General features: G+C 41.1%; 5 protein-coding genes and 1 long non-coding RNA gene across 9 annotated transcripts; 3 read left to right on the forward strand and 3 right to left on the reverse strand.

The window, feature by feature from the left end:
* Positions 1-1,113: 1,113 nt before the first annotated feature.
* On the forward strand, positions 1,114-1,914 carry LOC134132686 (uncharacterized). Its single transcript, XR_009956862.1, has 3 exons — positions 1,114-1,322; positions 1,430-1,546; positions 1,620-1,914. It is a non-coding gene; the product is annotated as an uncharacterized LOC134132686 (long non-coding RNA).
* A 4,063-nt stretch (positions 1,915-5,977) lies between these two features.
* On the reverse strand, positions 5,978-25,609 carry ephb2a (eph receptor B2a). 2 transcript variants are annotated; one of them, XM_037481109.2, is made up of 16 exons: positions 25,440-25,609; positions 17,242-17,306; positions 15,503-16,187; positions 13,374-13,529; positions 12,421-12,756; positions 12,203-12,327; positions 11,934-12,096; positions 11,713-11,821; positions 11,331-11,395; positions 11,075-11,197; positions 10,417-10,664; positions 8,782-8,997; positions 8,456-8,605; positions 7,718-7,911; positions 7,450-7,605; positions 5,978-6,861 (listed from the first exon to the last, which is right to left on the reverse strand). In XM_037481109.2, exons 1-16 carry the CDS (start codon positions 25,501-25,503, stop codon positions 6,753-6,755), a joined length of 2,964 nt encoding a protein of 987 aa, XP_037337006.2. In that variant the 5' UTR covers positions 25,504-25,609; the 3' UTR covers positions 5,978-6,752. The 2 variants fall into 2 exon arrangements, with proteins under 2 accessions (XP_037337006.2, XP_037337005.2); XM_037481108.2 differs by having other exon boundaries at positions 11,331-11,398.
* A 5,272-nt stretch (positions 25,610-30,881) lies between these two features.
* LOC119223728 (putative beta-lactamase-like 1) lies at positions 30,882-35,803 on the forward strand. Its single transcript, XM_037481135.2, has 6 exons — positions 30,882-31,062; positions 32,332-32,435; positions 32,545-32,702; positions 33,112-33,332; positions 34,129-34,234; positions 34,383-35,803. The coding sequence occupies exons 1-6, from the start codon at positions 30,957-30,959 to the stop codon at positions 35,359-35,361; spliced, it is 1,674 nt and encodes a 557-aa protein (XP_037337032.2). The 5' UTR covers positions 30,882-30,956; the 3' UTR covers positions 35,362-35,803.
* A 2,104-nt stretch (positions 35,804-37,907) lies between these two features.
* trappc6b (trafficking protein particle complex subunit 6B) lies at positions 37,908-39,974 on the reverse strand. Its single transcript, XM_037481132.2, has 6 exons — positions 39,732-39,974; positions 39,444-39,511; positions 39,129-39,246; positions 38,900-38,983; positions 38,523-38,616; positions 37,908-38,265 (listed from the first exon to the last, which is right to left on the reverse strand). The coding sequence occupies exons 1-6, from the start codon at positions 39,810-39,812 to the stop codon at positions 38,234-38,236; spliced, it is 477 nt and encodes a 158-aa protein (XP_037337029.1). The 5' UTR covers positions 39,813-39,974; the 3' UTR covers positions 37,908-38,233.
* Positions 39,975-40,921: 947 nt separating this feature from the next.
* Positions 40,922-54,573, reverse strand: LOC119223723 (forkhead box protein P1-B-like). Its single transcript, XM_037481131.2, has 11 exons — positions 54,482-54,573; positions 49,324-49,403; positions 49,021-49,195; positions 48,348-48,440; positions 44,596-44,683; positions 44,398-44,472; positions 44,087-44,240; positions 43,228-43,304; positions 42,277-42,378; positions 41,533-41,654; positions 40,922-41,183 (listed from the first exon to the last, which is right to left on the reverse strand). The coding sequence occupies exons 2-11, from the start codon at positions 49,400-49,402 to the stop codon at positions 41,126-41,128; spliced, it is 1,023 nt and encodes a 340-aa protein (XP_037337028.2). The 5' UTR covers position 49,403; positions 54,482-54,573; the 3' UTR covers positions 40,922-41,125.
* An 8,915-nt stretch (positions 54,574-63,488) lies between these two features.
* LOC119222147 (probable G-protein coupled receptor 173) lies at positions 63,489-70,453 on the forward strand. Of its 3 annotated transcripts, none has more exons than XR_005120753.2 (3): positions 63,489-64,172; positions 66,352-67,871; positions 68,693-70,453. XR_005120753.2 is itself a non-coding variant. In XM_037478533.2 (3 exons), the coding sequence occupies exons 2-3, from the start codon at positions 66,541-66,543 to the stop codon at positions 68,695-68,697; spliced, it is 921 nt and encodes a 306-aa protein (XP_037334430.1). In that variant the 5' UTR covers positions 63,489-64,172; positions 66,352-66,540; the 3' UTR covers positions 68,698-70,453. The 3 variants fall into 3 exon arrangements, 2 of the variants coding, with proteins under 2 accessions (XP_037334430.1, XP_037334429.1); XM_037478533.2 differs by having other exon boundaries at positions 66,352-67,456; XM_037478532.2 differs by having other exon boundaries at positions 66,352-70,453.
* Positions 70,454-71,053: the final 600 nt, after the last annotated feature.

Consider the following 71,053-nt stretch of genomic DNA (forward strand, 5'->3'; position numbering starts at 1 on the left):
ATTTCTGGGGAGTCTGTGGTAATATCTAAACATTCAATATCAGTGTTTTTCAATTGTCCCATTTTTTTTAGATCGCCCAGTGTGATGCCTGCCAAAAGAAGAGGACATATATAAAAGAGAAAATGCTTTACCAACCCATAGAAGTGAATACTTAGTAAATGTAATCTGTTGAATGGAAGCATCAGTGTGTTAAGTTGTGGTTTGCTTTTTAAGGTGACCGAGCCATTTGAATTGGTTGGGATGGACTTGGGCGGAAAGCTCAAAGGAACCAAAAATGGGTTTCAATACATTTGCGTCATGGTCGACTATTTCACAAAGTGGCTTGAGGTCTACCCGTAAACCCGAAAACGAAGGGAGCAGACGAAATATCCGCCCTTATAATGAATTTTTTCTATAAATATGGTGCCCCAAATCGCATCCTCACCGACTGGGGAACAGAATTTGTGAACAAAGTAAGTTTAATTTTTGAGGCAAGTAATATTAATTTATTCGTGGTCACATTAACAATGGAAAAAGAATTATGGTGTTCAAAATAAGTTGGCCTCTTGTGCATTTTCTAGATGAATATGGAGTTGTGCCAGAAACTTGGCATTGAGAAGCCTCTGCGCTCCCTACCACCCGCAAACTAATGGCTTGGTCGAAAAGCTCAATGGCACAATTCAAGGGTATAAAATTATTCCAACAAAACCACTGTTCATCTACATGGAGCCTGACTTTTTATTGTCATCATTATTTTTATATTATCATTATTTCCTCTTTCAGAGTTTTGGAAAAAAATGGTAAAAGATCATCCAAGTGACTGGGAGCAGTATGTTAAGTCCACAGTGTTTGGCCTAAGAACCAAAAAACAGCTGACCACAAAGTACTCCCCATATTTCCTTATGTATGGGAGGGAATCGAAATACCAGTCGAGTGGCAGGTATGATGTCAATTTCCTACAGTTAAGTTGCTTGGTACTATATACATTTCTCTGCCTAATTTGGACTTTTTTAAATTTGTCTGCTCCAATGTAAAAGGTATCTGAGGACCATCTTGTTGCTCTCACAAGCAATGAAGCAGTTAGCAGCCACATCACAAACCAGAAGGATCTGTATGCAAAGGTGGCTCCAAACCTGGCAAAAGGCCGCGAGCGGGTGCAGAAAAGAACGTTGGAAAAGGGGGATACGTGGAACCCGAAGGTCGAATTCCTGGCAAATGGATGGCAGCAGCTTGTAAATCTCCTCCACCTCTGCAGTCCAGCCCGCTGAGTGTTGTAGTTCCTGACCAGCAAACAACTCCCCAACCTGTCTCCTTGACCTTCACTCTCCCATCCCCAGAGGAACGTAAGTATAGATATCATTTTGATGTAATGACTTCACCGGCCTTTTTGAAGCGACACTGCATTTAATCATAAATTCCTCACTGTTAACCAACTGTCTCCTGCTTTCAGTCATGGCTGAAATCTGGGCGGGTAAACGCCAAGGTGTGCTGGAGCAAAGTGGGGCCTTATAAGATATTTGCCACGGACCTGCAGAACCTGGCCCCCGGAAGGGAAATCGAGAGCGAGGTACAGACAGTAAACAAGTTTACTCTTATTATTTTTGCCAACTATATTTAACACCTTTCACTAAATACTCCAGGTTTTGAATGCATACATTCACAACATCCAGCGGCAAGAAACAAAATTGAAAGTGCATTATCTAGACTCCTTCCAAATGACGTCCATGTGGCAAGGATGTTACAAGGGATTAAAAAAGGTCATCTTTTTAATCTGTTTAGACATCCTTAAAGATACAAGCGGCATTTTATTCATAATGTGTGTCTGTTTTCAGCTGGACCCGTTGGCCTTTGATATAGTCATAGGACCGGTTTGCCACAAACGCCACTGGACACTTGTGGTGAGAATAGTTGCAATACCATCAAGAACAATAAAGATATTCCACACATTTTTCTGTTGTAATCTAGCATGATTTGAATGTGAGCTTAATTACATTGCTTAATATATTGTGAAGGTGATTTATCCAAAGGAAAACTGGACGGTTTACCTTGATCCATAAGGTGAAACTCAAGACGACTTGAGTAGATGCAGGGATATGACAAGGTATGTCATGAAATGTTTATGTATCTCATAAGGTCAGCACTATATATATATATATATATATTATTAGATTTTTCCACCGACCATGCTGCTACGTCTCTTTTGAGGAAAGAGATGCCGACTAGTCAGTGACTCAGGTTTGTATTTCAGTTGACAGTCTATTGGAGATCTTTGGGTTACGCTCGATCTCTTTTAATTTGTTTGGGAGATTAATGCCTCTGCTCATGACAGTTTTACTATTTTGTTAAATAAAATATTTTTTATAAAGTGTTTGGAGCACCCTCTAGTGTGCATTGAGCAGCAACTAGGACTCGGCCTAACTGACAAACAGACTGTACTACAATGAAGTACCTTTGACAGACTCTTCAGTGAAGACAACAACGATATAATTTAGGACCTCAAACTGGGAAATATAGGCTACAGTAAAAGATCAAATGGATGGACCATCTCTTTCAGTCTGTTCATCCTGGGGGAGGATCCTCCTCAGGTTTCTCCCCATCGAATGCTTTTTCATTGTTTGGAGAGTTTTTTCTGTGTCGATGTGAAGGTTTCTGGACAGAGGATGTCACACGTGTAGAGACTGTAGAGCCCTCGATATTGTGGTATACAAAATAAAATGAATTATGAATTATATAATCATGGATAAAACTGACACCACCCTCCTGCGAGGTCTACATATTGGTAAAATGTATAGGCTCAATGTAAGTGCCTCAATACTTTAATCAATCAGATTATGTTTTCTTAAATGTGCCTGCTGGCAGGAGGCTTCATGGATGCATCATCATCCAATGAGCTTTGAGAACTGTGTCCCTGTAAAACGTTAATCTAACTGATATCGCTCCTTCATCAATGAGGAAGAGAGTGGTGAACTAATCCAGCAGCTCAAATGAACCTGCCCCTCGATGTGTTGCTATGGTGATTCAGCCAAACCTGCTTCAGGGAACTGAAAGCCTGGTTTACGTCATCTCATCCTGAAAATGAGCCAGCTAACTCAGGAGTGCAGGCGGGGGAAATGAAGGACCAACATTAACAATAAATCAATTTTAGTATTTGGTATAAAAGTATATCAATTGAAGGACAAAAATAAATATTGAGTAGTGTTCCAAAAGGACAGTGATCCTCAAATTCCATAACTTTCGAATGCTTGTATGACAGGTTGAAACCACTCGGTGACTCTGAAGTCAGTGACATTTTATCTCCAGATGTTTTTGAATTGCACATGTGTAAAGAAGCTCTGCAGTATAGAATGCAAGATGCTGCGTACTGTATGTCACCATTGTTTTTGTTTGTTATTGAAGACACACAATTTGTTTTGTTTTCTTTTATTTCATTACTTTTCATTTTCTTGTTTGATACAAAATAAACCAATAACAGTATTACAAATAGGTCAAACTGATACATCATTCACAGGTATACCATCAAATATACATTTATACAGAAAAGCATGAAATAGAAAAACCAAAGTCAAGGTGGGATCACAGTGGTAAGGGCTGAGAGGAGGCGTGTTTGGCAGTGGGGTCCACCTCTGGAATCTCACATTGACCCTAGTGGCCTGTGCTTTGGACCAAAAAGAGTCCAGGTAATACATTTAGGACCCTAAATGTCTACACAGAGTGCAATGTTTCCAGGTTCACCGCAAGTCTAGCAAAAAGGAAGATTGTACAGTGCAAAGGGAACAGCTCCTCCATAGAGATAAAATATTAGATCCTGAGACTTCAGCCTATAAAACAACAAAGCCAACATTTTGCATTGAATTCAGTTGTTTAGCTTGACACTTCCCTTAAATGAAGTCTGTGTTACTTTTGCACCACTGGGGGGCGCTGTAGTTGGTTCCCTTTCCTTCAGACAGTGAGATAAATAGACACAGTGACTCTGTGCAGTCTGCAGCGGTGCCACATTGGGTTTCCAGGTTCAGCCTTCAGAGTTTTTGAGGCCATTATTAGTGCGTCAAACATATAGAAACGGACCAGACAGCTGTTATAGCTATAGTTTAAACTGTTATTCATCAATTGGATTGATATGACGTCTTAATAACTGCCTCGAGTCTATATACTACTCTTGTTCTGATTGACAGAAAAGAGGTTGATTTCCACCTGAATAACTTACTCCCAAAGAGAAAGAAACTCAGCACATTTCCCCTAATTCCTTTAAATGTTCGGCTGTGAGGGCTTCAAACCAGAACCATTTTAGCTCTATGTGAGTACTGAGAAGCTGCCACAGTGCAGCTCAGACATGGGGCAGCACACACACACACTCTCTTTCACACACACGCAGAAACACATCTTTTAGCGGTGCAACTGTGGCTGGATTTAAACTTACATCGTCATTTGAAACAATACAAAAACAAACATTTAGAAATGATGTGAAGTGGAGGGAATGAGTGAATGTGTCTTACAGTGCCACGTAGCTAGTAGGTCTTCCCAATGGTTAGTTCAGTTGAGCAGTATTCATTTTGTTTTATTGATTCTTCCAAAAAGAATATGTATTTCTTTAAAAGTTATTTGAAGTTATTTTGGAAAATGTTGTTAGCGATTTGAGATCCAATGCAGCCCATGTTGATTCTAGCAGACATTCATACAGGCAAAGTACAGACATACGGATCCAATGCACTGTCACTGAGGGGCACATTCACACAGGTCGATCCTTTATCCCTCTCCTTATGGTTTAGTGTGAAGGTATTATTATACATTGAGAGAAGACAAATATTGCCATCCGGATCACTAGGACATCATGAGCATATGTACATTTGTAAGACAGGCTCTGAATAATTAAAAAGCAGAGGAAATGGAAACAGAGCAGTGGATTTCTCATCAAATGATGGCAGTTTGAATCAGCTGAAAACGGTCAATGTGCAGATCAGGCATATGTACAGCGTCTGTGTATCTCTAAAAGATATAGAACCACTGCAACAGTAATGCAACGCATAGTATGACAAAGTAGTGTTGACCAGTATTGAAAAAACCTGACTAAACAATTTTCATTGAACATGAAAGTTAAAGTGGGAATGTGAAATAGATGAGGGAGCACTTTTTTCATTGGAAGTTTGTCTGACCCAGTGCTCACCAACAGTGCGTGTGCCTAAAGAGGGTGAAATAACTTGTACAGTCCACTCAACGTCGAGAATACTTTCAAACATGTATTCCACCTTTTTTCAGTTCTTCAAACTCAGCAGCAAATGACGTCTCTGTGAATCGGAGGAAGCTCGGATCAAACAGTCACAGTTTTTAGGCCCCTGATTTCTTAATTTTTCCAGCTTGTGATTCCGTGTGGTGAAAGTGCGATAAAAGATGATACATTTCCAGCCTATTGGTGGTGGAGTGGTGACTCGACAACATGTCCAACAAAATAAAGCAAAGTCTATTGACATGCAGACAAATAGCCGCCGTGGCTGACACTAGGGCTGGATTCCAATAGTCCAAAAAATGACCTCTTCTCCTAAACACTTTACCTTGACCTCTGTGGTCAAGGAAAAAACTCCAACTTACGCATCTTAGATGTCTTCATGCTCCAGTGCTGAGTCATGCAGACAGAGTACAACAACCACAGTCAAAGTGTTGCTTCATTAACAAGGTTGCAATATAAATGAGTTATGCTAACGGTCACATGATCTACGTTTCTCGGGCTTGTTATTTCTCCTGAACGGCCGAATGATATGTAACTATAGTCCAGTTGTTCCTACGCTAAAGCTATGAAAGCACTGAAGCTCCTTTTCTTAGCATTTAGAGGATTCAAACAGCTCTAACCATAGCTCCACTTAGATTTCACTCCGTTACGAGTCATTTGACAAGGAATCCAAAGGAACCTTTTTTCTCCTCCAGGAGGCTTTTTTTTTACTGTGAGATTGTAAAATAAGCTGCCAGCTTTGTTTTTCCTTTCTCTTGCACTTCCCCCCCCCCCGGCAGCCAGCCTTACGGACATCTTGTGACGTGAAAGTAGGTTAGATAACAACTGTCACTTTTCATGAACAACTGCTTGTGATGATGACGCATTGCGCCATTACCTCAAACACATTCCAATGCATTGTTCCCTAAGCCAGACTTTGAAGTATTTGATAGAATGACATCACACTGAAGGACAGCCAGCGTACGGTGCAACCAACAGTTGGATAATGTGAATTTCAGGTGTTATATCAGTTGTGCCATTTTATGGCATTTCTTTATTTGCATTGTTGGCATTAATGGTGTTTGTGTCAAAACTGCCTGCCATTAAGAGAATAACTTGTTGCAGAATAAACGTGTTTAATAGTTATCACGTGGCTCCCAGCACAACTGACACTGACAGTTGAATTTAGTTGCTTTTTTTGTGTTCATTTTCATTTTCAACAGTGAGTCTTGAACAAGTCAAAGTGCAAACCCTTTCTCACTGAACGTTTGAAATTGGTGGAATGGGAGCAAAGTATCAGATTAAATCCTTAAAACAAGGCGTCCTATTGAAATGACACGTTTGCACACTGGCTTTAGATGGCTGTGTACACGGTCTACACACAACCCCGGAGCATGGCTGTCCCCCAACCTGCAGTTACAAGGATATGAGCAGACATGTGCAGGTGCCTCAGATGGATAGAACCTTCTGGGGTCCCAGTCTGTCCCCACAGGGTTCCAGGAGAATGCAGGGCTCGTTGCTGGTGGCATCTGGGTGTCCTCGTGTAAACAGGGTGTGCTCTCGGCCTGCGAGGTCAGACCTCCACTGAAGTGATTTGGTTCATCTGGGCCCTCATGGACTGGATGCTGTTGAGGATCTTCTTCTGGTGGCCGGCCAACATCACACCCACTCGGATGATGTCCCTGAAGAGAAACTTTGGTCAGTTCCCCTCAATATATACCACAAGGCTTCTAGACCTTCAAGGCACCTTGTTTTCTGGAGGATGAGATCCATGTCTGAGATGGGGAGTTATAGAATATGATGCCTTAGAGTTTATTTTGCCTACATTTTGGTCTGTCAGTCTACTTGCAACCGCATGTGTACAGATTGTAAAGTCCTTTTCAGGGAATTTGATATTGGCCCTCCTTTAGAAACGAACATTGTACTCAGGGCATACAAACTAAAACCTCATCTGCAGGTTATTGTAGAAAACATGTTTTTAAATGTCCAACGTGGAACACAACTATGCTGCAGCTCAGTTCAATCCAAAGGCTTTCTTCCAACAAGAAACGAGTCCCATTACAGAATAAAAAAACCTTTCCAGTGCTGCTTCCCTGAAACCTTTCTATTAAGGTTCCAACATCCTTCAAGAAAATATCTGTAGTTTAGAAATGAGCCATGACATTTGCATTAGGTTTCTAACAATGATCATGAGGATCGGTATCATCCCAACATCTCTTTGTGATCAGTGCCTCTTCACATTGGGGATGGATTAAAAGTATCTGACATACTCCATGGTCATTTGTGACACCACATCAAAGGTGGTGAATCCTTCGGTGGTGAAGTTCTCCTTGTACTGGCCCATCTTGATGGCGTCCAGCCACTCATCTACTACGCTGAAGGATGAGAAGTCCGGAGCGGTCCGATCGAGCAGAGGTAAGTGAACGCTGGTGGACAGAAACAAGGTAAAAAACCCAAAACACCCTGTGAGAAAGTTGATTTGTGAGGGGTGGAGGTCATCCAAAGTGTGAAGTGATGGAGGTCTTCTACTCTTCATACCTTGACGACAGTGGTGTCGTCGCCTTGAGGCAGCTGGGGTTGCGGATCATCTTGTCCAGGGTGCTGACGATCTGGCTGAACTTGGGCCGATTGTTGCGGTCTTTCTGCCAGCAATCCAGCATCAGCTGATGCAATGCACTAGGACAGTCCATGGGGGGGGGCAACCTGTAGTCCTGCTCTATGGCATTAATAACCTAGAAGAATTCACATGGAAACTAATGAGTCTCAAAACATGACTTGAATGTTATTAAGTTAAGAACTTATTAGATAAGATTAAAGCTGAAGGGGCCTCGGACATTAAGATCATTGTGCAAGCAGCACATCTTTGTACAAAATATAGGCCTGTGCAGGCAGCTAGGTGAACGAGTACTGAGTGACTTTTAGATAAATAAATAAAGCCAAAAGGGGATTATGTTGTCTATTCTATATTATTATGCTGGGCCACGATTGATTTGATCCCACAAACTTTACGTCACATTCAATTAGTTTACATTAAACCTGGCTCTAGAAGAAGAAAAAATAACTATAAAACAACTCTACGTACAAGTGTAATAAAATACTATTATCCAATTAATGCTCTTCAAACATCTTTCTTTGCACATGTTTTGAGAAGAGAAGTCTGTTTTCTGGTGGTGTGCCTTCAGAACAACTTTAAACATAGCATCTTATGATCATTATATTATCGTTTATTATTCATATATAGTCAAATTTCTGTCTGATTGACAGGGCTTTACTCACATCTTGATTGCTCATGTCCCAGTAGGGCCTCTCTCCATATGACATCACCTCCCACATTACTATTCCATAGCTCCAGCAGTCACTGGAGGAGGTGAATTTCCTGTATTGAATGGCCTCAGGAGCCGTCCACCGGATGGGAATCTTCCCTCCCTGGAAAGAAACATTTATTTGTTTCATAAAAATGGATTTATTTATGATGTATGTATAATTAGGTAGTCATGTTCCTATCAATGTGTTTAATAATTGATTTAACATTATTACATACAAGACTTCTTTAAATGAAACAAAGCACCTGGAGATGAAGATCATCCGCGATGGAGACTCACCAGAGCGCTAGTGTAGGTGGGGTCTGACGTGTCATCCTCAAGGAAGCGGGACAGGCCGAAGTCAGACACTTTGCACACTAGATTGCTATTGACCAGGATGTTCCTAGCTGCCAGGTCCCGATGGACGTAGTTCATGTCACAAAGGTACTTCATGCCTGCTGCAATGCCGCGCAGCATCCCCACCAGTTGGATCACTGTAAACTGCCCATCATTTTGCTGAAATAAAAAAAAAGAATATATGTATATATTAGAGCTTTAATTAGGATTAATTAATTACAATGTGAATTAAGATTAATTAATTACACAAAAAATAACACATTAAACATTTTTTACGCATTTTTACACTTATTTTTTGCACCGCGGAACGTTTCTCACTGGATGAGTTTCGGGGGGACCGATTATACTGGAGCACCAACTAGCGTCCATGACTTCAGACAACAACAAACCACAGTGAACATGAACCAAGAAGCTGACGAGACCGTGTCGGGTGGCCCCGTGAATGGGAAATCTTCTTATAATAAACACACGGATGGAAGCGTCGATAAGAGCGTGGTTGTGTGCAAGCTGTGCAACAAGGAATTCACATCGAGCCTCAAGTATCACCTCAACGCTACACAATTAGCAGCTAGCGTGGACGTACAAGGACCCACACCCAACCCACACTGCACCAGATGACTGGTTTAAGGACCGGGGTCTGAAACAATAACCAACGGCCTGGCTCACTGATTGCACTCGACTGTAGACCCCTTGGAGAGGTAGACGATGAGGGCCTGCAAAGTGTACTACAGACTGCATCGTCTGACACAACCTACGAGCTGCCATGCAGAAAGACAGTGACCAAAGAGTCCAGCAGCTTTATGAAAATGAAAAGGAAGATAAAGAGAATTTATTGAAAGAGAATTTATGAGAAAGCATGAATGAATATTTGTTGTTTAGATATTAGGATATTGTATATTAGCTTTTGTTGATTTCAAATGGTATTGATTACTATTGTCCAGTGTTCTGTGATTTCTGCATGTGTGTACTGCAATGCTTTGTGGAAACACAGCCAGTAACAGTTTATACTAAAATGCTACTTCTCTTGCTACTAAAATGAAAAGTATGACAAAGATGTCCCATGAATTTATATTTGATTCTATTTGTATTTCTTTGGTGAACTCTCTAAAGCAACTTGAAATACTGTCTGGGAGATTCCTGATTTAAGCTGAAATAGAGACTCAAAACTAGAGGCTAAATGCGTTTTTGTTTGGAGATTCTACTTGATGACTCGCCTTGAGTTGTGTTTGAATGGGTTCTATCTGCTGTTAAAGATCCAGGTGGTCTCCACCACATTAAGACCACCTGGGCAGCCCCTGGTCCCAGAGACCAGCTGTCATCAATGGTCACTTTAATGAAGTTTTTCCCCCCATGGAAGGGTTAGGCTTAGTGTACACACTGTAAATTAGTAATTTGTGATTTTGGGCTGTACAAAATGAAATGAATTGAAACAACACTACTACTACAGTTTTTTTCAGCCCTTTGCTACCATGGTGTAGCTTTACCACAGCCGTTATGTGCCCACGTGCACGTGAACGTGCACAGAATCCCATTGCAGCGAGCGCAGTGTGATGCACAAGGTGTCCATGTGTACTTTACCCTGAGGAAGGAGTCCAGAGATCCGTTCTCCATGAACTCAGTGATGATCATCACAGGGGTGCTCTTGGTCACAACCCCCTCCAGATGGATGATGTTTGGGTGGTCGAACTGGCCCATGATGGACGCCTCACTCAGGAAGTCCCGCCTCTGGCGATCAGTGTAGCCCGCCTTCAGCGCCTTAATAGCCACCAGGATCTCTCTCTTCCCAGCTTGCCGGAGGTTTCCACTGCACACCTCCCCGAACTCACCTGATAAGAAGACGAGGACAGTGGATTAACAACGAAGCCTCCATCACGATGCTTTGATTCCTGTCTAACAAACAGACTTTTCCCTGACATAATTGTTTTGATCTTGTTAGACAGTATGTACTATACTATATGTACTATATGTGTTGCATGCAGAGTCATTCTTCTTCTAGTCTTCTGACCACTCAAAGTTCTTTAACACTAACAGTTACATGTCCTCATTATCTGATGGCTAGAGCCCCCTTACACAGTGACACCTTCCCATAAGAAACTAACCTTCAAACAAAGTAGGCACAACTACAGGCACTTTTTGGGGTTAAAGGTTTTTAAGTGGTGTCAGAGCCGTGCTGAAGACTTTCAGTACACTATGATGCCCTATTTGAAAGACTTGATCTGATACCATTTGGATTTACCTGCACCAATAACTTGTTCAATCTTGACACAAGTCATGTCAATCTCCTTGGCAAACTCTCTGACTGCTTCATTGGGGTCCTCATACGTGAAGGGGTCGATGTAGATCTTCATTCCCGGGGACACTTCAACAGAGAGAGATGGAAGAAACAGCAACAGCTACAAACCCAACACTGAAACGCACCAGCATCCACCAGCTGACACGTAGAACATCAATTCATTATTTCTGATGTCAATGTAGTAAGCGGTGTTACTTACTGTGACCGCTGGTGTAATGTTGGAGTTTGTCTGTGTACTCGGATTCTGGTCTGTCAGGATTTCTCCTGCTATGGACAAAAACCCAGAGGTCAATGGTCCGCCCCCATTAACCTACACAGTTAATGAGGTGTTTAAATATACCAGAACTATACGAAATACCATGATGTGAATGTTTGGCCGTCTTTTAGGCCATTTTCTGATGTAAAGAGCTACCACACACAGGAGCACCTGCCCATCAGAACATGTGCACACTGCAGAGCAGAGGAATCAAACCATCTACCCTTTTAACAAGGCTTCTCTGTGCTCTCCTCACGCAGTGATATTCTTTTATTGGCACTTAAATAGAAACGCATGTTTTTATTGTTTTGTTTCACCGGCTTACCTGCGGCAGACAATTATGAAGACAGTGATGGCAATGATGAAGACGACCCCCGCAGCAGCAGAACCAATGATGAGTGGGAGCTTCTCCTGGATACTGGAGTTATATTCCTCTACGGTTGAAATGAGGGAAAACCAAGACCTGTGACTCCTATTCAGTCCTAGATGAGATCACCTTATAGGAAGCACATGGGGCTAACACACCAGTAAAGCTGTCATTCTTACCTTCAGTCATGGTTTGGAAGTACATCTTGCCACTGATGCGTCCAAATCCAGCGACAGTCCGAGCCCGAACTTGGAAGACGTAGATAGTTCCAGACTTCAGGCCTCGTATGACTGCTGTGTTGGTCTGACTGCGCGTTAGAGAGGAGTTCCACTCCGCCTGGTTCTGAAACACATGCATCAAAATAATCAGACAAATGGATTGAACTATAATCGAGTCACTCAAACTCTGCAGTAAGAGGACTGACTCTTCATCATCAGCACTGAAGTACCTTCTCATAATACTGCAGTTCATAGTCCAGAATCACTCCATTAGGCTGATCAGGTTGGGACCAGGACAGGGTGATGCTGTTAGGGGCTCTGCCAACCTGGTGGATGATGGACACTGCTGATGGGGCTAAAAAAGGTGGAAGTTAATTAGAGGTCGTAGAACCAAGACCAAATGGTGGTGAAGTCAAATCCCTCCTGTGAGACCTTGGGTTGGACTCACCTGCCTGGTTGGTTGTGATGTTGACGGAGGTGTACTGGGGTGAATAAGGACTTTGGTCGGACACTCCATTGACAGCTTGTATTTCAAAGGTGTACTGTGTGTGAGCCAGGAGGTCGCTTATGTGGACGCTGGTGTCCGTGAGTCCCAGCTGACGAGGGACAAACTGCACGTTGTCTCCACAGCGGGTGCAGCCGCCCCGCCCACTGCCGCAGCTTTTACATATGATGTTGTAGACAACGTCTTCTCGGCCTCCACCTTCCTGTGGGGGGCTCCACTCCAGCCTCAGAGAAGTCTCATTGACGATGGAAATGACGTTTTGTGGAGCTGATGGAACAGCTGTAAGAGAAGGTGGTGTTACACTAATTGGAACAATGATTCACAAGGATTCATGTACTCCTACTTTCCATCACTACAGTTTACCGCCGCTTTGTTCAACCCAAACCCATCAGGAGACTTACATGAAATCAACACCTCAGATTTTAAGTTAAAGACGTTAAAGTAAAGAATTCTGATAATCCTGTTCTTTAGTCAGATCTTGTTGTCTATTCTGTGTTTTGCCAGAATATTTGTATTCACGTTCTGTATTTTTTCTCTGCAGCTGTGAAACAGACAAACAAAATAAGTTTTGGCAGGTGAAATGTTTTTTGTGTCAAGGCAGAAGTGCCAGACTAAGCCATGTTACCAATAAGGAATAAAGAGTTCCATGGTTTCCTTGAGGGAACATTAGGACCTATCAAAATAGATTGTTAGCCTAAAGAGAGACCTGCAGGCCGGTCCAGTCCATGTTAATGTATCCTGAAGACGATGCCTACACTGGATGTATGGAGGTGGATGCTCCTGATGGGAAGGTGGCACCTTGAATTGTAACCCCATATATCAGTGTATGAATGGGTGTGAACACAAGACCATGTGCAGTAGGTGTTCCCTGCAGGGTGCAGTTTGTGTGTACATACTTGTACAGGGCATCTGTGACGGGTCAGAGTCACTGCGGGAGTATCCGCTGCGACAGACACAGTTAGTTGCTCCCTCACTGGTGGTTCTGCTGTTCATGGGGCACTGGAGACATGTATGGTCTCCTTGTGCAGCCTTGAAGAAGCCTGCTACGCATGCTGTGTGGGTGAGAAAGAAATGAGACCAAAAGGCGTAAGAACAAAATGCATGATACACAGTAAAAGTCCATAGTGTCAGAACCATCATTATCAGTTGTTTCTGGAAGGTCTTTTTAATTTCTCAATTTTCCCCACAGGGCATATGTTAGCCCACATATCTGCATCCCATAAAGGTCAACTAATCGTGGGGAGGTACCAGTGTTTCTCCACCAGTTTATTAGAATATATATATATATATATATATCCACTCCCCCACTTTTTGGGGTAAGTGGGAGAATTAGGATGTAGTTTTTCCTGCCAGGATTTCAAACCTGTGCCTGAAAGCATCAGGGCTGTTCTCCTCCTCACGTGGAGGAGCTCATTGGGCCTCATTATGGCGTTTCAACAGGTTCAACAGTGCTGCAGACGGAAGAAGGATTATGGTCCATAATGGACTAAAAGTTTTACTTTCGCTGTCCATTTCTTCCTCATTTTTCTCAGCCGTCCCTTTCTCTCGCTTTCTCCGTCTCACTTGTCAGAATCAAAGACTTGATTGGTCCAGTGGTATCATGTGGAATGGTTTAACTCAAATGCAATTGGTCTGTGCTTTAAGCCACTACCGTAAAGACGAGTAAAGCTGCGCAGTCTAAACGTGCGTCATCACGTACGAATTGCAAACGCCTTTCGTTTCGGGTCCAGATGGGACGGCTTCTGGGTCCGGACCGCGGTCCACCAGTTAGTGACCTCTGCTGTAGTGCCTTGAACCTGGAATCTCTCTACGTCCATTAGGTGGCGACTCCTCTGGTTGTATAGAAGTCAATTTATTCCCTCTGGAAACACTGTAAACAAGTTCATCTCTCTAATGTTAAGTCTTCCTCAATACAGGATGTATGATGTGGATTTAATAAGTTAGGGTCAATATAAAGTGGAAAAGACAAAAGATTACAAACATGCAAAAGGCTTTCTCTTGAGCTTTTGTTAGTTTTACTACTGAAACTGGCAGTGCAACATCAACATGATTCTAGATTCCCCTGAATCCTATTCACTGCTCCTTCAACTTTTTCCAGGCTTCAATAAATGGAAACTCCTAAAATGCCTTATTTAGCATTTGGTTAGCCTTTTGGATTTGGATTTGTGCCCCCTATGCCTCATAATGATGAGACTAGTTTAAGTCTCTGTTTAGTTTCCCACCCTTTGTCCCCCACAGCTGAATTCAGTTGACCCCATCACCCCACTTATATTTGAACCCCAACCAGTCACTCAATCAATGTCTGGATATCCATCTTCCCACCGCGGTTTTGCTTGTATCAAGCCAGCAGTTTTTGTTGCTTCCTCCTTCTCCAGCATGTCCACTCGTGCTTGTGCTTCTTTCGATTTGTTTGTAAAGTAGAGTTTTTGCCAGAAAAAGATCCCAAACCTGGGATGAAGTATTTTTGTTGTTGTTTCATCCCTCTGAGTCTCAGTCCTGGGGGGTATTGCACGAAACCAGGATGAGGGATTAAGCCGGGCTTTCCAGGTTAACCTGGAGGAATTTAGCTCCGCCAAGTAACCATGGCGATTTATTCTGCTCCAGACCAGGCTAAGATTAATCCTGCAGCCTCATGTGTTAAATCAGCTGCCGTTTTGACCCCAAACAAACGGGTTTAACAGTTATTCCGTTGGTTCTGATTTATTTTTATTAACATGCATCACTTGTGTCATGATATGACGCGAGTCGTGTTCCGCATTAAAGAGGGTTTTATTTTGCACAGCCCAGAGCAACCTAAGCTATGCGTTTATACTCAACACCACCACCACCACCACCACCTAGCATACCTCAAACTACGGTAACTTTTTACATGGACAAAAGACAACCTCGCAACAACTTGAAATTAATGAAATGCTCTGCTCCTGACAGAAGAAGAGAAGCACCACAGCTAAAAAGTTGCAAACCTGCTGTGACATGAAATCAATGACACAAAATGGTCATATAGTAGGCTATAGAGGCTCCTTACCTCTGCAGACTGTACCATTCTCCACCGCCTCGTACCCGGCTTTGCACATGCATCGCCCGATGGGCACCATCCAGTCCCCGTCCCCGTTACAGTACAGCTTGATGGGTACATCCACCTCCTCCCCATTGGGGACGCACACCCCTCTGGCTGCCACCAGAGAGGTGCTCTCCGCTCCAGACAAAGTCTCAGGAAAAATGGCGCCATTCTGGATCACACGGGGACATTTCCTGTAGAAGACTCGGACGGCAATCAAGGACATGCAGGCGCCGTAATCCTGGAAAGCAAGGTAGAAGCCACTGCGCGAAACAGGTCCAAAACTCCGAACTTCACTGTTGATCTTCATGATGCGGCCACCGAGATCCACCTGAGAGAAGCTCTCATCAGCTGCTATGGTGTCCACTTTCACCCAGGGGTTTTCCATCCACGGGGGGGATAGTTTGGTGGCCGTGTCCGAGTCAGACTCGTAGTAATACAGGTTGAATGTCTCCTTGCAGGAGCCAGGGACATTGGGTATGGAACTGCAGTCCCGCACGGAGAACTTCATCTGCACATGGATCCGCTGAGCACCACGCCGCCGGATGTATTTGGTCCGTACCCAGTTGTTCTGACTGCTATCGAAGACGTTACACACCTGGTATGTCCGGATAGTGTTCATGGTTTCATCATAACCGCTAACTTCTTCCCACTAGAAGACGGAAGAAACAAAACATTCAGCGACACACAACAAATATACAAAGTCTACAATTACTTTGACAGTAACAGTTGTTCTAAGAGGCAACAAGTAGTCCATCCTACAAAAGAAAATAGGTGTTTTGTCATGAATGTAAGATGCAAGGTTTTGGTGACTTCTGAATGAGGGATCGCACACAGACACACACCCGTTAAACAGTTGGACTGCTGGCTGGAGGCTCATGAGAGCAGGACCAGGTAAGTTGATTGACACATGCTGTTCACCTCACCCGAATCCCCCCGTTAGCGGTAGCTTGTTCGCCTGCATCCGACTGTAGTTATTATTGAAAAGTCACTTTAATTACTTAACTTTCACACTTTTAGAGGCTGAAAAACTATATTCTATATTAGAATTTCATATTATCAACAGAAATGGATCCAAGGGAGCTCAAGTAAACAACTTTTCTAAGTGCAGTAACGTTACCAATATTCACAATTAATACAGAAAAAAACCTGAACTGGATTGCTTTGCTCCTTATGTTTTGTGGTGTGATTAAATCCAACTTGACATTTGGTTTTGTTTTATCCAGGAGGAAGCCGCATCAAGCTGAAGGAGACAATGTGTAGCTTGGACATAATGTGCATGCAAGTTAATAAATGTATTCGCTGCTGTGGTTTTTATTGACTGTATTTATTAATTTCCTCTGTCTTAAGATTGCAAAATTACTTGTAGCTAAAAGTTGATGACAATTTGAATTTAACGGTAAATGTTGTTTTCTCAGCCTGTGAGGAAGTAAAGCATATCTTCCTAAAAATGAAATAAAGATTACCATCTTTCTCAAGTTTGGATCGCTTGGCTCAGCCTATGTGGTCATTGGAGGAGACATCACAGTAAATGACCATATTTATCTAAAGTGAGACAGCTGAGCTAAACCAGTTGTTGGCTAATTGAGATAATGTCATTGTCCCATCATCGAGTTTCCAGCAGTTGATCAGATTGGGGTTGACACAAACTCATCACTGCTTTGCAAGTTGTACACTTTCCATGAATCTTCATTTGTTCCACTCACCCCCTGTGATGGTAGGATGGTCCAGCCAAGTTCTGCTGTTGCCGTTGTTGAATCCATTAGTACTTCTGCAGGGGGAAAAATGAGTCAAATGGATTAGATCTATTATGTATTTCCTAGCCTATTTTGTCCTGTGCTCTCTTCAAAGAAACTGACTGACTGACATAAATCAGATCAAGTCAAACAGTCTGTCTGCTGGTGCGAGCGTCACATGCGCATATGCACACGCTGCTTTCCGTTTCAAACAAAGGGCCAAAATCCTAAAAATGGGAAAATGTATTAGCCAATAAGCTGTTTAAGAATAAATTAATTGCTTTTCAGATTGCAAGGTAAACAATAGAAAGAATTATGGTTAGTTGCATCCTTAGTAAAGATTTGCATGTCACTATGTTCATACTGAACAATACTTGTTGTAAGGGGTACTCATAAAAAATGTCTGAAACAAGATTTCTAACTTTCTGAAAACACATTCGTCATGCTGCCAGGTGTCTGGAAGTGAGAGAGTAAGAAGGGTCATTACAAAATGCTCATTCATTATGTCTGCAGCGATCTGTTTGTGAGCCAGGAGGAGGCTCCTCTAAACCAGTGACTCCAGCTGTCTGCTCACATAATGGGGCCATTGACTCACTTGTCATTACAGCAATCATGATGTTTTCTGGAAAACAAATCCTGAATGAATGCAGTGTATCTGGGTTCTTTTTTAACATAGAAATTCATTTGAATGTTTTCTTTAACTGGGTGGGCAGTTTTAAGTGTACACATAAGGACTATAGTCCCACAGAACAGTAACATTTAAACAATATAACCACAGGATTTGTGGGATACATTCATGACTCAATGGATTCTATATTATTAGTCTGGCTGAGATGCAAGCATCCACTGTTGCACCCAAATGGCCCATTTTTCCAGCTACTCGCTTCCTGTTAGTATCAGCAGCGATTAATGAGGAGCTGGGAGAGAGCGGCGAGCCAGGTGTCAGAGAAAAAAGAGGTCATGAGCACTGACCTGCAACCAATTCCCGCAGACTTAACAGAGAAGGGAGCAAGGGACGAGAGGTCTGTGCCACGGCAGCGATACAGCTTATGCTCTTTTCCCACCTTCTTCGCTCATTTACAAGAAACGTAACTCCAAAATGATTACATGAACAAACGTGTTCATTTCATTTTGTAAACATGCTTCCTGCATCTGTTTCCAAGACATTCCAGGCAGTTGGATTTGAAAAGTGAGATGAATAGTTTTTTAAAAAGTACATTACACGGTAAGGATGGTGCCCAACCAGAAAGAAATAACAAGATGGTGACTAATTGTCTGCAGTATGAATACTGTGTAAGTTGTATTGACATTGGCTGGGGGAAATGGGGACGGGGGGGATTTAGTGTATGTTGCCCTCCTTTCGTGACTAGACATTCATGCAGCTCCCGAGTCACTGCTGGAAATTAAAATGACAAGAAAGAAAAACTACATTTTAATACAAATGACATCCTGTTGAAAAAGCTCTTCCATTTCATCACTGTCAATTAGGGCGGGAAATCCAATTTTAGTCAAACTTGGTTGTGATGCTTCATAGACTGCAAAGCTCACGCCCTCTTTCTGCCCAGCGATAGCTCCTCCCCCTCCCACTGGCTCCATCTGTCCTTGCATTTCTGCAGTATATATAGAGAGAGCTCTTGTTCTCTGCATGATTCAATGAAAGTAGGGCAAAGAGGAGGAGAGAGTGGGCCAAGTCCAGCACACATAATCCTTGTAGGCCGCGCCGCGCTGGATTAAACCCACGGGGATACGTCAGCCAAATTCACTTTGTTTTATATCCAAGCTGCTGTCAGCACCAGCTTTTTTACTCAAACACAGTTCCTGCTTTGTCCTAATTATGTTTTCTTTGTCAGGTATCACACATTATTGAGCTTGATCCTGATTGTAACCTTTTTCGTAAGTTGGGAGTAATATAACTTTTAAATATGGTTCAACTAGAGCTCAAATTTACAGTGCCTTGCTTTTTCAACCCCCTTGGATGGTTTTACATCTTGTCATGGTCATTTTCCTAACAAAGATCTGATGCAACCAATTGCCTTCACTGTAAACAATTTCACTGGTTTCACAAATGCTGCCGTAAATGAACGGTAACTTACTCATATCCTGTTCATTTTTACAATATGTTACAGTATGTTACCGTAGGGTAACTAGTCATTTTACGGTATAGGCCAGAATGTTACACAAAATCCAATATTCAATACATTTTGCCTGAATGAGCAGGGTGGATGAACTAAAAATATTAAGTGTTATACTTATTAACTGAATTTACACCACAATACTGACAGAATTCTCAGTCAGTGCAACTAATGTAAGTGCAGTTCAGCTCTGTGTCTGTGCCCATCACCATGCCATCAGAGGTCATGTGACTCAAGTCAGTGTGACGGCTGTGACTGATCACTGTCTGTGAGGGCCTTCTAGTCCGGCTCAAGCACAGATAGCCAGTGTGAGGCCGTCTGGGATGTGTCTGTTGGTGAGCCGCATCCTGTACTTTGATTGGGTGAAAATGCCATCTCACAGAGGACAGTAGGTACTCACTTTTTGTGCACAGGAAACTTCTCTCTGCTGACAAATCTGGTTTGAAACATTCACATCACATCTACAGACATCCTCAGATATAAATAATGAAAGTAATAAGAAATATGAGAATATTTGTATGATTAACATTTACGTTTCACATTCATGGTCATGATTCTATAAGGCATCGTGATTTCATAAATAAAAATAAAAAAGCACTACACAAACACTGCAAAAGTAAGTGAATAAATCCTTAATCAGTCCTTAACTAAATCGTGTTGATATGGCCACAGTTAAATGGAATGGACCCATCTACATTCTGCAGAAGTCGCTCTGTACCGGTGAGGTTGGGTCTCGGTTTCAGCTCTGAAATGATCTGTCTGAATTTCGCCTGTGGAGTTCACACCAGTGGCGGCTGGTCCATTGAGGCCAATGGGGCGTGGCCCCACCATGAGCGACAGATAAAAAATATATAAATCATTTTTGTTTATATTAAAAAAACATTTTACAAATAGTCAAAATATGTGTAACATGGATTATATAGCCGGTAATATTAGTAAATTAAGATCTGCACAAAATATATGCTTTTCCTGCATGTCTCAGCTGTTTCAGCTCGAGCCCGGACCCAAAGACGGAGGGTTCTCTTTACTACACACACACACTCAGACACACTCGGACACACTCGGACACACACCCCCATGTTCACTTGAAGCTTATTCATTAATTACCATCATTGTAGTGCAAGCTAAGTAAACGTATACAGCACAGCTAAATACAGCTAAAAAAGAACCAAGTGCTATGAGATGATAAATGCATTAGAGGCTTAGTTAGCTGGTTTAATGGATCACCGTGTCTCCATTTACAGGCATTACATCAACTACCGTATAACCCACAGTAGATGCACAAGCGCACTAGACTACCGTATATGACAGCATTAAGAAGTACAACGCATACATATATTTGTCAACAAGAACCCAAATGGGACGAAAGACAACATATTGAAAAATGAATGGTCCAAAAACTGCTTTACTGCTGAGGGGGATGAGTGGGAAACGAACCACTTTACGCACTGCTAGGCTAAGCTAGCTGCTAGACTATGCTAGCTACTAAGCTACTTCCATCTCAACATCTTCCCTGCATGGCTCATGGTCTGAAGAGGACCACCACTGTGTCCCTAAAAGACAGTGGTTTGGAAAATGTCCTGGTTAACTATCGGGAGATTGTTGGCACTTCAAATTCGCGTTGCAAAGCGTCGGAAAGTTTATTAAAGTTAAGGAAAGTGTGCTTATGACAAGGTAAATACAGTTAAATTACCCCAAAATTATTCGAATATTCCCGTAATTTTGCAACCCTACTTCAAAAACAGGCGTCAAATAATGGAGATTTGAGATCACAGTTTCTAAAATACACGCTTTGTGATTACTCATTACTTGTAACATTTAGTCTTTAGAAGAAAAAAAACGTTTAATTGCAATTAATGTTTTTCAAAATGTGCAATTAATTAGTTAATTTCATTAAATTGAATTAAAAAATACCCCTAGTTATAACTCAAAAAAAGTATAAAATACAGATGCCACTATGAACCTAGTTTGTTGTGGAAACACCCAATCAGTGGGTTCAGACCAACTCAAACCCCCACAGAACTTCACACAATCAATTATTTTGGATAAAATGTTCCTGTTTTCATCCACGTCCTGGCTGTGTTTCCTCACCGCGAGCCTGTGTCCGTCACATCTCGGTAGGGATTTTGACTTTCACTTTCCAAATTAATTATGAATTTGAGGCCAACAAGGACACCACGTTCGAAAAAAGTTAATCAATAGCTACAAAGCTTACATAACATAGGAGTCATCTCCATGACTAGGGAAGAAATATCCACGGATGAAAAATGTTGAAAAAAGCTGGTGAGTGAGTTAACGTTGTTTCATCAGATAATATTGTTTTATCAAATGGACTGAGTATTAGAGGTATTCCTATCTGAACATGTCACTTCGCAAGAAAGACCAAATGTATTTTTACTGTAGTTTCTGTTTATACTGTCAAGCCCCGATAACTCCACTTTCTCTAAAGGCATTAGAATGTTGCATAGCACCGTCATTGCAGAGACTGAGCAGATGTCACAGAGACTACGTCTAGTGATCTCCTGAGGAAACACATCACGCTTCAGTGGATATATGCTTTACAATAAGTTATGCTTCAGTGGATTCATAGTCTCAATGTCTTGTTGGGGAAATGCTCTGAGGTACTTGGGCCTCCTTCCTTGGGGAAATATAACGCCCCCCAGAAGTATGACTATAGTCAGGTGTTGCTAATCATTTTCTGAATCCAGTGCCTGCAAATATCAGCTAATTCTACAAGTACTGTAAGTAGAAAATCTAACATGGAATGCCAACACGACCATCAAAAAGGTTGGTCTAGCCAACATGTCCTTTTTAGAGGTTATGAGACATGACATGTTGAGTGACTCTCTACTCCAGAACCTTGACTATAATTTTTGGTTTATTGAAGGCTACAAGCAACAGTCACGCTATGAAAACACTACAGATCTCAGGGCCATCTCACTGAATATTTTATCAAAGACAGCTGCAAACGCCTCCTTTTACTTTGGCCTTTAACTAGCTTGCTGCCAATATGGAAAATGATTTTGATATAAACAAGAAGATATAGAGTCAAATGGTAAAACTCTGAGTAGGTGCAAGACAAAGAAAGCTTTGGCGGAATATGCGTTCATGATTTGCAAAAGTGAAGATCCAACCATTAGAGCTCATGCAAATACGTTTGCATGCATTTAAGTTTGGTGAAGCGACCACAAGCCAGTGCAGAAGTAGGTCAGGCGCTGTTGAGGGCATGGGTGATGCTCAATGTTTTCTGCCACTAATCCCAGAGGCTAAAGAGCATTGTGGTGCTCCAACCCCTGACTATTGATTGGTTTAGATTACCGATTCCACTGAGAAATCACAGGAGACCGAGACCAGGCTGGCTTTTCATTCCCAGAACAACAAAAAACAAAAAGGACACATTTTCGGTTGAATGAGGTCAAAAAGTATTTAACTGAAATGTGAAGATTTCTCACATTTTGGGTAAGGAAATTATAATTATGGAAATATGAAAAGCAGGTCTATTCCTGAAATTGTGAGTATTCATGACATCCGCTAAGTGGTGATTGAGCCAGTTGTTCCAAAGTCCACTTTTGCAGAAAAGGAATATAAAGAATATATATAAGAAAATAAAAACAGCAGTTATTTTTAATAGTAGTTGTTATAAAGGATGTGTCATATCTTGTATATTCAATTATCATATATCTCAATTGCTGGAACAACTGACATTATAAAAAATATTTAAAAAAAATACAGTTAATGTAATGACTAGGACTGTCCAGACAACAGGGCCAACAATAGAAATTCAATGAAAATGGGCGTATGTTTTTGACTCTATTAACGTTACTCCTGGAGGCTGATGAGTGGGAAGCGAGTCACAGTTTTAATATCACTAGCAGCACTGTCTCAGTGACAGCCCCATCAAAGAAAAGCTGTAACCCTAGGCAAATCCTCAGCATCATGCTGTATTGAAGAAGACTTATTGAATTGAGACCATAAACTCATATTTACTCAGAACTCTCATAGACTTCTATATAGTTCAACCTAATCAGGATAAACAGTTATCCGATGGAACACTAGTTTTTGAATGACTTCCTCTCGGTGGGGCATCCCTCAATAAGAGGATCTGCAGTTTGATCTCTGACTCCACTTGTCCATGTCGATGTGTCCTTGGGGAAGATACTTAACCACAAATTGCTCGAAAAGGCTCTACAGTCCAATTCCAGCGAAATAGCCCCCAGGAGCGATTTGGGGTTAAGTGTCTTACTCAAAGACACGTTGGCATAGAATAGCTGGCTGATCTGGGTTAAGTTTGTGTTCCACTTCACTATGTTAACAACGACTTTGAAGAATGCTATTGTCTGAATACCTGTATATGGTGGAGGATTAAGATTACGTTGTGTGTCTTGTGTAGGATGCTTTCACACAACAGTTGTCTGGCAGATCAACTTTGAGGAAGAGTGGATGTTACAGGGGCTTACAAGCATATGAGCACATTCACAGCTTCAACCCTGTCAGCATCACAATTAAATGACGCTTTGAACCATTGGCTGAGAAGACTTTCCAGCCCTGCAGCAGTGCATCATCACTGGAGCAGCCTGCCCTCTGATGACAGCAAACAAATCATTTGGCTTGCAGCCTGAGAGAAGCCTCAAACAATCACATTACACTCTAGACTCCACATTACATGTTGTCATGCAGTCATAAATGGATATTATTTTTATGTGGCTTTGTGTTATAATATATTTCACTTAAGTTAAGTTGAGTTTGAAACAAGAACAATAAACAAAGTTCAGTTTTCTATATTGCGCCAGTAGCACCAGCACTAGTGTTTAATTTTTTATTTTATAATATAGTACTTTACATGCATTATCAACCTCTGAGTCATCTGCAGGTTCACTGATGCAGAACAGGGTTAATGGATGTTAGGGATAACAGACATGCAGCTCAGCTAAAAATACACCAAATGTGCTTTTTCCTGACCTACCAAAGATTTTTCAGTGTTCAGGAGGCTCACTATTGCTAACTTTTTCTGTTTTCTGAATGTGTCTTAAATTTCGCTTCTTGCATTACAATGTAATACACTAGCAATTTAGTAGTGCTTTCTAGGAGGTTAGAGCAAATGATCCTGACTTTGTAGTCATACATTTCCCATCATACATCAGTCCCCTCAGTATTTACTTTGGGGTTTGGTATTCTATCCGTCGCCAGCTGGTTTTATGCAGCCAGTGAACAGATGAAGTCATTGAACATCCTGCTGAAGAAGACTTGAAACTAGAGATTGAGACCAAATACTCATGTTTACATTGTTTACTGATATCATTATTGAATAAGGAAATAAATCAGGAGAGTTTCCCCCTGATGGACTGTAGAAAAAATGCAAGTTTAAGAGACTTCAACATTGGCTCCTTTTGGGAGTAGTTTGACTTTCCTCGGCTGAGATACTGGATCTGAAACAGCTCCCAAATTGTTGGTAATTGGTGTGTGGGTGTGCTTGGATGGACCTTTGGGTTAATGGGAAGGTGGCACCTTGGCAGCATCAGCCATATTGTATAACTGGTAGGAGGACAAGGAAGGCTCTATAAACAGGCAGGTCCATGCAAACCATCCACATAGAATAATCACCCACTTCATGTAAATAAATTGCTGTTACATGAATCCTTCCTCCTGGATTCATTAGTTCTACTGTTTTCTTTTGTTTTAACAGTATATACACCTGTTATCCATTGTTGCTTCATATGTGTGTGTGTGTGTGCTTTTGGTGAGTGTAGAGTAATACATAACGTTAGACCAATGTGCTCCATTCCAAACACCCGATGCGCGTGTAACCCGCGAGTCATCAACACACGTGTTGCAGAGGACCGACGTGTTAGGACTAAGAGCTCAAAGTGAATAATCACATCTGTATTAAAGTCCCGTCAAAGCGATGGCCGGGACGAGTGTGAGTTCCGATCCTGCAGATTCTTTCACACCGACGTGTTTGGTGCCTCGGAGTCTCCGAGAGACGCAACGAGCCGCGTCACACCGGGACATTGGAGGACGGGTTGGACACCGGCTTACCTTCAACGGCCCGCACTGCTGGTAGTATCCACAGAAAGTACAAGATATCCATCATCCTCTTCATCCCGGCCACTGGACCACAAAAAGCCAACGCGTTCACGGTGCGCGCGTCCAGCAGCGTAACTGTGGCTTTATGGAGAGCCGCGGAGCATCATCCTCCTCCTCCTCCTCCTCCCCCCCCCCCCCTCATCATCATCACCATCAGCAGCAGAGGGAGAATGGCAGAGGAGCTGCTGTACCTGCCACTATGGGCCAGCCCCTTAGAAAGGGGCGGAGTGGTGGAAAACCTCCGATGTCAATCAAATCAGTTTCAAACATCCCACGTGAATTTAAAGCAAAACAATTAAGGAACAAGACAATACTACTTTGTATTTATTCCACTGGTGGTGCATGGAGTAGTGTGATTCGCTGGGGCTGCAAGGTTGGTGGTTTGAATCCCTAATTGTGCCCATATATATATAATGTGTGTGTGTATGTGTGTGCCCCCCACACAGCTAAAACTGCACGAAGACAGAGATGAGAAGCAGGGACGTGCAGGAAAAGCATATATTTTGCATATTTTACAAATATAGCTCGGTACATATACAAATATTTACATTTTTTATAATGAGGGCTCCCCAGGTCGGTTCAACGCATTGACCAGCTGTCTATATGCTGTTTAGGTAAGGCTGTCACTACCGGACAATGAACCTGAACCCAGAGGCTAAGGCTTTGGGACTTCAGTAAACTACTGGGTCAGAGGTCAAGACTCGACACCAAGAAAGATACTGAGCGAACACAGAATTTGTTTTTCTTATGCTTTGAAAACAAATATTTAATGATTCTGTAATGCTGAAAAAGCCAATTGATATTGAGAGAGAGAGAGGGAGAGAGAGGAAGGAAGGGGGAGGGAGATGTAGGGGGAGTTAAGACAGAGGGAGGGGGAAGGAAAGAGAGAGCGAGAGAGTACTCTGGGAGGAAATAGAGCAGAAGAATATGGGCCTGACAAAAAGGAACCCAGCCTAGCTCCAGATGAGTGAGGGTTGCAAAACAACAGATTAGAGAAGCCCAGGGCTTGTTTCCATGGAAACCTTGGCCTAGGGAGATGGCGACAGGAATGTGGCATATTGTAGGTCAGACACGCCATCAGTGTTCCAATCAGACGTAATCTGTGTTGACTTAAGGGTCATGGATTGAGCAGTAAGCTGGTGCCTTTCTGTGGCTGCTCTCAGTATTGAGGTTCTAGTCGGAGTGCTGCAACAAGACCACAGCATTCTAGCAGCAAATTAGCAGCAATAGCACAGTGTAGGAATTCAAGTAAATGATATCTATATTATATGTTTTACTTAAGTAAAACAACAAAAGTATTGGCATCAATATTTATTTTATTTTTTATAGCCAAAATCACAAATTTGTTGGAGAGGGATTTACACTCTGAATACATGAAAACCACATCGTCATTGAAAAACCTTCCCATATTATATATAATAAGTAATGTAATATAATATAATATATACACAAAGACTGTTACAAAAGTAACAGTGGTAATTATGCAGAATGGTTGATTTCAGAAAAAACGATTAGATATTTGCTCGCTAGTGAAACTTAAATCTCCTCCTCGCTCATGAGGATGTTTTCTGCTCACGTTTTTCTTTCTGAAGTTAAGGGGGAGGTCACCATGGTATCTGTACATCTAATTGGTTACAAACCTCTTCTTGATTTCATCTCTGTTGAGTTGCATGCATTCCCAGAACTATAGAAGCCAATTTCTGGACTAAAACAAAATGAAGGGGTTGAAAAATCGAAATTATGAGAGGAGGTTATAATTATAAGTTAAGGCATGTGCAGGCTCCTTCATAGTTCGGTAGAGTTGGAAAGACATTCACAAATTCAGACTTCCCGGTTCAATTCCTCATCAGCGAAACGTTATTTTACAAATAGGGACCGCTCTGCAAGCTGGACGCATTGCTCTTAGTGTGCGACCAAAGACTCTGAACTGGTAAAATGGTAAATTAAGGTTGTAGCTGGTGTCAGCTACAGGTGACTATGGTTACAGAAAGGTGTTGTTTGTAACAACGTTTTATCTCATAATTTCGACATTCTATCCCTTTTTTTTAGTGCCGAAATAGGCTTCTATAATTCTGAGATATAATCTCAGATATAATCTATAATTTGGCAATGCTTTTTTGCATTGAAAGTTAAACAAACAGAAGCACAACATACAGCGGAGAACTGTTCCTCTACATCGTCCAACTTAAAGCACCGCTATGGTAAAGTTAGCTGCTAGGCTAAACTAGCTGCTAGGCTACTTCCATCTCAACATCTGACGTCACCTGGCGAGGACCACCACTGTGTCCCTAAAAGCTAAATGTAATGTAATACAACCAGAACGTTCATCACTGGTTTGAGTGAACGGTTTCTGAGGATCAAGCAGACCCAAAGTCGGGGGAACCTGTAAGGAGCATTTCATGGCCGAGAAGGAGGGCAGGTCTCTTCGCAGGGGGTTGATTTGAAAGAATGGCGGAGGAAGCACAACACCGGTGTTATACTGTCAATGGCCACTTGGCGTAGTGGGACCGTCATCGATGCTTTTAGGGACGGAAGTCTTAGCAAGCAGTGATGACCACAGGTTTGCAGTTTTTAATTAGTCCTACGTCATATTTATGAGCTACCCATAAGGCTGCTGGAACAGAAGTGAGCTCAGGGGAAATAGAGGATCAGTCAGAAATGCAAAGTGTGTGTGTCGGAAAATGTGTTGTTTCCATCCATGACATGAACAGATCTGAGCGCAGGTGTGGAAAATGCAAATGGCTGTTTAAAAAAGCCTGTCGACAGCGAGCACATAACAGTTTGATGTGGTTTAGGCTCCCAATCTGTCAAGGGTCTCTCCATTGGTCTGCTGATGTGTGGGAAAGGGGTGCTGCTGAGAGAAACAGAAACAGCATTACCATTAGTACAGGGGCGCCTCCCCACCCTGAAATAACCTCCCCCCACCCTCAAAAAGTGTGAAACAAAAAAATATATATATATCAATATTATTATTATTATTGTAATTTTTGTTATTTTTCCCATGCACACCATATTTTATATATATATATATATATATGTGTAACTATGTTAGTATTCTAGGAATCTGTTTAACTTGTTTTCTCCTGCCTGATAGTATTATTTATTCCTTCCACGTGTGAATAATATATATATATTGTACAACTGAGCCACAAGTATAATTGTTTTTTTAGCCCAAGATAAATGTTTAAAACATGTTCTTATTAAATGTCTGAGTTGAGGAATCTTTGTGGGATTATTTTGACAAACATTTCTTGAAGGATTTTGTTAGTAATTCAAGCCATTGCGATCAACTGAATTTAGAGTAAAATGGAGAGAGTGCATGATGGATTCATTTTTACTTTTATTTAAAGTCTATGGTCCCATCTAGTGGTTGGATAGGTAACTCAACAGAAAAATATTGTTTGGAGGGAACAAGTAAAGAATGGAATATGTAGCGTTTCGCCCTGACAACAGCTCATAAACTACCTGAGATACTAGAATGTGTAGAACCCTTTGACCCCACTGCACTGTTCCATGGACACACCACCAGTCAACATCAAACCACAAATACTGTTCACATGGGTGGTAAACTGGTATTCTCGTAACTTCTGTTCATGTGAAAGCTAAAGAAGCGTAAATACAAGAAAGTCAAGACCAATCGCATTTAAACCCTTTATACTGTCAATTGATATACTTTTACTGTTGTACAATCCATTCAATGTTTCTTCTCTTTATGCATAAACAATACATCCACTACATTCCTCGATAAATTATGTGCAACATACCGTATTTTCGCAACTATACGGCGCACTGGATTATAAGGCGCATTGGAGCTGGAATTACAGCGGCTGCTGGCACCAGACTTTCCCTCAAATGGATCCTCGTTAACCAGTATGGATCAACCCATTGATCCATATATCTGGCGCTCCGGATTATAAGGCGTACTGTCGTTTTTTGAAAAAAAAAAAAGGTTTTAAGTGCACTTTATAGTCGCGAAAATACGGTAAACTAATTACGGCCCTCACTACGACTAGTCGGAGAGGATATATTGTATATCAAGTAATTATTCTTTTCTCTAAGGAATTTTCCCTTTTTGAATAATATTCAAAAAGTGTGAAATAAAAATAAATATATATATATACAGTATATTATTATTATTAAACTTTTTGTTAATTTTTCCACACACACCATTTTATAATATAGATTATACTGCGTGTGGACTCATTATACCGCTTGAGACTGAGAGGAGCGCCTCACCCCTTTACGACATTCCTTTATCGCTCTCCCCCTTGATCTCTTATCTTGCCAGGCCTCATTCACATCGTGTCCATTACTTTTATTTCTGACAAAGCTAGTTGAATAGTTGAATTGCAAGTTTGCACAATTTCTCTTCATTTTCTGCATTATAAGACGGCTTTTATGACTAGAAAGTTGAATTTCTTGGCATCTGCTGTACATTGAAAAATATGTATTTGTTAATAAATATGCCATTGGGCTAACATTGACTTTACCTCAGAATTGTTTGTTGGGGGGAGGGGGTTTATTGTACAATGACGGTAAATTCACAGTAAATGGAAGCTTCATCTGCATTACTTTTACAGTAAGTTACTGGACAATGACTTCCACAGTATACATTGGAAATTTACAGTAAATCATTGTCAACTTGTGCATTACATTCACAGTACACACTGTAAAAGTACAGGGCCTTGTTGTAATGATGTACAGCAAAAGATTGTAATTCTCCAGTAATGTACTGTAATATCAGAGTAATTGCTTTGCTATTGAAGCTGTGAAGTTACAGTATACCGTTGTGCTTTTACAACAATGCATTTTAATATCACAGATATAAAATTATAGTACATTTCTGTGAGTATATTTCACAGTATATTGCTGTAATCCTACAGGTGGGATATGTGGTGATGTGGTGCAGCCAAAACCACATGGAGCTCAATACTCTGACGACAGTGGAGATGGTTGTAGATTTTAGGAGAGAACGCAGTCCCACCTTCCCACTTTAGCCTGATTGTAATAGTGCTTAGCAGGTTTCCCATGCATTTGTCTTGCAGGCTGAATCTCTCAGCAGATTATGATGTCACGGTGGAGTGGGAGAATCAGCCCTTTATCAGGAACCGGTCAGGATTAAGTGCACGTAGGTAATGCTCTGGAGTGAATGCTCAGGAGCAGTGGAGTCGAGTTCATGCAGTCCTGTTGGTTTCTCCTCTGTGGACCTTGCAGGAAAGGAAATAGTGGATTCTAACTGTCTAAAGATGAGAAACGACAAAGAGACAATCAGTGGCTTGTTTTTCCTCCTTTGGTAAGCTAAAGAATCTGCAGCTGGTTGTCAAGCAAGAACTTGTGAACATTAGTGTTTGTAGAACCTGAGAGGATTTTGCTTTATGTCGAGGTACACTCACACTAGAGAATGTTTTACTAATACTAATATTGTTTTTTTCCTACTAATTGTTTTACCCATAAGAGCCAGTAAGCAAGATGAAGGTGAAAAGGACCATGCTGGGCATGGTTGTCTTCTTTCTTCTCTCTGTGGTCATGACTTGCTGCTTCATTTGGCAGTATCGAATGCCAAAGCTGAACACAGGTAACGTCTGTCAGAACAACCCAGACTAACTCCTCCACTAATTTTGGGCCTGCACCTCCTGAGCATCTTAGGTGTAATTGCTGGTTTGCACAACGCTCGAAATAGTAGCAGCAGGATTGGCAGCTGCGTTCAAGCTGAACTCCTGCTGAGAGGTGAGGAGCAAAAGTGGAGCTGAGCAATGCCTGATGTTTCTGAAGACCCGGCCTTCAGTGGCTCGTGTGTTGTGTGTGAACTTCACAATTTGTCACATAATAACAACCGTCATCTTTATTTCCTAGTACTGCTGACAATGAAAACAGTTTCTCATATTTACAGCACTTGATATTAAACTGCATGATGATTTACAGCCAGAGTGCACAAGCTGATTTTTATTGTATCAGAAACCTGTGTTCCTTCCTGGCTACTAACAACCTGTGGTCCTTTCAAAGACTGCAAAGTGTTAGATAACATACTGTATTAAAGCAATAAGGTGCGAGAGGCTGTACTTTATCGTCCAATAATGTAACAGTTCGGGGGTGTAGTTAGGCGACCTTCGAACAGTTACCTTATTGAAGATAAAGTAGTGCCTCAAGTACCTCATTGCTTTTATAATATGGTTACCAGCGAAATTATAAATAGTAAGTAAATAGCTGCCTTCCAGCAAAAATATTTGTATCACATTTCATCAGTCTAGAGACAAATCGTCCCCCTACGTGCATGTAAACAGCATTTGGTCCTCACCATCTCATTCACTCACATCACTCATGACGTCCATCTTAATTGCCGTATTATAATAGTTATATGTATGGATAGTAGTGTTGGGAAACAACTCACATTTTTTATTGTGATTCATTTAATTAAAATTCAATTATATTTCAAAAGTAGTGTATTTTATTTAAAAACACTCTAAACAAGTCAAGTACTTTTTAGCAGCGGAATTCCCTTTTGCATTAGAAGTTTAAATCTCAACTTAAATGTAATAAAATAAAAAAATAAAATGAACGTAATCAAATATAACCAAAGCTATTTGCCACTGCCAGAACATTAACGTTTCATTTCTGAACAGGTACCTGCATAAATGTGTGTCTTTTATGGGGGAGCAGCATTAAGAGTCTATTAATAATCTATCAATCAAGAAAATATCAGTCAATAATGTATGTTCAGTAGCAGTAACCAGTTGTAAATCACACAAGATAGAACAAGAACAATAGGCCGCATTAAGGTCGTTTTTCAATTGTAAATTGTAAAGCTTGGCTCTCAGATCTGATCACAGATGAGTTTTTCCCACAGAAGAGGTTGGAAAACAAGAGGCAGTAGAGGAGATGTGCCCCCTCTTCCCTGAGCCTGTGCCTCTGGCACATCCCATCACATCGCTGAAAGTGGCCTTAGAAGGGGTGATCTCCTTTTAATCACATTTTTCTTCATCATATTGAAAGGTTTTATGCTGATACTATTCTGGGTATTCTTGTAGTTTCCTTACAGATTTCTCTCCTTACTCTTTAGATAGATCTACTCCTGAGGTCAAGCATTCAAACCACTAAGCTGCCAGCAATATCAGCAATTGTGGTTTTGAATGACTCTGTTTTGTGGAACGGGAACTTTGGCAAGAAGAACATAAGTGACCCCTCCTCCACTGCACCCAATGAGTACACAGTGTACAGGTGAGATTTAGAGCTGATGTGAAAGGGATTCACATAAAATATAACAGAGGTGTGAAAAAAGGGAAATGGTGATTTGTCTACATTTTCAATGAATAACAATGATAGCCATGCAACTCCATCTCAACAATTATCATTACCACATGATGGGAGTCATGCAGTCTAATTCTTGTTACTGGATTGCAGGTGATCTGAGGTTTAGGTTTGGATTAAACCTCCTGTATTCAGTAAGCTCCTTACAGGATCAATGAGACTAAACCACACAATAAATGAAATGCAATGTCATGTCATGTAAAATGCTTGAATTTGGGTTTGTGCGGCAGCAGCGGGGATACTATTTATTATTAGACCAGAACATTTAATCAATGTTAATATAGATGTGTAACACTCACTTTAATCACTGTGTTTGCAGAATTGCAAGCCTCTCTAAAATATTCCCCACACTGATGCTGTACAAACTGTGGGAGGACGGCCTGGTGGACTCTCTCGACGACCCTTTGGACAAATACGCAGAAAACTTTACCATCAAGGACCCTCTTTGGAAAGGTGGGGGGGCAGTATCCTCATCAGTCAGGACCCTCAGGAGCCACTCTCCTGGACTCACCCTCCGCAGGATGGCTGGCCAGCTCTCTGGTAACCACATTTTGATTTGTCATGGTGACCATTTTTCATAAGCAACATTAAAACTGCAGCCAATTTAAATGAAAATACTTTTTGGAAACCTGTCAATGTCACTATATCCTCATAGTAATGCACTGCTACCCAGTGAGTCAAAGTCAAAGTCAAAGTGTCCCTGAGCAACACACCTAACCCTGAATTGCTCCCTGGGCTAAAACACCACGTGTTAAAAATGCAATATAAGTAGCTTTTGATAAAAGCATCAGCTAAATAACGTTGTATTCTTGTAACTATGATTACTTACTGGCTACCTGTGTGAAACAAGTTCATGTAGTCTCTCAGCTCCAACTCCAGACTCATATCTTGCGGTTGCTAATGGTCTGTAAATAATGAGCACATGTGTATTCCACATCCTTTAAACATCATTTCACTACAGTAAAATATCTCAGCAGCAGTATCTGAAGGAAACTGGTCTTAGCATAGTGTGTTTTTGTAAAGGACAAGCACCTTAGCCAACATGGGAGAAAGAGAAGCTATATACGTTGAGCTGTGTCCGGATATAGAGTTAATCAGCTCGGTGCACTAAGCATGAAAAGGGGGATTAACAGAGGGGATTCTGTCTATCAGCAACAGTTATTCAAATGAATCTGTAACAAAGTGTGTCGTTATTCATCTAATCAAGAACATCACATATATTTTACACTCAAAGGGATTATCTAATTTAAGAGCAAATTCACGAAACGGTACCATGATGACGTAGTTCACAGATTATTCTGCCCGTTTTACGTACTGAGGTTTTCATATTTCACAGGTTTACCCAGAAGATTACGCTCAACTAATCTTCTTTGGAGTGGAGACACAGAAGCAGCCCTCAACTTGTTACAGGATGATGTTCTTGTGGCTGATCCAGGTACCAAGTAAGACTATATCTTCTTCCTATTTTGCTCTACTTTGGACTACAGACTTTCTGTCAACTTCTATATTCTGAAAAGAAGAAGCGGGTTTATATATATATATATAGAAAGCGTGTCAAAATCTCTGATATGAATTTCTCTTTTTCCTCAGATGCCACTACAGTAATGTTGCTTTTTCCTTATTGGCCAATATCCTGGCCAAGAGGGTGACCGGCTCAGACTTTGAGAGTTGGGTGTCCGACAACGTTCTCGAGCGGCTCAGCATGGAGGACACTGGTTTCAACTTAAATCCTGCCATTCAGAGGCAGATGGCTGTGGGTGTGTACAGCAATGGCCAGCCCGCTCCCCTTTACAACCTTGGCTGGTACCGACCTGCAGGCCAGATGTATTCCACAGCAGCGGATATGGCTAAGCTCATGACAGCTCTACTGGGTGGATATGGCGGGATCCTGCTCCGCCAGGACACCTTGAACACCATGCTGACCCCGCTCTTCCGATGCCACAGCGGCTACTTTGCCAACTCCACCGGCACACCTTGGGAGATCAACGAGCAGTTTGGCTACGATGTGGTGAGGAAGGATGGAGACCTGGATGGTTATGCTGCCACCCTTTCCTTGGTGCCACGGCTCAAACTAGGACTGGTGGTCCTGATGGCTGGGGTTCGGCCTGCGGACCAGGACCTCGTGAGCCAGGCATACAGCTATCTCATCCCTGCAATGGAAAGCGCTTTCAGAAACGCTCGACGAACTCTCAGACCGCCCCCCAACCCAGTTCCATATGTGGGTTTTTTCACGTACAGGAATATGACCTTCTATGAGATTACGGTGGATTCAGATGCAGTGCTGGTCATGCAGCAGTTTGGACCGCAGGTGGACTCGAGTGTCCCCTCCAAGTACCGAACGATTCGGCTGGATTACCTACAGGACAGGGTGTTCAGGGTGGTGTTTGAGAGCCCATACCCTTGCAAGCTGAAGGTTAACAGCGCTTCTGTCTCCCTGGAGGCACAGGACAAACAGCTCTTCAACTTTTACCCATTTAACAAGAAGGGTGTGTCGCCAGGGTTTGATTCCCCAGGACTCAACACTTACAAGGTCACTAGGATTGCTGGTCGTCCATACTTCACTTCATAAAGAAAGGAACGACCGCGTGATGGAGGGTGTCATCAAGGACAAATGCCGTTGGAAGCATGATGTGGTAAAAGATTGGTGGTTTCAAGTGTTGTGTCACTTGCTTCGGGTAATATGGTTAATCTGAAATAGTATAAAGAGAAGTGTCCACATTCATCTTCAAACAAGCACAAGCCAAGCAATACTAAAGACAGCTGTACGTGGTTGCTCATTGGACGATGTGAAAAGTATTCCCCTTCAAGTGCCTACAGTGTGAACTAGAAAGAGACAAAGCACAAATGATTGAAATGTGAAGTGGTCAAATTTTTCAAGATTTATATTCACCATGTAAGTGCGTCAAAGTAATAAAGAGATAAATAAAGAGGTTACAAAAATGCTAAATAAAACTTTTCATAGAAATGTTTGTTGAGGATAGACCTCCCTTTGATGTAGTATTCACAAAAGATGTTTAATAAAAGGTTTATATTGCATACTTAAATTTCTACTGTACCATTGGGATAGTGAACGTTATAAACAGTCCCTCATTAGCAGTAAAAATGTAAATGATAATTTGTTGTTATGGGTACAGTTGGAAAATCTGCAATAAGATCATGTCATGGGCAGCAGAGGTCTTCAGATCGCAGAACGTCTGTTCCCTCTTGTCATGATGACCTCCATGTACCATGTACGTCATGTCAGCTGATAGAAGTCGTCTGTGCTTAGAATCTCTGGATGACGTCCTCATGACTTCTGGAGCAAAACTATACGTCTTTGGGAAAAGAACATTCAGAGGTGCACAAAGCCCTCCTGCTTCATCATCTTAATCATCCAAATATATTCCCACTCCAAAGATAAAGGACCTCTGAGTAGCCTTGACGCATGAAGTGTATGTGAGCAATTCTGTCTCCATGTTCGCAACTATGAATAAATATCCCGTTTTATGATTTTAAACCGGTGTTGAGTAGAATTTCTCTAACAGAATTGCACAGGGAGTCTAGGACTCAAAGTGCTCCTTCCTAGTCCATTGTAGAAGTAGTTTGGTTGGTTGTGAGCCAGGAGCCTCTTGGGCCGCTGTTTTCGTCGTTATGGGAACCAAAGCGTTCAGTCTCTAGTCGGTTAAGGAAAAGTTTGAAATCCTTGTAACGTTTAAGGAGCAGTTGTTCTGTCTTAAAACTTAAACCTTCTCAGTTGGAGAAACAGATGCAGTTTTACACTCCTGTCGGGGTCTAACAGCAGAACCAAACCTTTTTACCTTTGACCCGGCCGGAGGTGAGGAGTCAAAGGATTCAACAGCCTTAAGTTTAAAAATTATAAAAGTATTTAATAACTAACAGAAGCTCACCTCTTTCAATCCTGGGGGGTGTCCCCTGTGCTGCTGTCGTATGTGATTGGCTGCACATTCAAACCCGGCTCCTCCCACGTTGACCTCATCAATTCCTCTTACGAGGTCTGCTCGAAACCTTGGTTTCAATCACTATGATTGACAATGACCTTGATTATCTGATTGTATTGGAATGGACATTCTGGGAAGTCAAACCTGAAGCTTGTGTTTTTGCACAATTAATTAGTAATTAGTACAGCTATCTGCTGTTGGTTGGTGCCATGTTGCCACGATGCGATGGGTCAAACATCTCTACATAAAGTCTAAGTCTTTTCTCTTTTGCCAATCAGAAGTTAACATGTTGTGACCTTTTATCTAAACCACAGTGGTCTTTTCATCTATTTAAGTGCTCAGCACATTCATCACTTTTCAAAAGGCTTCCCATATCTTCCCAGGTCATTTTCACATGTTTTGCTGATGCTTAACCGCATCTTTCTTATATATGAATATGTATGTATTCTTTTATTTTTGAGTCTTATTAAACCACGAATACTATCGCAAACCGTTATTATTTGAGTACTGAATGTTCACGGCTAACAGAACAAACAGTTGGATACTTTGTTAATTTAGTTTTTTTCACAAACTTTGGTTAACATCAAAACCTCAGTCAACTTTACCACTCAAAGCGTGTAAAAGGAAAGCTACAACAAATCTCATTTTAACAGAAAAACAACCTTTAATGTTCCACAAAAAGTTTCACATGGATTTCACAACTTTGACTGTCAAACCTTCTGGTTTGCTAGAAAAATGATGTTAGAAAATATTACTCAACACCAGTGTCATCAATCATTAGACCCTCAACTGAATCCCCCCCCGTGACCTCAGTCCCTCCAGGTTCTGCTTCTTATGGACATCAATGTACCAACACACATTTATAACAAATACAGAACAATGTTAATGTTAATGGCAGCTCGTCTGTAAAAAGTCACTTAAATGTTTAACTTTCCCACTTTAAGACTAATGTATTACTGAGGCTGTGATGGTTTGATAGATTATAGTTTATACTTCATATTATGAACAGAAACGGATCAAAGTGAGTTATGAACCTGAAATGTCACTTTACTAAGACTCACTTGCAGCCTCCTTTCCAGCCGACATGCCGGCTCTTTAGAATCTGAGATCTTTGCCAGAATATTTATTACTGGGTTTTACGTGTTTCATCCACAGAATGAATTGTCATACAAGCTGGAATGTTGACACAGAGGTATTTAATGCAATATTATATGATATTACCACGCTTCAACAGGATAACTGGCCAGTAGTGTAGAGTAAGTGTCTCCATGTGGGGAGTTCTGTGACCACAAACTACCAATGACAGGTGACTTTGTAGTTGATGTCAATTCATTCTCAGAAATAATTGTCACACCATTGACAGTGTTTCACCACTTATGGTATCAATGACATATATAGTCTCAGCAGAAACACTAACTATATATAATTATAGATATTTGTAAGAACATGAAACTAAGGACATCGGAAATGTGGACAGTAGAGAGCAGAATGAGTGCTGCCTCATCACATCTTCTGGATCATGATCTGGAATTTACCTGCAGAGATGTAAAGAACAGAGGGAGTGAAACGTTAGTCCATACTTTATCCTTATTCAGAACAACTACTTTTATTTATTCTTTTGCTTATAATATTGTTTCCCCTCAACTAAAAGAGCAGGTGGATCCAGATATTTCAGAAGTGTCCTGCATCAACTTGGACTAGTAGAGTCCTCTGATTGAAGGACGATCTACCACTGAGCCCAATAATGACAGAGAGGCAGTTTCTCGGATTGGATGATGAACAAGTGTCTTACAAGCAGGCATGACGGACACCTCCGCAGTCACAATACTCTTCACTCCCAGGTTGGACAGAGCTCCTCGCACCAGACCACAAGTGAAGGCCAGATACTGCAGAGAGACAAACGGTGGGATGTGACACCTCAGCAGCACAAGAACACCTGCTTAATGTGGACTTTAACGTGTGCTTTAACGTGTGTGTACAGTAAACTGTTATAACGCAAAATAGGACCTAAAGAGAGCACAAACTTGCGTGTTTTAATTTGGGACGGTAATGTTTAAGCTGCATCGTGTAAAGAAGGAGACAGGATTTCAGACAGGACAGTGATCCACAGTACACAACGTTACAAGAAGGAGCCGAGGTGGGACGTCCTGGAGGAAACAAAGGGCGCACCTTTGGGGCCTGTTCCAGGTACTGCTTTCCAGCAGACAGCTGACTCAGTAATCGGAACTTGTTGTCCTGGAGGACATAGATGCCCTGAAACACACATTCGGGATGTAAATAACGCTGTGTATATAAATCGTATTTTCTTCCGCTAAAAGGTGTATTATTTTTAAGTGAGGCTGTCTGTTATGTTAAAGGCAAGCTACAGTCTGAGCTAGTGTCCCTACACAGAGGTCACCTGGTGGTTGGTCCGAAGGTTGTCAATCTGCTTCTTGAACACGCAGGTCCAGAAGTCTTTGCAGACAAACTTCATGATGTCCAGCTCGTCTTTGAACCGTGCAGTGTCTTTTGTAAGTCTGAAGAAAAAGAAAAGTACAGAAGCTTGGCACGATGACCTCTTTAGAGAAAGAGCTGGTCACTAGGTGCAGCAGAACCCAGACAGCGAGACACTGGATCCATCAATCCACAGGTTTATGCACACACACACACACACACACACACACACACACACACACGGTTTATGGGTCGGTAAGTGGGTCATAGCTCTGCTTACCGCTCCATCAGCCCATGGCCCACTCTGAAGCCCATGTTCTCCAACTTGGCGATATTTCGGCCATTGTCCTGTAGAAAGGACACAGAAGAGAGGGACAAGCCCGCTACCGGTGTTACATGGATCCATTTTGAATATGTTGTGAATGTGTGACGAAGTGGCCGACAGGAGCGCAGCTGCTGCTGCTGTTAAAGAGACCAAGCACGGACCCGTAGGGACACCAGTTGGCTCATAAACCAGTTGGGGTGTAACACCGGCCACTGGCTGACCGGATGGGAGACAGCAGCTTACCGTCTCTCCGTTTTCCGCGGACTTGTAAATGTACTGAAGGACTTCGTTATGTAAAAACTGGAAAGGAGCTTCGTCGGCCATTGTTCCTATTGTGCACGGCCCGGTTCTATCCGCCGTTGGTTCACCGTGTCATCACACCGGGACCGGTACCACGGCACCCCGGGGACACACTGGGCAGGGACTGTAAAAAGCGATCCGTCGCTTTCTGCTGCTTCCTGTTTGATCGCCTGGTGACAGAGTGGATTCGTTCCGCACGACTACCGCCACCTGCCGGCGGGGAGGTGCAACTGCTGTGCCCTAAAAAACATTACGCTCAGGAATAGGAATATTCATTTATTTTGTTCTGACGTTAGTTTTTGTAATGAAAAAAAACATAATCGTTTTAATTATTATGTAATACACATCAGAGGGCTATCCATGTGCTTTGTTACCAAGAACACAGAGCTTGTTTTATATGCAACTACATATTTTAGTAAATGTACTTAAGTTGACTTAGGGTTAGGGTCAAGGTCAGGTTTATCAACTATCTACTACTACTACTACTACAAAAGCCCCAAACTGTATTTTATACATACAATACATACTGTATTTTGATGTATTGAACACCAACTTAATAATAATAACTCGGATCATGAGAATATACAAACAGAACAATGTGCTGTTTGTATATTCGTTTTGGAGACGTTCTCCTTCACTCAATCAAAGTCAAACTTTGCAGAGAGAATGTCCACAAATGGAGCTGTGAGTTTGGAAAGCTTCAAATCCATCATTCCAAAGGGGTAAACATCCTGAAAGTTTTTATTTCTGCCGTGTTTCATTTACTCTAGACCCCAGGTTTTACCAGGTTAAGACTTTAGAATATCACTTAGCTGATGGCTCTAGTACATTGGTATAACAGTTTGTTATAAACCGCGCTTAATACACACCAATATATGTTATAGAATATATCACCATTCATGTCATTGAATATATGGTAATGAAATGCACCTACCCTTAAACCTTTCATATGGGTGATTGTGGGAGAGGAAAAAGGTGAGTTAAGAGAATAAATTAACTATTTTCAATTTTTTTTTGTGAAAATCGAGATTATAGATCTAAAACTAAGAAACATGAATGAATGATGATGATTAAAATCAGACTGAACACACAAATGTTGCATTATTTATTTTTAGAACACTTCTTTCAGAATTTAAATTCAGTGAAACATTACTCCTGTCATGTATTTGTACAAAACATCTGGATGTAACAAACACCACAGAATTGTTGGCATTTAAAAGATGTATTAAAACAAAAAACATAATTTTAACAGTTGTTCATGCAGTTCTGTACACCTGCATGAAGGGGATCCCGCTCCCGGACTCAAGGAACCGCTCAGTGGTTCTAGCTGCTGATGTTCAGGGGTCCTCTGGACAGTACCGGGGGTAGGAGGTGATCCACTTAACAGGACAGTCCCTGAAAACCACCAAACACACTCATTGAGACACACACACACACACACAGTGGGCTGGCTAATTGTGCGATTAGCTATTGTTTTTGTTTCCTTCAATGGGCAGAAATTTGACGCTAGATTAATCTTCTTCTTTTCAACGTGTGCCTTTTCTTCCTCGCATCTTCCTTCAACAAACTCTTCTTCTTCCCTTCTTTGACTTTCTTAACTCTTCCTCGGTTTTGTGGATGTTTGAAATGTTCTGGTGCCTTCCCTTACCTTGGCACCACCTCTCAGTACTGCCGGGCCTAATGTCTCCTGAATAGATTGTGAATGGAGAGAGTTTGCCATTGGGAGTGTTGTGAGGTTGTATACCTGTGGTACTTCTGTCCCTTCCTCCTCTGGTACTCTGTTTCATCCACCGTCCACACGGCTCCCTTTCCTCCCTCCACTCGCACAAAACACTTGTGCAGGCTGAGGTTGTGCCGCACTGCATTCTGGGTAGAACAGGACGTTGTATTGTCAATAGATGGAGACTCTTTTGTTGTCATCACTAAACACACGACTGAATGTGGCTTATAACAGGGAAGCTAAATGAAGTTGATTTAACCCTTCAGCTTCCTGTCAGGTTTCTCATGATGCTGAATTCAAGTCACAGTTACTCTGAAACCTGCAGCTGTACTATTGTTCTCATGACTTCTGAAAGCTGATATATGTGAGTGAGTCAGAGAAAAGGCTTCATCAGTAGATGTACTGTTAATATGTAACTTTCTATGTAGGTAGATCATAGCTCAAGCCCATTCTTCAACCCTACAGTTGTGACTCATCGGACCAATTAACCTGAGGAACAGCCAGCAATGAACACTATGTGCAAAACCGCATATTCATATCATCCTCTTTTGGTCTTGCAGTCCCCCACGATGCAATCAGGTCACATTATGACACCGTTAGCCCGGGTCAGGCAGTGAAACTACTCATTTCAGTTGAAAGATAATGGTTTGACAGAACAGTGCAGATGCATGTTAGTGTACATTTAGCAAGTGATATTTCATCATTGCATAAGGTATCAGACATGACTGTAACCTCAGCAGTAATAGTAATAGCAGAAGAGTACAGTACCTTCCAGGTAGCAGTGTTGTGTCTGAAGTAGAAGAACATGGTGGTGAACCAGTTGTAAATCTCATTCAGAGTGCGCTGCTTGTCTACAGACTCCAGGATGGACTGCAGACAGTTAGACACAATAAGACACACGCTTGGACGACATGTGACAAGGATGTAGAGATCAGAGTGGCAGATCATCACTAGTTCATACACACACACACAGGGTTTTTTCATTTGGAAAAAACATGTTTCTAATAAACAAAACTTAAGTTAACGTCAGCATGTAGATGTTTTACACAAGGGAGAAGTAATGATAAACGGACTGTCCTTGTATCTCTCTCTTCTAGTCTTCTGACCTCTCAAAGCTATGGAAGTAAATCTGTGTCATCGGGTAGAACCACACTGATGGCATGAAGAAGAGTTAAAGCCCCGTTATTATTGGACATGGCTACAATCTGAAGCCCAAGGTGTTTTGGGTGCTCGCTCCTTTTGATTGACACACGCTCCTGATCTTGAATCTAGAATCGATTGCTCTTCCTTAGTGTCCCGCATGTTGGGGTCTCACGGCTGAATTTTTTGGGCTGAATATTGTAACAATTTTTTTTTTGCGATTGAATTTTTTGCAGTATTTCAATGTTGAAAAACATTAAGATACATAATTTCAATGCATAAATATTCAGTGCTAGAAATTCAATCACCTTTTAGATAACTAGATAACACCAGATTCTAGTGTGTAGAATCTGATGTTACAGGGTTAGGGTTAGGGTTCCCTAACCCTCTCAAAGATGATCTTGAATGTCTAGTGACTAGACCTTCAAGATCATCTTTGAGAGGTTAATCCCTCCATGTATATAAAGATGTAATGAAGATGTCACCATGACAAACGTTTGCTCTCTGAAATCCCCTGTAAATGCCAAAGCACATTGCTCGTAATGAAGACAAGCGAGAACAGAATATCTCATAACTCACCCATCTTATCAGGTAGGCGTAGGTGTATGGAGGCCTGATGTTGCTGTATTTGTAACATTCAATACTGGGGACCAAATCTGTACAACAACAATGAGGGTTAGTCATCAATACAGGTCATCAAACCAATGTGATTAAGCTTCCGATTTTAGGAATCAGGAAAAGTTTATTTCCATCATATGTCAGACATTCATGGAATTTGACTTGGCGGTTGGTGCATGAGCTGATCTTCTGAGGTACCTGAATTACATTACAATAAACAATATATTGAGTTTGAGTTTATAGATTGAGTTGATAAATTATAATGCATTGATGAGTTCTATAGGTACAGATTGAATTAGATTAAAACTGTATAATAGATTAATAGTTTTATTAGTTAATGTAACTCTCAATTCACGTCATTGCTATAAAAAGAAGTAATATAGAACAGTGATCAGAAATACAATAGCTAAAATGATGATTTTAACAATTACATTTTAATATTATAATTATATATATATCTATAAGTTGTTATTTTACAGCAAGTTTTTCAGCTATTGGAAGTTATGTACTTTATCCTGTTAAATCCATTAGGACAAAGTGAAGTTGACAGGTACATACAAACAGAGGACCTTATGGACTATATTGGGTTATCTTGTGTGGTCAAGATATTTATTGCTAACATCTATTGTATGTTATTATCTTGCCAAGGTGAAAAAAATATATCTCCTGGGGACTGCAGATTCATAGAAAGAACTATTTCATACAAATATAGAATTTTGACTTTATTTAAATATGTCTTTGTTAAATACTAATTACATTTCATAGATTAGATACATTACATTACATAGATACATTTCTTCAGTGCTTAGATGTGTGTTACCTGGGAGAATGTGTGCGGGAGCAGCAGCCATGCTGTAGCCATGCTGGGAAAACTCCTGCAGATGTTTGATGCCCCATTGTTGCACTCTGTCTCCATCCGTTACCTGAGGCTGGGGCAGGAACAGAGGAAGACTGTACGGCCACTCAGAAGCTGCCTTCAGCACGGAATCATCCAGGTGGACATGAACACTTTGATTTGCTTTCTTTCCACAATGTTCAGAGTTTTAATAAATATTCCAGACTTCTTAAAACTCTTGAAGCAAATTAAGCTAAATTAACAGTTAAAGCCTAGAGCAATTGGAACCAACATACCAGATCAGTGTGTTTGTGTTCAGATAGGTGCAGATGAAGTTGCATCGCAATGAGTTTCTGTTTTTCCAGGATGAGCTGAAAGGATACAACATGAGGTGAGGTAAGCCACGACGTAGTACAGGTGATCTAGTGTACACACTACAACCGCTACACAGTCATGATGTGGTTGTAGACCTTCTAGGTTTGTTTAGTTCCCACCTGACTTTCCATGCACTGAACAATATCTTGCTGGACCTTCCACTGCGCAATGCTTTTGTCCCCATGACTGTGTTCAGAATGGAGATGCCTAGAACACAAAATAGGCAAAGGTTAGTGGTCCAATGTTTGTGGGAAGCACACTTGTTTTTATCTATTAGTGTCCAGTACTGATACAGATCTGATGTTGTGTTGAAGTCACCTGCACGTTTTGGGCTGTGGGAGGAAGTCGGAGTAACCTATGCACGCAGCGCTAATCACCACACCCCCGTTCCGTCCTCCATCCATTTGTGTGTCTTCCTACCTTAACCAGAAGCTAGATGTAGCCCTGACCCTAACCAGTCCCCTCTGACCTAAGTAATATTCAATTTAACTTATGGAGGTACACATTATCTATGAAACAAAACTGTAATCACCACACAGGGCAGCAATGTAGGCAAAAGGATTTAGACGTCTTTAGCAAACTGACACCTACACAATGTTAATTAAGTGTTATGTCATGTCATTGTTAATCGCTCATACGGTCGTGGTGGCCACGGTTCCGGTAGGGGCCCCAGGGCCCCTTCTCTTTCCCTGGCCCCAATGACCTTAACTGGCTCCTTTCAACGCAAAGGAACAGCGGCTCTCCTCCCAGCTCCTCACGGATGGCTGAGTATCTCAAAGGGAGACGCCTTTTGGCCACTTGTACCTGCGACCTAGTTCTTTTGGTCATGACCGTAGGGGAGGTTGGGAATGAAGATTGACCGGTAGATTGAGAGCTGCAGTAACCATCCCCACTGCTCCGAGTCCCCGCCCAAACTCATACTCCGTATTCCCATCACTCGTGAACAAGACACTTGTACTCCTTCACTTGGTGCTTTGTGCAGTTGAATGAAGCCAAGCCTCGCACAAACATTGAAATGGAAAATGGACTGAACTTGTATATCTACTCAATGCGCTAACATTAACATTAAATGTAATCATTCACCCATTCATAGAGTGATGACAGGAGCTACTATACACAGTGCCAATGTTGGGGTAGTTTTGCCCAAAGCCACATTGACATGGACACATACTGAACTCTGGATAGAACCGGTGATCCTCTGATTGAAGGTGGGCCCTGCTCTCTACTGAGCCACAGTCGCCAAATAGAAGTGCTGACCTACTGTAGTTCTATTAAAACTCAACGAGTGTCTCCTGACCACACGGCATCTGAAAAGTTATTTTTTCTTGTGTCCTTGGTGAATGGTTCTGCAGGAATTCTTACTGTGGGTAAGATGGAGCAGCATATGTAGATTTACTCTACACAGAAATAATATCGGTGCCACCTGGAACTAAAAATGGTTCTTCGGAGTGATGCCATAAAAGAACCATTTTTGGTTCCACAACCCACAACCTTTGAGACTAACAAACCATTTCCTTAAAAGGTTCTTTGAAGAAGCCACAGAGGGGCCTCAAAGAACCTTCAAATAATGGTCCTTTAAAGCACCATTTCTGGTTCTTCATGGACCCAAATTACCCTTTCCAAATGGTTCTTTAGCTAAAAATGGTTCTTTCAAGAAATAAATGGTTCATCAAAGCAATATATGGTTCATCGAGTTACCGATCTTGTGAAATGGGAAAAAAGTACATTTACAAAGGATAACAATGGAATTGGCCAAACTTTTTTATTTGAGGATCTTTTAAAACATCTAAATTCACAGCAATGATGGCAAAATGACCAGGATAAAAAAAAACAGAAATGTTTGGAGCATTTGCCACTCTGCACATCTGTAGGTACCCATGTGTTCATCTTCAGGATAAAGGCCTCCCAAAAATCAGCTGACAAGGGTATGCAAGATTAAAAACACAACAGAGCGCCAACAAACAAATGAAAGTTGCTCCCCACACTACTTTAAATAATGTGTATGTACTTAAAGATGCACATCATTTATATAGTCATAAAATGCGGCTCATATTAGCTGCCTTCAGTTCATAACCAGACAGAAGACGACTCCAGGGTGGATCCGCCCTGGACCCGATTTGGATCCGTGGAAGGCATGTTTTCCCCAATTCAAATACTGCAGGCACATAACAGGGAGCCTAAATGTATTTATTTATCTGTTCATTTATTTGATTTGTTCCGTTTATAATTCCATACTTTCTTTTTAAATCTTATTTTAACTTCCCATTTTAGGTTATTACTTGGAAGAGAAAGGATAACAAAATATACATATATATGTTTAGCAACACATGGGTCTACAGTAGGAAGAGGCAATTACTATAAAGAGAAAGCCAAAGCCGGTGTGAGTAAATGCAGAAATGTTTTTCATTATTTTCTTTATGGGTTCATTTACCTTAATAAAAACAGCATCCGTAATTTAGTGTTATTTTACATTTCTTTGGGTAATCTGACGACAGTGAGAATTAAAATCTTCTTAATGAAAGCGGTCCAATCACTAGTCACACAGTGGCCTCTTCCACGTACTTTATCACCAGCAGGAGGAACACCTTCTACAAGCCAGCAAGTCAATCATTTGCTGTTTGATACCATTTTACTTTTTTTAAACATTCTATTCTGTAACAGATATAATAGAACTGTTTTTTATCTATTTGAGATTTTAAAGGACATGACACAAATCACATGGGGCTTTGAACTGATAACTGATATTTAATGAAAACAATTAGAAGTCACCCAGAGGTCTGAGGTAGTCTTCAAGCTTACAAATTGGCTTCTTCCTCTTTTGGCTTTAAGCCGGGTCTGCTACAGTATTGGTATCTTAAATAAATCCCACAGGTTAACATTACATATACATTCACACGTAATCTACTGGGCTGACAATAGAACATTAGCTAACTAGTGTTAGCTTAACTAACATTACCAAGCAGCGCAAAACAGCATATTAACATTAGTTAACTTAAGCATTCCGCTAACGCTCAAGTTGCCGTTAGAAAACGATGTAATCTGATATGAACAGTTTCAAAAACCTGAGGATTATTAAAACTAAAAGTCTAACATTACCTTGAACTTCTACATTAATGTTAATGTTAACGTTATAAGCGGCATCCACAAAACGATGGAAATATGACGCTTCCAGCCAAGCTACAGGCACCAATAATGTGTGTATACTAACATTAGCTTAGCATTAACATTAGCTATCAGACACTCAATACACACAATAAGATGACAAGAACTAAGCAATATGTTCCTGTAATAACCAACAGCTTCCATCACTTACCTTAACCCGAGTTACTGGTTTGTAAAGACGTTGGTCAGTCGAAATGGACGACTTTCTAGGTGGAAGTTGGCGAGGCGGACAGATGGTGGAGATTGATGGTTTATGTTGTCATTCATGACTTTCCCCTTAGAATTTTCTAGAAAACAGCCTTTATTAGAGCAAGAGGCTGTTCAGTGCCCAAGTACCGAAGCAGTCAGAGCAAGGAGGCATTGTTTTTCTGATATATATTATTTATGGGGAAAAGAGGTGCTCAAGCAAATGTAAATTCTTCTAAATGTATCAAATGTATTTATATATATAAATAAATATATTTTATTTATATGTGTCGGTGTGTGTGTATAAACTGGCAGCTAACTAGCTAACACAGATCATAGCATGGAGGTATTTTTATTCTCATCCATTCAACAACTCAAGCATGAATTAAGAACCCTTTCATTTCCCAAAGAACCATATGAAAAGCATGTAGAACCATCTAATGGTTCTTTAGAAGGTGATGGCTCTTTGCAGAACCACACTGCTTTCTAAAGAACCATACCAGGTGTACAGCAGGTGACTTACTTTAAGAAGGAAGGGAAATCTTCAAACATCACATCACAGCCCGGCCAGCGACAGAAGCCACTGACAAACAGGGCGCTGGTCTCCTCAGGGATGCTGGCGGGAACAGAAATGTCTTAGTGATATAACATACTAGTGCTGTAACAGTAAGTACGTGTACAGCCTAAGAGTGTTTGTAGAGTGAAAAATGTTCATCACTTTCAGATATTTCACTTCAGGGAAGATCTTTAGTCTACCCTTCCTCTCTAAGAACCTTGAGAAATCACTCACAAATCAGTTGTGTGACCTTCTACATAACAATGTTTTTTTTGAGAATTCTCTGTCAGTATTTAAAGTGTACCATAGCACAAGCAGCGCTAGATGAAATGACAAATATTATTCTACGTGAACTACTTGTTCACGCGTTGCATGAGATTACTGCAATTATTTAGGCTCTAAAGCCTCCAGTTGATTCAGAATGCTGCAGCACGTGTATTAAAAAGAACTAAGAACCATCTTATAATATAATACCGTGTTGCCCTACTAGAGAGCTGCCTCCCATGCTGGGTTACTTGTTGCTCTTGAGTCTTCAAAAATAGGATGGAAGCCACAGCCTTCAGTTATCAAGCTCTTATTATACTTCTATCATTGAGTCCATTGCATTATTCTTAATTTGGTGTAAATGTGAGAAAGTCACCCATGATGAAGCCTTCCCCGGGTGGAGCTCTGCTTTAGGTCGTCTCTCCTCAAGGGGAGGAGGAGATGGCTTTGCTTTGAAGAGGAGCCGATGTGTGGGGAAGACAATTGGGGTAGACGGACAGCATCGGCCTCCTCCTTGCAAATTGAGACAGCGGCAATATTTTCTGGATGTTCTAGGGGTAGAAAGCATCGAGGTGGGCTTTTGATCTGTTGTTAATACATATAAGAACAATACTGCCACTGTCAATGCTGAGTGTAGTCCTACAATCTGTAGTAAATAGTCTTATTCAGGTTTGCATACCGTGTGGTTGTCTGGAAGCTGTTTGGGTAACCCGGCGCAGCACTGATGGTCTCTGCAGCTTCTGCCTTAGGCCTTCCATACTGAAACTCAGGAAGGAGAAACACCAATATCAACACGTGTATGATGTGAAAATAATTAAAAAGTACTTGATTGTGCAAATCATGCTACAACATGAATGTATAATTTATAAGCTCCCTTCACTAAATTGATCAGAGGTGGCTGATTGTCAGTGAGATTACATAATTAACATTATCCACACCCCTTGGACCTGTTATGCTTAGGCAGCTCAGAAAAAAAGTCTAAATAATCCATAATAAACCCAACCTCAGTTAGGTATTGTAAGTAGACCTACTACCTTTCTAGAGAAAATGGAAATGGAGGAGAGAAGCTTGCTTTAAGCAATACATTTCAGAGCCAATTTCACTATGAAAATCGAGAGGCCGTAGAATGAAATATCATAGTCTCCTTGTTTGGACCATGTTTACTTGTTGGCGGTTTAATGGGGGTTTTACCTCAAAACACTTCATTTCTTTAATGTTACAAATGGCATAAATCTCCCCAAAGTTTTTGAAATAATAATCAAGACAAACAATTTGATCAGTATTCATATAACTGAAGAGTTCCATGTTGAGTAGAAAAATGAAGAATGTAGTGTCCAAAGATTTATACGAAAGAAATGAAAATAGAATGTTTAGGTCATTGCCATTTCTAGTCATTTAGTGGCTGTATTGAAGTACTAACAACCAAAGGTAAGCTGAAAATAAAAGGTTAAGTTTCAGCCTTAATGACATCTTCCCGTATCCCACTGATCTATCTGGCTTTTCTGTGATAATATAATAATAATGAGATATGTAATACTAAATCTTCATTTTGGGGCGTTTTTGGAAATAGGCCTTTGTGAAAGATGAAGGGTGACTTAGAAAGCTCAGGATTTGTAGTTTGAAATAATGCTAACCATGCCATTGTAGACTCACCATGAGGTTATCCTGGATCTTCTTCTATTGTTTCTGGACAACTTTGTTGTGAAAATACTTTCTGATAACACATACTTTGGACCACATACATGGCTTTACAGATATGTGGGCCTGTTCATTTTACAACAATCAACAAAATCATCCTTTAAAACTTTGATATTTTCTGCCTAATGCAAAGACTTGATTGGTTGAGTGGTATCACATGGGATGGTTTAACTCGAATGCAATTGGTCTATGCTTTAAGCCACTATGGTAAAGACTAACAAAGCTAAGAAAAGTCAAAAAGTCAAAAAGTGCTATGTCATGTAGCTTCTGGTCCGAGTCTGGATGGGACGGCTTCTCGGTCTGGATCCGCCAGTTAGTGACCTCTGATTTAGATGATGCTGGTATACCCATGATAGAAAAGTGAAACAACTCTAACTACTTTGCCTGGAATAAAATCACTAGCAGCCTATTAAATTAACATCATATAAAACATGAAGGTTCATAAAAAGTCACATTTAAGTTGGACCATAACCCTGGAAGGTATCAGGTGGGTTTACAGGGTTTTGTGCAGGCCACAAGCTTGTGGTCGGCTGCCCCTTTCAACCACTTTTTCAAAAAGTTTGATCCCTTTGCGTAGACTAAACCCTCAGCGACAGCTTCCTAAGCTACTCCGACGCCAAAATGGGTGGAGCATAAAATGATCCTCCAAAGTGAGGTTTGGCTGAAAAAAATGCTTGGTGGTTATTTTGGGTGTGGTTTTGGCTAGGTTTCTCTGAGAGAAATTATACCTAAATCTGTGTCTTCAGCGTTATCTCGGCTAGCTCTTAAGTGTGCCATTTCTTATGTTATTTTACATATAATGTTTGTCATTTTCCAGATTTTTGTATTAATTGTTAAAAAACAAAAAATATCATGACAAATATTGAGTTATTTTCCATAAAATTATGATTCTTCAGAGTGTATGTTAATCACTCGTCTAGCGGGCCGATCCATTGAATTGCCATCCCTCTAATGTCTTCATTTTGTCTAATTGTGTGTGTGACTCCAAATAAAATGCCATGGGAGGCACCACTCTTGTTTCCCGTACCTCTTTTTAGATTGAAAGTATAGATAAATATCTAAATGATGAAAATAATGTGCGACCTCCAGCCAATCAGCATCTAGAAGCTGAACAGATTAAGAGTCTTCAGTGGTTCTAAATATTTCCTGTACCACGGCCTTCTGATCGAAAGACTGTGGTTGTACACAGGTGTCGATGCAACACAAAACACACAGACACACGCAGGCAGAGGCACTGATAGCATCACCACAGAAGTCTACAGGATGAGTGGGAGATGACGCTACCCCACTTTCTGCAGCACAGCTGCAACCACTGGGACTTGTGTTTGTCTACAATGCCTGGATGCTATTTCCAAGTCAGATAGCATCTATCCTCAAGTAGTACTTTGCTACAGTCCCACTAAAACCACAATCAGTCTTCTTACACCTCTGTTTGTGTGTGCACATTGAACAGATACAGCATGTTAATACTTGGTGAGCTTGGTGTATTCCTGTTTCCAGTAGTTATGCTAAGCTAGGTTAGCCACTGCCTTCTGTAACAGTCACACTGCAGTGAACCTTTCCCACACATTTTCTGTTAGTCGAGTTGGTTCACTTTTTCAGTCATTTTTACTTTCTAGTGGTACTGCCTTTAAATTGTTCCAGCACCTTCAAAACTAGACAAGATACCTTCTGCTTCATCTTCTTTATTCTCAAAGAATGAGGAAATGTAACCCTCAGAAGCTCATGACAGATCTCCTGGAAGCATACAATTCCTTTTGCCATTGTTTACATTCATGTAAAGTTCTTTCAGCTATCGGACTGTGACATCACAGAGTTTTCTTTGAGGCTGTAGTGAAGCGTGCATTTATGCAATAAACCAAACGGCACCACCATTGGTGTGAAGGCACACCCACAGAAACAGAAATTCAGTAGAAAGCGAGCACACTTAGTTTGTGGCTTTTCACTGCCATCTCTCATTCTGGCTTTCCTCTCGACTTAACCTCCCCGAGAAGAAGCATTTAGTCACTACACACACTACACACTCAAAGGGATTGGATGTGATGGATGATATTTTGTCAGTCCTTTTGTGAGTCAACATCCGCCAGCCACAAATGTGTTTGATTACGTTTTAGTTTGGATATTGAAATCAGCCACATTACAGTGTGGAAAGTTGCATATGCCTCATACTGCAACTACTATGATGTGTCTGTTTATTACTCACAGGCTCCTGTATTTCAAATCCCACACCTTAATCACATGTACTAGTGTACTAGACTCTCTTCTTCAGGTCTTTGATCTGATTAGCTCAATCTAGTGTTATGTACATTTGCCTCTAATAGTTGTGCTCGTACCGTCTACATATCAAACAAATTAGTTTTTCCATTTATGTTCATATAACTTACTAAAAGTTAGCAAGAAAAAGACACGTATAACCTATATTTATTCACCCGTCACAGGATACACGATTAGCATTGAAATAAGAATAAATGAGGACATTTTAATGTCAGTTATAAGATGGAGCTTGTAGCCTGTAAACATATCTATGTTTTTTGGTTTTGGCTTATCTGAATTTGTCCATTTTTATTGTAGCTATATGTTCTTAATGTAAACAAAAGTACAATGGAGTATTTAAAGTGATCTTATATGAAATACCGAAAGGAATATGTTTTTCTAAATGTAAAATTCAAAATTGCTTTTGAGGAAAATTAACACATTAAAACAGAACGTTTTTATTTAAATTGAACCTGTCTCCATCTTGATGAATGAATCAAAAAGTGAAATGCAGAATATCCTTCCTTTATTCATCACAATATGTGACAATATGTGTCCTTGTCTTTCAGCCCCCTTGAACCTTCTGAAATGACAGGAGGAAGAGGGAAAAGACGTAGGCCTTCACAGAGTGTCATTGTCACGACAACTTTGGTTCTCTCTAAATAGCGCTGATATCGCCATCGATACGTCGGGGTAGTCATACCTTCAGAGAAACATGAATACTACGTTGGAGACGTTGTGATCAGCAACATCTACTATCAGCCTCTGTTAGATTTGCTGTAGCGGATTGTATTTTCAAAAGAAACATGTCCTTTAAGTTCTCCACCACCATTTGACATGAAATTCCTGTGTATGTTCAGCGCCATTCACGAGGTCGACAAAAGAAGAATTTCACTCAAGTTCACTGGACCCTTTGGCCTTCGGAAGTAGAAGCAGAAGACAATTGGACTTTATGGAAACATAGCACATGGACCTGAAGATGTATTAAATTAATTTCATGTTTAAGTATAGTTTAAATATTTGAAAAACATCTAAGGCTTCAGAAGGAGTGTCTGGAACCAAGCGCTTCCCGCACTCAGATAGTCAACTCCCCCCCACTCCATGACAGAACCGATATGCTATGATTCTGAGACTCACATAAGAACAGAAATACAAACTTACACTTAGGCCTCTAACAAAACTGAGGATTGGATTTTTATTTTAACAGAGAAGTTAAAATAAAAAAGTTATCTTTACAAAGTCTTTCTGCTTGAAATTGATGTGTTTTTATATATTTCAATGCTTCCCAATAATTCTCATCACCAGTTTAGACAAAGCTGAAAAGCTTTTTCCCTTTCAATTGATGAACTCATCTCAGAGACGTGATGCTCCATATTGACCGGTAGTAGAAGAGCTTTGCGTCTGGCAGAAAGGAGACTTTAGTCACTACACACACCAAGGGATTTGATGTGAAGCATGATATTTTGTCAGTATATCTGTGAGTCAACATCTGCCAGCCACAAATGTGTTATATAACAAGTAATAGGTTTTTGGTTTGGATACCAAGTGATCTCACATAATGTGATGAAGCTGCGTCCGATTACTGTTTCCTGCATTCGCTACAATTCAACGTAGAGCTCCAGAGCCACAATCAAATGTGACCGTAGCACACAATGCTTGGGACATTTTGTACAGATTTCATTGCTCTGAGCATGTAGTTTATTCTGAATCTATTTTTGAATGAAGCGCTCATGAATTTGTGCTTTGAAATATTTGGACTGTTCCAACTGCACACAGACTACATTGTGTGTTTGCTCTCACTGAACATATTTACTAATCCTACACGTGTAACAATCCCCGCAAAATTATCTCAAGTTTTGGAATAAAACTGTAAGATTTGTGCTTACCGTATCACCTCCGTACAGAACCTCCTCTTTGCCTCAGAGATACTCAGAAATGCTTCAGAGGGGGCGTTATTCCACAGGAAATATGGTTTTTGTCAACTCAAACTTTCAGAAAAAGTATATCAGAGGGCCCGTTTCTGAAGAGGACTGAACGGCGGTGTGATTTAGGTACTATAAAAGCCATGAAAAGAAGAGTTGTACTTCACAATAATCATATATGATTTTTTTAAGAAAGTTTGAAATGAATTAGAAGTTTTAGGTTCGCTCTTTGAAGGAAGAACTTTGGCATCATCTTACTACCTTAGAAAGGGCTGTTTCTGGCTGTTGGTGTGAGTAATGACACAAGCAGAGAGGTATGTACTCACCTGGTAACAGCCTCAGAGGAAGAGGGCACATAAAGGCGCCAGACTCCTCAGTATTTATACCCCACAGGAAAAGGAGGAAAGCTAAAGGCCAGCTAATCACAACACCGCCACACAAACCTTTTCACTCTGACACCCTAAAAAAATAGGTTTCCTGGAAAGTGAGCAGATTTTTTCATTTTAGCGAAAAGAACGAACCAGCCGTGTGTGGTTTTTTTATAGCCGGCCTTTTTACACGTTTAAATGTGCCTCCATCCTAAATACATGAATCCTGAATGATTTTTCTGCCTTTCCAGATCTTTTTTGAAGACATTCCATTTACTGATATAACACACACTTGTTGCTCTTTATTGTCCAATGGGGTTTCTTGGAAGCATAAATGAAAGAAAACATGTATTTGAAATAAAAAAGCAAATGTTCAAGCTGGTATCCTGGATGTTCAGATGTTATCTTCCTAAACTTATATGTATTAAAATAGGCTTTTTTTCAGTGTTCCATCCTTTTACTGTTCAAGATCAGTGAGGTTTAAAGGAAAAGCTTTTTGATGTAGGTTTAAAATAGGGACATTTTGGGGATATGTAATTGCCCTCCTGTAATGGTAGGTAGCCTGATGTAAATGTCCTCGCTGCCTCTTCTGAGCACTCTCATTTGCATTCATCCGAGTTTTTTTTATCTACTTCTGGAGCTTAAGGGGCTTTTATTTTCTTCTCAGATTGCCTAACATTTAACGTGAGATCAGTAAAGTGTTTCCAGTGTATCCAGTAAATACAGAAGTATGTACCGAGCCCCTCAGAGCGCCTGAAGAGCCTCAGCACACATTTTGACCTGTCACAGCCGGAAATGCACAGATGTCACTAATAACATCCGCAATGGCTCCGTTCTATTTAAGGGTCCCATTCGGCTCTGATAGTGTAATACTGAGCAGCACGAACAATACCAAATAGTGTATTTGGTTCTGATGAACTGTCACACAAGATGCGTGGTGATGCCTTTGTGTTTTCAGGATACCGTGCATCGTGTTCGGCCAATAATGGCTGAGTGAATTGTGTTAACAGTGTTGGAAATGCTTGCACCTCAGTGTATGATGATGAGGTAAAAATCTTGCTGACGGGGTTCTGGGAGAAATGCTTGTACAATGTAAAAGATAACCCTTCCTGATTCAGAGTGAGAAGTGAGAATCATATTTTGTCGATATGCCGATGATTCAGTCCTTCCCTAACGAAGGAGGCGAGGGCTTACTCAGCGAATGCAGTAGTGAGTGTTTGTTTCACATTCTGTTCTTAAATTGTAGAATTCGGATTTTAAAAGAACAGCTTTCTTATTCCATCTGTGGTTTAGATGGTAAAAAAATGTACTCATGATGTGGCTCAAGAGCGTTAGCATAAAAAGTATTGACTTACCACAGAACTACTCTGCTCTGATCTATTCTATCTCTACCAAAGGCAGAAGAGTCTTTTGAAATGTTATCACAACTCAACGTGTTAGATCGTAGGTTGGCAAACATACAACATCACTGAATCACTTTATATCTACACTTAGGGGACAGTTTATTAGCTCTGTTTAACTAAAACTAATGCAGTCTACCTCAGCCGCCCTGCAAAATGTTCAGTTTGTGTTGAAACTGTTAAAGAGAGCTGTTGTTTATTAACCTTCATGACCTCTATGGAGGCTGTAGTTTGTGTTGCTGTTAAATTACATTGGGTAAAAGCATTTTGTCCTGGCCATTAAAATCAGTTAGTCTCTTGTGATATGCTGCTTCGCAACTATGGCAGGACCATTCTTTTTTCAATGGAGTCCTAGTGCAATGAAATCACATAATGAAATGTAGTGCTAGACAATTAAGTAACTTAAACTGATTACAATAGCAAATTCATGTTTGTTTGATCTGATCACTTTGCCCTAAAGTTTTTATAAAAATACTTTTGGTGATTTCATATATACTTGTTATTCATTAAATTACTAGAAAACATTTTATTTTGTGATATATTGTTATCGAGATAGGAAAAAACACAAATTGAACAATTTGAAGAACATTTTCAATCCCAATTCAATTAATTTTGTCTAGCCTGAAATCACAAATTTACTGTACATAACCCCAGATGGTACATATCGGCACAGGGAATTTAAAGAAACCTTAGGTAGAACAGCAGAGTAGGATCCCTCTGCCAAGATGACCAGTGTCAATGTATACTAAATTATTCAAATATTGAGAATTGCAAGCAGAACTATTACTCTTATAGAAGGTTTACAAAGATGACAAAAGACGTATTGGTGTGAGCAATATTAATGTGACTGTACCTGAGCCAGCCCTAACTAAAAACCTGAGCCAGCATTAACTGTAAATCTGAGCCAGCATTAACTGTAAATCTGAGCCAGCATTAACTGTAAACCTGAGCCAGCATTAACTGTAAATCTGAGCCAGCATTAACTGTAAATCTGAGCCAGCATTAACTGTAAACCTGAGCCAGCATTAACTGTAAATCTGAGCCAGCATTAACTGTAAATCTGAGCCAGCATTAAATGTAAACCTGAGCCAGCATTAACTGTAAATCTGAGCCAGCATTAACTGTAAACCTGAGCCAGCATTAACTGTAAATCTGAGCCAGCATTAACTGTAAATCTGAGCCAGCATTAACTGTAAATCTGAGCCAGCATTAAATGTAAACCTGAGCCAGCATTAACTGTAAAGCTGAGCCAGCATTTAATGTAAACCTGAGCCAGCATTAACTGTAAAGCTGAGCCAGCCCTAACTATGAGCATTATCTATGAGGGAAAGCTTGGTCTCAAAGAGGTGTGTCTGCCCCCCAGACTGAAAGTGGAAGCTGGTTCCACAAGAGTGCTCACTCCTCTCTGGGCCATGATGGGCATATTGGTTGTTTTGGTTGTAGTGTACTGTACATGGCCCTAGGTTCTTATTCAAAATTTCTATCTGAATTCTCAAAGAATAAAACATTTAAAAGTCTTTCTACAGAACTCTCTCTCGTTTAAAAACTTTTGAATTCCTACTACCGGAATCTGCTGCTCTTGGCAAGGGTTTCTACAGTCAATGCTTAACTGCGCTGTAATAAGTTCAGTATCATGGCTCAAGATATCAGAGTACACCTGTGAAAACTTAAGTCTGTGTTGCCCAATATTGAAATTTGGCCACAAGACTTCAACGTGAGCAAGACACAATCATACCCTAAATCAAGTGGAAAGTGGAAAGACTCAAATCTGTTTTATATTTCTCTTTGGGTTATTTCAACCATGTTGTCAGACACTAGTAACACGATTATGTTAATGGAGAACACAAGCATTTTTTCTGTCTAGCTCACTAGTAACTTTCTACTAAGACCATCTGACAACTTTTTAATCCGTTAATTGTTTTTCTTAAATGAAAATACGAAGCGTAGCCGCTAAACCGGAAGTACGTCGATTTTCACAGTAAGAATCGACGCAACAGTCTGTAATGACAGCGGTTACCAGGGTAACAAGAGGAGAAAAGTTGATTAACGGATATAAATGAATAACCCTGGTCTGACGGCATGTGTTAGCAGCAGCAGGTGACTACACTCGCTGCTCTTGGCTCTGATATTTATTGTCACGTGTCGTTTTGCTTCAGTGAGCGGAGACAGTTTAAGGAGATCAGAGTAAACGGTCCGCCACTGGAGTGCATACGTCCCGACGTCAGCGACGCCACCCCCCCGTCAGCCGTTCACACCGATCGTCAGTGTCCCGCGTTCGGTCCAAGTCGGCAGTATGTGGCCCGAACCTGTGTTTGATACCCCTGGTCTAGCTGGTGCAATTTAACTTTATTTTTATTTTTAATTGTATCTCTATTTCTTGACTTACTAACCCATAGCATATATTTAGTTATTTTTTTATCTTATTCCAGCACTATTTGTCTGTTGTCCATTATTGTACTGTCTGCCGCCATGCACCAACCGCCAAGTCAAATTCCATGTATGTCAGACATATGATGGCAAAAAACGATTCCTGATTCCTGACATTGAAATTGTAAATCACGTCAACACAAAAAACATGGGAAAACATGAAAAAACAGGATCCAGGTTGAAAACTACTAAAGTTACCCTTTAAGACTTGTAAATGCTGGGAAAGATTTCCACGATAATTTAATCTGATCTAATCCTTCATTGTCGACTGAATAGGGTTTTAGTTCTGTAACTCCATAGTGATTTATTGTTGGATATAATATCATTGTACTTTTCCGATTCAAGCAATTTTAGCGACTAATGGCGATGATCAAACGCTTTGTGCACATGGCTTGTCTCCAACACAAATCATCTCTTTATCACTTTGTCTTTACCGTTCTTCAGTCACCTGGGCTGAACCTCAAACTACGGAATGATGAAGAAAGATCAACCCACAGTTTGGGTTGTGTATGTGTTCTTTCACATACACATAATGAAGCGGAAACTAACGCTTTTCAGTTTTAGAATGTGGGTTATTTAGTAAATTGACTTTTATTTTGAAGACTATGGGCTTGACCTACTACGTATGAAAAGTCCTCTGAGATTAATTTGGCGCTATGTAAATAAATTAAAATTGAATTCGATCATCATGTTGCCACATTATTTAATTATATAAATAGATTCATGATTTTGGAATATGCTTTTCCATTTATGACAGGAAATGCCTGTCCATAATATCTGTGTTGGATTACCAGGAACAGTTTAGGTAACAAATCCATGTAATTATGTTACGACCAGTTAATTGTTACACCTCCTCCCCTGCACACCAACAGTCCTCTTTTTGGATGCTGTCACTTGCTTGATGCTGTTTAGTCAAATACTCGGATACTTGTGTGTCTTGTCCTACTTTAATCAGGTCTCAAAATCTAGATCTCAACGAAATGACCTGATCAAATGAAGGTAATCATAAACATCCAAGTTGAAGTAAAGAGTAGTTCTCTTTAAAATCCTTATAATTATCTGACTTGACTTTATTAAAGTAATAAAGGCACAATGTCCACAGATTACAGTAATTAACTTCAAAGGACACATAATACAGTATTACTACGAGACTAGTACTATACAGTAAGTAAGTATAGTAAGTATGGTATAGTAACTGAACCTTGATATTTATATTATTATGTTTTAAATGTATTAATGTGTTCTCTGCATTTTTAAACTCATTTCGGCCATTGATTAAACAAAGACTACCTTTACATTAATAGAAATGTCCTCAAAAATGGAAAAGAACATTACGTATTCTTTTGTGATTCGAAAGCACCAATTTGGGCTCTTTAATTCCAGTTGATAAAACATTTGCTTTAGATGAGATGCTATTCAATAACAAATGTCTCGATTTGATTTGAAAGTCAAGACCTCAGTCGTTTTCAGTATCAACAACCTCAAATGGTAAGAGGAAGCATTAAGAGCAGCCAGCGGGGGGAAGCCCGTTAACATGCTGGATGACATTCTAACGGCTGTAAACAGCTTGCTCTGAGGTTGTTTTTGGTGTTGTCAAAGGTCATCTCAGCAGAACACAACAGAGGAACAGCGGAAGCCTGAGTTCTTTATAACCCCAATTCTTTGTTATTATTAAGCTCGTCAGGCAACCTGTTTTTAAGGGACATACTCACATGGTCTCTGTACTTTTTTTACCTGTTTTTTGTGAGTACAAAGTTTTGCAAATATGGCTACGGATGAAATGAAATGAAATCATGCACGTAAAGGTGAAGGTCCCAGTTCCTCACCCTGCATTTTCCGACTGCTTAGACAGTCAAAGCAAAAGTTTAAATATGCAAAACTTGAGATTGAAATAAATTCTTCCCTTTGAACACGAAATGAATCACATGCTTGGTTCTCAGAATACCCACACCTCATATTTGCACACGGTTGACGCATATTACCAAATTTACATTTAACTGAAGTATCGCATCATGTGTCTATCTGACAGTAATAATAAGGTCCTCATCTCTGCTATTAATTTAATTATAACACATGATAACAACACTCAAGACAAAAGAAAATCTTATCATGTGTCCTTTACATCAGGTCAGAGATTTACCTTCACGTAAAAAAATGTTGGATTTACTTAGTTATTGCACACAACTGTGTATTATCATTGTAAATAAATATATGTGAATCTCACTTAATCATCTTACTTTAGATGGACATTATTTTGATACTGAAATTCAATTCAATTCAATTCAATTCATTTTATTTTGTATAGCCCAAAATCGCAAATTACAAATTAGCCTCAGAGGGCTTTACAGTCTGTACACATGCAACATCCTCTGTCCCCAAACCCTCACATCGGCACAGGAAAAACTCCCCAAAATATGAAAAAACCCTTCAATGGGGAAAAAAGGGAAGAAACCTTAGTGAGAACGTCAGAGGAGGATCCCTCTCCCGGGATGGACAGACTGCAATGGATGTCATGTGTACAGGCGACGTGAAATGTATAACCACATTCGTTGAACTTAATATAATTCAGTTCAATTTACTTAACGAATTATTGATGTGTAAGGTTTTTTTTTTGTTCTGATAAATGAATCAAATAAATACAATTTAAGTTGGTAAAAAACCTTTATTATACTAAAGTCTGGAAGCAGTAGTGGGACTATTACAAATTAAGTCAGCTTTGTATGATATGTATGTGTATACACACACAGATACACACACACACACACATTCACAAAACTGAACATGTACAAATAAAGAAATCTATGAATATCTATGTATAATATATAATCTATATCTAATTGTCCTCTTTTGACTCCACATGTTAATCAGGCAAAAAGATAACGTCCTTGGTCTAGTTGTGCTGACTGATACCTGGACATGAAAGACCAGCTGTTTCTGCAAGGCGAGACATTACATCTCTGTAATCTCTTGTTATAGACCAGAAGTGGATAAAAAAAACATGATTGATGGTCTGCTCCCGGGATCCAATGCCACCGACGATAGATATCCAGAATGTACGAATCAAGCAATAAAAGCGATAAAATGTTAACTCTATCAAATGCAACTTAAACACTACCAAAATCATCAAACATGGTTAATTATAAACTGCTCAACCTGGAGGTTATGCTATTGAAACTGCATAACTTTTATTTAAAAAATAGATTAATAGATTAAGCCAAACAGGGCTACGCAGCCATGTGCCTCATCTATCGGTTCTTGCAGCACTGTGCATCCTTTAACGATGATGCCAACATCCTCAAGTGTATCTGTTGCTTCTGCTTCCTCATGTAGATGCCCAAAACCACTTCCTCTATTTCTCCGACTGCAGCAAAATCTACATCCTTAAAATGGCAGAAACAGTATTAATCAGGTTATGCACAAAGATTGCTATTAGCAACTTCTTGCTTGTGACACAAAACTCCATTGTGTGTAGAAACAAGCTTTAAAAACAGTTGCCATGCCATGCTCGTTCATAGTATATGTTGTTGTTTTGCCAGATCCCTATCTTGTCTTTATTTTTTCCCTCCCCCCTTCTCGCCTTGTTTCATTGGAGTGATTTTGAGTTTGGGATTTTGAGTTTTCTTTTTAAAGTTGGACTGTTAAAGTCTTTTTTTTGTTTCCTCGAAACTCCGCAACTGCGTCCTCCTTTCCTGCCCTCTCACCCGTCGCTTTCTCTGCATTGGTTACATTCTTATTTCTACAGTTTAATAGTTTTCTGACATATGCGTTTGTTAATGAATAAAAATCATTTTTAAGTGCTAAGGTACTGTTGATTTCCCACATTTAGGTTGGCTCAAAAAAGGAAACTATTCTAATTAATTTTAACAATATTTCTATTCTATACTTTTTTATTACAAGATATGATTTCTATGATTGTAAAAAAAAGCAGACTCACACCAAATTTTGTCAAAGCAGTGCTGCTGGTTGGTGTGTTGGTGATGAAGCTGAATCCAAATAGTGTGAGCAAAGAGTGTGCCGGACCCATTTGTTCATTCCAGGAGCAGAGGAGTTGTGGTATTTGTCAATGCTCAGCCTCCAGCAAAGCAGACAGCTGTTGATGCAAAAAAATCCTACCACACAAAAGTACCAGCAACTGGCAGGGAGGAGGGCAGGGATCCAGGCCATACTGTGAGGTTTTTCCATGTCATCACTACTGCCATATGTTCCTGTGGTCTGTGTTACATCCGGCCCTGTGTGCTGCAGACACTGATCTGAGTACCCTGCGTGATGGCCATTAAAATACATGCAACACCACTGCAGCTGGCACGCAGCACAACATTCATTATAATCATATTAATCAGGACTGTGTGGGTATTGCTTGTTGACTATTCTATATTTCTAGGGGGCTTAAATAGATTTATTTTTAGATTCATTTTTTTGTAGAACACAAAATCTCAAATTTGCCTCTGAGGGCTTTAACTTTAAATTAAAGGCTTTTTTAGACACCTTTATTTACTAAATTTAGATACCAAGGTAATTCAAATTTCTGAATATAAGGCAGAAACGGTATTAAAACAAAGCGGTGGTGATGCATGAATATGTGACAGTTACAGTGTTTTTTTCTACGTATTAGTATCATATGAAATACATCTATATCTATATCATCTATTAACTAAAACTAAATTATGTAAACAATTTGCTATTACTGTCCAAATGTGTTGGGGTTGTAAGGGTGGGGAGGGTCTGCCCACATCCCCCGAAAGCTTCGGGCCGCCCCTGACCATCAAACGGGATTAAAATCACTGGCAGCAGCAGCAGCAGACGACTGGATGCTGCGTTCATTCTCGACGCCTCCCCAGCATCGAACAAAGCCGCCAGTGACACCGACAGGGCTGGCGTCCCCCCGCGGGCTCATCCCTAAACCTCTCCCGCCTGTCCCGCTGACGGGCTGCGGGACAGGCGAGCACTGGGCTCGGTGTCATCCCGCAGCCCGCTCGGGCTCTCTGGCCTTACCGCGTTAGCAGCTAAAGGATCCCAGGCACGACAAACGTGAGGTTTCTCTCGGCTCCGAAGGAACGATGCGAACGGAGGAGCGCCGGCGGATCGAAGACGAGCCGGAGATGCTCCACAAAGAGGAGATGGGTAATGCTGCTGTAGGAAAACACCTCGCCACTGAATGGTGAACAAGCTCCAGTCTGCGCTACCGCGAGCAGCGGGATCTACTGGTTACCGGGCGAGCTCCTGGGGGGCAGCGGCACAAGACATGACATGCACAAGAAAAAAGAGGAAACGCAATCTGGGCTTCTTTAAAAGCTTTGTTTTTTAGAGGAAGTCTGCAACAGGCTTCCAAAAGCACCGTTTGCAGAGATTTGGAGCACTGAGCCTGTTGCCAACACCTCGCAGGGGGGCTCTTGCCTCGCTTCTATGGGAAGGACCGGGTGGATCGCTTGAGCTCACATTAAATGAGGACTGCAACAGCCGGTAAGCAGCACAACATGACTACCATTTTGTGTCCGGGTCATTGGTCTACAGAATAGCATGCTGACTGCCTCTGCATCCCTGCATGCCACTCGCTCTGACTGAGTCCAGATCGCAGCCTCCTGTAGGCCCTGCTGCCTTTTGTCTGCCTGGACAGGGTGACCACTGGGCATCACGCTGGGCCCTTCCTCATGGCTGCTGCATACAGCAGGATGCAGTGGTCAGTGTGGCACATGAGAAATGATGCAGGTCCCCCCCCCCCCCCCCCCCCCAGCTAAAGGGCCTCACTCAGCACTGGGGACAACCAAGGGATTTAATAGCTTGGTGTGATGTGCCACCTGGAGAAGACAGCACAGCGCCACCTCCTGAAGGGATGCTGTGTGTGTCTATTGTTTTAAGCCACTCAAACATCTTAATGCAGGACTGCAGCAGCTACGGCTCCCCAGTTCTCATTCGACCTGTAGGCTCTGTATCAAGAGGCCTGATGCTGCGTCCCGCTGTCACAGACCAACTCTGTCAACATTTCATCCAGTGAGCTTTGTCGCCTCCTCCCCCCGATAACAAGCCAGAGGTATTGCTGTTGCTACCCAGTTCCTGACAGTAACTCTGCCCTCTGCCGCCAACCAACTTCCAGCTTCGCAAAGCCCCTCCTTCAAGACACACAGTCCCTCTCACAGCCCTCTGTGCTCCCAGCCTGTGGAGCGCTGGGGACTGCAACCGGATTCAAAAGGTTGACCAAAATGTAATTTAGGAATTGGTCATTTCACTGTTTTCCCTTCATACTCAGCTTGTCCTTTAATGATGCGCCAAGGGAAATCTAATATTTAGCTTTTTTCAAATCCATTTTTCTCAGAGGCTCCACTAATCCTCAAGAAGAGCAGATATGAAATATTCTTTGATTATACGGACATGACCAATCAAAGGGTTTAATTAAGTTACGTTTGTTGGCGTCTGGTGCCCCACCTTAATATAATGTAAGGGGAAACCCTGCATACTATTCAATTACATTTATTTTATATAGCCCAAAATCCCAAAGTGGCCCCAGAACGCTTTTCCATCTGTACACGTACGACTTCCTGATTCTGGAGTTGATGGCGTAGCCCGACAGGTCAACACTGTCCGCAGCACTGAAAGGACCATTACCTGTGAGCATGGCCATGTTCAGAGCCATTGAGGGGCAATTAAAGGCTCCAAATCATATAATGCACACTTGACCATATAGCTGTAGTGTGTCCTGAGCAAGGTGTTCTTGATTTTTTTTTCACATCTCACATATATGTTGAGGGTTTGAAGTGCTGTAAAAGTATCCTCAGCTTTCCGAAAAATAAGAGTCCAGGCGTGCTCAGCGCGTCACTCGATGTGAAGGCCTTTGTAGATAAATTCCTTCCATTTAGTCGGTCATGTGTAGAACCATTAGATTAAAACAGGTTCCTATATAGGCTTGCTCTAAATCCGGCGCATACTGACTTGGCCCCTACGACGTTAACTGGGTGAAGTAGTAGCCCCTTGGACAGCTGTGCCAACCAATCACGGTTCCTGCTGCAGCCCCGTGTTTAGACTCCAAAGCCCCAATGTAACCCTTTACTGCACAACGGAAAATCCAGCTTTATCTGCTGCTTTGGCAATTGTACGTTTACTTACCAACCTCTGTTAGAGTGCAGCACCGTAGAAGCTTTCTAACGGTTTCATGGGGAGCATCTCTGATCGTCCCGATCGAATATAAACCTAAAGGTCAAGGGGTCAGCCCTCTTTAACAAAATGCTTGTGGATCAAAGTGAGTCTTGAAAGTAGTTCTGCTGTTCAGAGCTTAGAGATATCACTCAAATATCTGAGTAACATGAGACATTATCCCCAATACATTACAAACATGGTGGTATTTCTTCACATAAAATTGGCCTTTCACAGACTGCCATTATGTTGTGAACAGATTTCCACATTCATTTCTAGCCTTGCCTAAATATCATTATGTGGATTTGAAATCCTTTTTTTTATTTAGTCATGTGACTCCACTTTTAATGAAATAAACTAAATTTCCCTGGAAGTATCAATGATTGGTAGAGACAGGAGTGTTCTCAGAACATGGTGTGGTACTACCCAAATGATTGAGATTACTTTCCAGACATAAATGTAACAGAGATCCATCCAAACTCCTAATTCGTTTCCCTAACTCAATTGTTTGCAGGCTCCTGGAGGGAATCCAGAGGTGAGAACGCCTTGTACCTTAACCAAGGGACCCTTTTCGAAATGGGGCGATGTGGATGGAGGGTTCCCTGTTCCTTGTGAACTGCAGAAAGGAAGCAACCACGAGGACGGCGAAGGGACCAGCAGGCGGCGGAGGAGTGGTGGCTTTGGTGTTTGACCAAAAGCTGATATGGGTGGTGGGGCATTCGGGATGGCTAGTCGAAACGAGAGCGGCGAAGGGCCAGCTGGGCCCATAGCAGCGGTGGTGGCCACGGCAGGAGGTATGGCAGCAGCGAGCCCGTCCCCGGCTGTCTCTACCTATATCAAACTGGTGCTGCTGGGGCTGATTATCTGCATCAGCGTGGTGGGCAACCTGCTGGTGTCTCTGCTCGTACTGCGGGACCGGGCCCTGCACAAAGCACCGTACTACTTCCTGCTTGACCTGTGCCTGGCCGACACCATTCGCTCAGCCATCTGCTTCCCCTTTGTGCTGGTGTCTATAAAGAATGGCTCTGCCTGGACCTACAGCGTGCTGAGCTGCAAAGTGGTGGCCTTCATGGCGGTGCTCTTCTGCTTCCATGCCGCCTTTGTGCTCTTCTGCATCAGTGTAACACGCTACATGGCCATCGCACACCACCGCTTTTACTCAAAGCGCATGACGTTCTGGACATGTGTGGCGGTGGTGTGCATGGTGTGGACACTGTCGGTAGCAATGGCTTTCCCGCCGGTTTTTGATGTGGGCACCTACAAATTCATTCGCGAGGAGGACCAGTGCATTTTTGAGCATCGCTACTTCAAGGCTAATGATACCCTGGGCTTCATGCTGATGCTGGCTGTGCTCATTCTAGCCACACACGTTGTCTACATGAAGTTACTCCTTTTTGAGTACAAGCACCGTAAGATGAAGCCGGTCCAGATGGTGCCGGCCATCAGTCAGAACTGGACTTTCCACGGGCCGGGGGCTACGGGCCAAGCAGCAGCCAACTGGATTGCAGGCTTTGGCAGGGGCCCCATGCCTCCGACTCTGCTGGGAATACGACAGAACTCGCACAACCAGAACCGCCGCCTGTTGGGCATGGAGGAGTTCAAAACGGAGAAGCAGCTTGGTAGGATGTTCTACGTGATCACCTTGCTGTTCCTGGTGCTCTGGTCTCCCTACATAGTGGCTTGCTATTGGAGGGTATTTGTCAAGGCTTGCACAATACCTCACCGGTACCTTTCCACCACCGTGTGGTTGAGTTTCGCCCAAGCCGGGGTCAACCCGATTGTCTGTTTCTTCCTTAACAAAGACTTGAAGAAAGGGCTCCTTTCACACCTACCAGCCTGCTGCAGGACTAAACCTAATTTGCCACGAGAGCCTTATTGTGTCATGTAAGCAGAGATGATGTTCAAAGCAGGAACCAACGCGCTATCAACTGATATTGTGGGAGTGTCAGCCTCAGTAAATGTGACGTTTGATTTGACGCGAGCTCATTTTAAGAAGGGAGTGCAGACTAATAAGGTGGTTAAAACACTGAAATGGTAAGCATGCATTTCCATCTACCAACCCCTTTTCACTCCAAAAGCATACATAATAACTAGAGAAAAATACTTACATTGCAAGACATGCAAGTCATAAGTAATGCAGTAATTGTGGAAACCAAGCCAGACAAAGAACAAAATGACATGAGATGTTTCATAAAGAATGGCCCGTTAAGAAAAGTCTTCTCGGGTTGGTTTGGTGACAAAGAGAATCCTGGCGACAAAGCAGCAGCTTCTGTAGTCTAAATTTCCCCCACGTGCTGTATGAGTTAGCAGAGGCACATGATGTGATGTTGTTGTCGCTACCTCGAGCAACAGAAAATGCTACGTGGACTTATAGTGAGGCACAAAAACTCAAGTAATAGCAGTAACCCAACTTGAGAGAAAAGAGCCGCTATGGATGAGGGAAGTGAGCGAGGAGAACTGCAGCCATCTCTCCTCACTAGGTGAAGGACAGTTTCTTTCAACATTAGGTATCAAGAGATCTGGTACATTATACAAGCGGGAAACAGGCCGGACTGATAACGTACCTCACACACAGCTTTGAAGATTTGAGGATATCTAACGGCTTTATCTGAGCAAAAAAACTAAAAATGAATGAACTACTTCTTTGTTGTCTAGCTCTTAAAGAAGAAGCATAGCTTGAATTGGAGTTCAGGTTCAAGAAAATAACATGGCACAAGGATTGTAATTTGTCAGTGAATGTGTGAAAGCATGACGCAGTCCTTACGCTTGATAGAAAAATGGTGTTTGGAGGTTTGAGATTTCCCTTTTGTCTCATCTGACACACCGACAACCGCTAATCCCCTTTTTATTTCCAGAATGATGGCCTTACTTCATAAAAACATCCAACCAATGCAACAAAGAGTAGACACATGTTTCTTCTGTGTGCGCTGAAGTCATCCAAGGACTGTGAACACTAGTGACTATTGGAAGACGTGTTGGTCTTCCCATTCAAACGTGGAGGTAGTGCGGTTATGGACAGATGAAGATTCAAAGCAGTACAAGTGGAGCCCGCTCTGGAGTGTTTTTCACCTTTCTTTTCTCCTTTTGGACATCAACCTGAGGGAGGAAGAAACGACTGGTCTTTCCGTTTTTATTTCTGAGACTAAGCCAGAGAAGCATGTGGATGATGCTGGACAAGCCCAACAGTGCTTTTGAGTTGCCTAAGCCAGATTCTCTTTTGTAAATGTACTGTGACCTCTGTACTATTTAGTGTGTATTATATTGACAGCAAACTGATCATCACATTTTTTTAATGTGTGTGTGTGTGTGTGTGTGTGTTTCTATTGGCAGGTATGACTGTGAGTAAGATGGTACACATGGATGCAACAGGAACATGAGAAGGAACAACATTCATTCTGGAGATATAATTCCTGGTGTTTCTCATGTCGACACAAGGATCTGAATGTGTTTTCAAACCAATGAAGTTTACTCAAAGTCCCCCTTGTAAAACATGTAATAGATAAATACTAATTGGACTGGATTATTTTTTACAAATTTTAGGGATAATAGAGATAAAAGAGCTTGAGATAAAGTCAGGCCAAATATGATTGCATAGAATCTTTCTGAATGTTTCATGGGAGAGTTGATTTATAAAAAAGGCCTATTATAAAACCATGAAATGTACATTCTTTTTCATCAATTCATCACTCAAATTATATTTTCCTTTCAACAATAACAGCTAATTATTCTCTTTGAAACTTTATCTATTTGCAACACAACACTGAGATCAGTGTTTGATGGGAACAAACCAACACGTTGGTCATCGAATCAAACCGTCACAGATCACATGTCACATGTCACATGTCAGTTCCTGCCCAACATGAACCACGTCTACCTGTTCAATGGGAGATTATTACAGGTGTTTCAGTGGGACCTCCACTCAATGTAGTCCAGATAAACTATTGGTTTGTTTACAACCTGGGTCAACATGTGACTGCTTGTTGCACCAACATCGCCATGTTCCCAGATCTAAGAAGAAACCAAAAATACTGAATAAATAGGACAAAAAAACCAAACCTAAATTATAATCAACTGGTGTTATCATCTAATCCTCACCTTTTGCTTTAATTATTGGCTTTCTGTTGGCCTGGTCACATCAGAAAGAACTAAACAAGACTTCAGTTCACAGAAGTTCAACAATGTTAAATCTGGTAGGAACGAATGTATTATATAACGTGGTGTGACTAGGCTTAAACAGTAAAGGGGCCAAAAAACAGTTTGACAAGTGAATGTCCAAACCAGTCTGTTGCTGTTCCAGGAAAAAACAAATCTCAATAAGATGTCTCAGCAGCTTTATAAAGCATTTCTTCGGAAATGACTCAACAAAACAATGTGGTAGAGAGAGGCAAAGCTTACGAATGATCCGCAATGTAGAAGTTTAACCTCATCTCAGCTCAACCTGAAGCCACCATCATACAGAAGAAAAGCCAGAAGGTCTAACGTATGGAAGGAATTTCTTCTGACCCCGATGAGGGAGGTCAGACGCTGCGGTTTCCATTTGTTCTGTATTATTAAAAAATAAAAGTTGAGCTATTGCGCATGTCTCTGGCGATTTATGAGTTTCGATGTTGATTTTGTAATGAAAATAAATTTCATTTGAAATGATCAGAACATTATTATTATTATTATTATTATTATATGGGAGATACTTCCTATGATTTCTGTGTGCGGGGGTACTATTGGCTTAAGAGGATGTCAGGGTGTGATGGGTCAACACCACTTTTAAAACTTGGCAGGTTGACCCACACTATAAAAAATAACTATTTACGTCTAAAAAGCTCAGAAACAGTGGAGTTTCTGGGGAACCAACAACACACCGTCACAAGTATACTTCAGTACTAAATGTAAATGTAAATAACATTTCTGTTCTCAGTGCTTCCGTCACCCCAGTGTTTAGAGTGCAAACTCACATTTCATCTGCTTTTCACAACCATCAAATGGCATTTCAGTGAATACATATTCAGCGTTTCTGACTCGTATTAGCTCTTACACTTCAAATAACACCTTAGTCCAGTATTTGAACAACTACAAAGTACAATGCACTCTATTTCTCTACTACAAAATGGTTATGTATGTGATAAATGACATTGCTAACCAAAATGCAAATAGGACTAAAACGACAATCTTTTGCTAAACCTTTACTAAAGAAAGTTGTCTTTTTTTCTCTATTCTCCAGG

Source organism: Pungitius pungitius, chromosome 1, assembly GCF_949316345.1.
Source record: "Pungitius pungitius chromosome 1, fPunPun2.1, whole genome shotgun sequence".
Taxonomy (NCBI): domain Eukaryota; kingdom Metazoa; phylum Chordata; class Actinopteri; order Perciformes; family Gasterosteidae; genus Pungitius; species Pungitius pungitius.

Bases quoted from the DNA above. Each gene is read 5' to 3' on its own strand.
- ephb2a (XM_037481108.2), bottom strand. From the start codon at position 25,503: ATGAAGAGGATGATGGATATCTTGTACTTTCTGTGGATACTACCAGCA. The intron at 12,757-13,373 runs GTATGTACACAC...CTTCTCTTACAG, and splicing joins GTCACAGATGCCCTGTACAA to CTGTTCCATCAGCTCCACAA. The intron at 8,998-10,416 runs GTAAAGTACACA...TTTTTATTTCAG, and splicing joins CTCTGGACTCCTTCCTCAGG to CAAAATGATGGGCAGTTTAC.
- LOC119223728 (XM_037481135.2), top strand. From the start codon at position 30,957: ATGAAGGTGAAAAGGACCATGCTGGGCATGGTTGTCTTCTTTCTTCTC. The intron at 32,436-32,544 runs GTGATCTCCTTT...CTTACTCTTTAG, and splicing joins TGAAAGTGGCCTTAGAAGGG to ATAGATCTACTCCTGAGGTC. The intron at 33,333-34,128 runs GTAACCACATTT...CATATTTCACAG, and splicing joins GATGGCTGGCCAGCTCTCTG to GTTTACCCAGAAGATTACGC.
- trappc6b (XM_037481132.2), bottom strand. From the start codon at position 39,812: ATGGCCGACGAAGCTCCTTTCCAGTTTTTACATAACGAAGTCCTTCAG. The intron at 39,247-39,443 runs GTAAGCAGAGCT...CTTTTTCTTCAG, and splicing joins GGCCATGGGCTGATGGAGCG to ACTTACAAAAGACACTGCAC. The intron at 38,984-39,128 runs GTGACCTCTGTG...TGTGTGTTTCAG, and splicing joins ACCTTCGGACCAACCACCAG to GGCATCTATGTCCTCCAGGA.
- LOC119223723 (XM_037481131.2), bottom strand. From the start codon at position 49,402: ATGGAAGGCCTAAGGCAGAAGCTGCAGAGACCATCAGTGCTGCGCCGG. The intron at 49,196-49,323 runs GTATGCAAACCT...TTCTACCCCTAG, and splicing joins AGCTTCCAGACAACCACACG to AACATCCAGAAAATATTGCC. The intron at 44,473-44,595 runs GTGGGAACTAAA...GTATCCTTTCAG, and splicing joins TTCAGTGCATGGAAAGTCAG to CTCATCCTGGAAAAACAGAA.
- LOC119222147 (XM_037478532.2), top strand. From the start codon at position 66,541: ATGGGTGGTGGGGCATTCGGGATGGCTAGTCGAAACGAGAGCGGCGAA.